This window comes from Lepus europaeus, chromosome 16 (assembly GCF_033115175.1).
Source record: "Lepus europaeus isolate LE1 chromosome 16, mLepTim1.pri, whole genome shotgun sequence".
NCBI classification, from domain to species: domain Eukaryota; kingdom Metazoa; phylum Chordata; class Mammalia; order Lagomorpha; family Leporidae; genus Lepus; species Lepus europaeus.
In genome coordinates, this window is record NC_084842.1 from 67,411,200 (window position 1) to 67,483,288 (window position 72,089).

Sequence of the window (72,089 nt, forward strand, 5' to 3'; positions counted from 1 at the left end):
CCAATAGTACTAGAACCACAACAACAACAACAAATACTAAAAAGGATAAAGTATTACATTGTACATCTAAAGTCAGGACAGGAGCTGATCAGTTCATTGTTGCTTATAGTGTCCATTTCACTTAACAGGTTTCCCCTTTGGCGCTCAGTTGTCACCGATCAGGGAAAACAAATGATATTTGTCTCTTTGGGACTGGCTTAATTCACTCAGCATGATGTTTTCCAGATTGCTCCATCTTGTTGCAAATGACTGGGTTTCGTTGTTTCTTACTGCTGTATAGTATTCTATGGAGTACATGTCCCATAATTTCTTTATCCAGTCTACTGTTGATGGGCATTTGGGTTGGTTCCAGGTCTTTGCTATTGTGAATTGAGCTGCAATAAACATTAATGTGCAGATGGCTTTTTTATTTGCCAAATTAATTTCCTTTGGGTAAATTCCAAGGAGTGGGATGGCTGGGTTGTATGGTAGGGTTATGTTCAGGTTTCTGAGGAATCTCCAGACAGACTTCCATAGTGGCTTAACCAGTTTGCATTCCCACCAACAGTGAGTTAGTGTCCCTTTTTCCCCACATCCTCTCCAGCATCTGTTGTTGGTAGATTTCTGAATGTGAGCCATTCTAACCGGGGTGAGATGGAACCTCATTGTGGTTTTGATTTGCATTTCTCTGATTGCTAGTGATCTTGAACATTTTTTCATGTGTCTGTTGGCCATTTGGATTTCCTCTTTCGAAAAATGTCTATTGAGGTCCTTGGCCCATCTCTTAAGTGGGTTGTTTGTTTTGTTGTTGTGGATTTTCTTGATTTCTTTGTAGATTCTGGTTATCAATCCTTTATCTGTAGTATAGTTTGCGAATATTTTTTCCCATTCTGTTGGTTGCCTCTTCACTTTCCTGACTGTTTCTTTCGAAGTACAGAAACTTCTCAATTTGATGCAATCCCAAATGTTAATTTTGGTTTTGACTGCCTGTGCTGTTGGAGTATTTTCCAGGAAGTCACTTTCCGCTTCCCCGCTGGTGTCTCGGGCTATTGTGGTTTGGCTCACCTCGCGTTCCAGCGCTGGTGCGTTGAGTCTGCTGCTGGTGTCCCGAACTTGGGCTCCCACGCTCTCCACGCAGGTACACTGTGAATCACTAGTTCCGGAAGAGTTTCCTATGCTGTTTCATCCCCTACTCTTCCTTGACCCTGCAGTATCTCCACTTATATTAACCTGTCTCTCTCTCCGGACTAATCGTGTGCTCCGTTCCTATTCCGCCATCTTGCCGCCTCCCAAAACAAAAAACAGGGACTTCGGGTGAATATTTGGAGTAATGGTTAAGATCTCACTGGGACTTCCTGTATCCCACATCTAAGTGCTAAGGTGGCAGCTGGGCTATGTCCTCAATTTTATTGTTTTTATTTTATTTTATTTTATTTTTGACAGGCAGAGTGGATAGTGAGAGAGAGAGACAGAGAGAAAGGTTTTCCTTTTTGCCGTTGGTTCACCCTCCAATGGCCACTGCGGCTGGCGCATCGCACTGATCCGAAGCCAGGAGCCAGGTGCTTCTCCTGGTCTCCCATGGGGTGCAGGGCCCAAGCACTTGGGCCATCCTCCACTGCCTTCCCGGGCCATAGCAGAGAGCTGGCCTGGAAAAGGGGCAACCGGGATAGAATCTGGCACCTCAACCGTTACTAGAACCCTGTGTGCCAGCACCGCAAGGAGGATTAGCCTGTTAAGCCACAGCGCCGGCGAAATTTTTTATTTAAGCATCCACTACTCTGCATCTCTCAATATTCCCTGAAAACATTTTATTTGCTCTCTTTCATCTTCCTAAAATAACTCTCAAAGCAAAAATCCCACAATCCAAGAAGGCATTATTATGTAGTGTCTTTGCCTGTGCCTATATCTTGCAGGGTTTCTCCAATGCTCTCTAATAATTTGATGGTGTCAGGACACCGCTTCCACTTAATGCAGAGGGAGGAAGGAAGTTACTTGAGGTTATGGATCAAATAGTTGGGTCTCTACCAAGCAGTTGGAAGACATGGATTTAGTTCCTGACTTCTGGCTTCAGCCTGGTCCATTCTCAGCTATTATGGGCATTTTGGGAGTGATCCAGAGGATGTGAGGTTACTTGTCTGTCTCCCCCAGTCTCTCAGTCTCACTGACTTTCACATATATAAATAAATAGGGGGGCTCACTGTTGTGCAGCAGCATAAGCTACTGTTTGTGAGGCCAGCATACCATACTGGTGTGCTGGTTCAAGTTCTGAATCTTCTGCTTCCAATCCATCTTCCAGTTAATGCTCCTAGGAGGCAGCAGATGATGGTCCAAGTGCTTAGGACTCTGCAACTCATGTGGGAGAGCAAGATGGAGTCCATGACTCTTGGTTTCTGCCCAGCCCATTTAGCTGTTAACTTATGGTCTACATAAATTAAAGAGGCACATGGAAGAATAGATTTTTAGATGAAAATGAGAAATTTGAATGCATACACATGATAGGAGAAAGAAAAAAATGTTCTGTACCTGCCTTTAGAATACATAAATAAATAAATGGGCAGGCACTGTGGTGCAGTAGGCTGAGCCTCTGCCTGCAGCACCAGAATACCACATGGGCACCAGTTCTAGTCCCAGCTGCTCCTCTTCCAATCCAGCTCTCTGCTATGGCCTGGGAAAGCAGTAGAAGATGGCCCAAGTCCTTGGGACCCTGCACCAGTGTGGGAGACCTGGAACACGCTCCTGGCTCCTGGCTTCAGAGAGGCCCAGGTCTGGCCATTGCAGCCATTTGAAGAATGAACCAGCAGATGGTAGACCTTTCTCTGTCTCTCCCTCTCTGTAACTCTACATTTGACACAATAAAAAATAACATATTTTAAAAAAGGAATAAATAAATTCATAAAATATTTAAAAGTAAGTAAAACGTTTCATAAAGAAATTTTACTGAAGTAACTGACTAATTTTTGACATATCAAAGACATAAGGTAACATTTTAGAGAAGCTAGAAAATATCAATTATTATGCCATTTAGCATTTTAATATATTTTACATTTCCAACACTGTATGAGGCACTATAGAATTCAATATTTAGAATTTCTCGGAAGTGTTTTGTTTAATCATGTAAAAAGAATAAAATGGGCTGATGTTGTGTTGTTGCCACTTGTGATCCTGGCATTCCATATATACATTGGTTTGAGTCCCAGCTGCTCTTCCAAACCAAATCTCTACAATGCCAGCATGTGCCAACAGATGAGTCAACCAACAGATGGAAGATATGGAAGATCTCTCTCTGTCTTTCTCTCTCTCTCTCTCTCTCTGTGTGTGTGTGTCTCTCTCTTTCTCTGTAATTCCATTTTCAAAAAAAAATGTTTTTTATAAAGTATAGCAACATTCATCACTATTTTTATTTTAACCTATTTTATATAATATAAATAATATTTCCTTACACTTTAATAATGATTCTATTCTGAATACCAGATCTATAAATAGTAAGGTTTCAGCACAATAATTTACAAAGTGAGAAATAATAAATAGCGATTTTGTTTACTATAGATAATTTAAAAATGAAATATGTAACTCCAATAATTTTGTCAGAGAAATAACTTGATAAAATTTTATAAATCTTTGTGATTTATAATTCCTTAGGCAATTAGAGATTTTAAGAGTTTTCAACTGGAGTAATTGTTTTCAGTTTTATTATAGAACATCATCAAATACCTATAAGACTTTTGATTTCTAAAGGTGCTTATAATTGAAATTCAACTTGCCTTTAGTAAATTTTCTTCTTTATAATAATAGTTACAGACTGAAAAAAATACCCTACATATTGTATTAACAAGAGTTCAGCATTCAGAGAAATTTGTACTTTTTGAAGAGTCACTTCTTGATATATTCACTGGTATATTTGAAAGTGACATACTTATGGGAAATTAAATATTCTTGACTATAATTTGTCTCATACTAGTGACCTGCTTTTACAGAAAGATAGTAATATTGATTTGTTCTTTCTTTAGTACTTAAGGTCTCCTCTTGTTCATTTGATCAGGGTTTTCTAATCAAATGCAGAACCAGCAAACACAACTTTTCTTACTTTTTTCCTATAATGCATTAAAAAAAGAGATTAGGATATGAAGTTTGGGGCATCTTTCTAGAAAATCTATTTGGAGTATTTTTTAATAAGAGAAATAGTCTTTATTTATGTCTATAATGCACCTCTGAATGGAGATCAGGCATAGAGAAAGTAGCATTGGCATTTCATTGATCTGTGTAGGCTGAATGACTACACAAAGATTTATTTTTTTTTGCATTTTTATAATTGGATATAAACTTGATAAATGCACAGCTATGATCAAAGCCCAAGCTTCATTTGAGCAAAATTGTAAACTTGTACTCTTGAATATATGGAGACTGAGTTCATAAATGCTCTTCAGCAAATTCTTTTTATGTGGAGCATTTTTGATATTGTCCCTAAAGGGTATTGGGTTCTTCTACCAGGTAAAAATCTATGTCAGTGGCTCTGAAATAAGCCTACTCTTGCAATTCTTAAAATTTGAATGAGAGTTGAAATGAGGTGAATATTGTAATAGAGAAATAGAAAAGTTGGAAAAGAACTAGCTTCCCTGGAGATTTCATATTGACTTCCCACATGACTTAAAAATCTGATGGGTGTGCAATTATGAGAAAAGGGCCTAGGGACAAAACTCCAGCGTCCTAGTAGGGTGTGTTTTTTGATGGATTTAACTGGGACATCTTCTAAATACTTTGTGAAACTAAGTTGAAACTAATAGGTATTAGCTATACTTATTTTAGTTCTAATACACTTTTGTGCCTTTTGAGAGGCACAGCTTGTTGAAAATCTTCAGAACAATGTTTGACTGTTTCTTGTATCACAGATCTATAGTTTTATCAGTTGTATTTCCAAATTGTCTTGTTATATATAGATGTTAAGCAAATTGATAAGGAAGGTTTATAAGCAAGTTTAAGCAAATTTCTGTAGATTTAATATCAAGTACTTAAAAAAGACTTCGCTTTGGTTAGGGAAATATATGCAGCTCATTTATTTCAAAGTAGCAACAGGATAAAAATGGAAATCATCTCTCAAGTCAGATGTCAGAATTAAAGGACAACACTAAGCAATAAAGCAATAAAATACATTTCAAATCTATTAATATCAAGTCAATTTATTGGAAGTTAAATCATTTGTTAAATAATTAAATTACTATTTCCTTGCAACTGTGCTTTTATTTTTATTATCTTCTTGATTCTTGCAACATCTTTGTGAATACACAGTTGATTTCTGTCTTCATTATTATCTTTATGACATACAAATTTTTCATGGATGAAAGTATGTGTAAGCCCAACTATATAACACTTTCCTCTAATTATTTCTGAACAACGTTCAATTGGAGAGTTATTTACAATTCGAAGTTGTACTTGGTTGTACAACTTTTTTCAAAAGTTTGCCTACATTGCCACAGAACTTAATGAGCCCTGTTTCCCCATTTGCATGCCAACTGCGGATGTATGGAATCCTTTTAGAAAAGTCAGAGTGGACCCACTTTCTTCACTTCTCGTAGTGCCTTACCTTGTTATTTTGTGATTGCCTTCATTTTTAGACGTCTCTCATACCATTTTATCAGAAATGCTGTGGCTAAATCAACACCAAATTATTATTTTCCAGTTCTTAGGTCAGAAGTCCATGTGTAGCACTGCTTAGATTGGTCTCTACACAGAGCCCCTTGTGGAAGAAATCAAGGTGTGATTCTGACTGTGTTTCATGTCAGAGGCTCTAAGAAAGAATGCATTTCCAAATCATTTCGATTTTTGGAAGAATTCTGTTATGCACTGGTTTTGGACTAACAGTCATATTTTCTAGATGGCAGTTGTCAATGAGTAAATTTTTGCTCCTGAGGATTGCCCAATTCATTCTAGTCTTCTCAGTGTTGCCAAAGTGGGTGAGTCCTTTAATGTCTTAATGTCACTGAAATTCTCACTGCCACATTTTTTCTACATTTTAAACAAAGAAAACTTCTGACATTAAAGAGTTAGATTATTCCACACGGGAAAACAATGGTCCTATTTTAATGTCTGTAGTGTTAACTTTATCGGTGAAGTCCCTTTTATCATGACATTTGACATATTTGCTGGTTTTGGAAACATCTTTTTCAGAGAAAGGATTGAGTTGGGAGGAGGAAATATTTTGCTCACAATAATACCATGTTTCAGGGCCAACAGTGGTGTAGCAGGTGAGGCTGCCACCTGCAGTGCCGGCATCCCATTTGGGTGCCAGTTCGAGTGTTGGGTGATCCACTTCCGTTCCAGCACTCTGCTGTGGCCTGGGAAAACAGTGGAAGATGTCCCAAGTCCTTGGGCCCCGGAAGAAGCACCTGGCTCCTGGCTCCTTGTGGGTCGATGCAGCTCTGGCCATTGTGGCCATTTAGGGAGTGAACCAGTGGATGGAAGACCTCTTTCTCTCTCTGCCTCTCTGTAAATCTGCCTTTCAAATAAATAAATCTCATAAAAAAGAAGAAAATAATAATACCACACTTATACATTTATACAACTTCAGTCTTTACTTTCGAATTGTTTTATTCAATACTATGAGGCATAAATTTTTTTTCAACTCCACAATTTCTATGATCATCAGTGAAAATATTGGACAATTATAGCATAAAAATAAGCATGAAAAATCTTACATAATTGCTTTATCTAAGTAATTGTATAGGTAGTCTACAATAGATTCAATCAGTGGTTTGAGCTAAATGTTTTCCTTAATTTTGCTGTCTGTGAGCCAAACTCCCATAATCTACATGTTTCCTTCATACATGCACTGCATTTTGTATGGAGTGTTAACAATCTTTAAATAAACATTTCCTCAGAGACTATACATTAGCACTGAACACTTCTTTCCAAACATACTTTGTTTGAAAGTTGAATTAACTGATTGGAAAGCTGGCTGCTTGCCTAAAACTTCCAACATTCAACTTAATGGCTGGGTTTACTTAATCTTATGAAATATGTCTAATGTCATTAATCTACATAATTTATATAAGTAATTATTTTCAAATATTTTATGGAAAACGTGTCCCTTCCAAAAGTGTGGGTGCAATAAATTTTCGGCCTCCAATTTCAACATTCTTATCCAGTTAAATATATTCTGGCACAGACTAGCTGGTTTTCATCAAGTATTTTTAGGAGAGATTCTAAGCAGAAATTGACTTGAACCATATATAAAATATCCTACAGATCAGAATATTCCACCATCAAATTTCAAAGTAAAGAGAGCACAGACCAAAAGCTTCCAGAGTAGACCAAAGTAATTAATGGGAAGAGAAGATTCACATATAAATAAAGTGATAAAGGCTCTATTACTAAGAATTGTAATTTAAGATAGTAATACACAAAGACCAAATCTTCTAAATAAACCAATTAGCTAAAATATTGACCTACTAAGCAATACCTATTACCAGATAAAAAGAACATGCTGAAGATTTAAAGATGAGGTTTTGGAGAAAAAACAAACTGGAATGCAGTGTCAAATAAAGGTAAATCATCCCTTAGAATCCAAAGGATACTCCAGGAACTCCCTGTATCCATAGTATCTATCAGGAACTCCCATGATACTACAATCAGGAGATACTCAAATTCATTATATAAATGTTGTGGTATTTCTATATAATCCACTCACATCCCCCTGTATGCTTTAAGTTATCTCTCAATAATTTATAATATCTAATACAATGTGAATGCCATGTAAATAGTTGTAACACATTATTGTTTACATAATAAGGACAAACAAGTCTATATATTTAGTATAGCTTCTGACTTGCAACAATTGTTCATAATTGGAGCCCACACATATAAAAATCCCCCAATGAATGAATAAGACTGTAAATAGTTCAAATTGGGATAGACTGGGATTCCTGAGGCATTGCAAGGTGTGGAGATGATGCAATAAGTTGATATCCGAGTGAGTCCTTTATTGTGTTTTGTAATCATGGAAGAGATTGAATTTAAGCTGAATTTAAAATTTGGATAGAAGGACTCTTGACTAAATCAGCCTGTGCTTCGAGGTGGATATAGAGAAAAGCAGCCTCATCCTTCAGCATGTAAGCCGATGCTCTGAAATTGGCACCTGACACCACTCACTAGAACTAGAATTTTAAGTTGATTTATTTATTCATTACTTTTTATTTTTACTATACTTCATTCGAAAACAAACTCTGGCGTATATGTGGGGCTTCTGAAATTTTTTTTTTATGTTATTTACAAGAAACTTCAGTACAGTGTAACTTTTTTTTAAAAAATAAAGTGCATTCCCCTTTGTAGCCAATTTGCTATCAAGATTACATTTCTTTCATAAATGAATCAAAAGCAAGCATTTAATTTATTTCTCATTTTCCTTAATACTTATTTTTATGGCTCCAATTGTGAAGAATATCTAAAAACTTAATATTTCATCTTTTACTGTGCCATGTACACACTTGATAGTTTTATTTTTACATTGTAATTCTCAGAAAGTGTCACTTTCTGAGATTTTAAGATTTTCTATTTCACAAAACAGAGTGAAAGTAACTTAATAAATATTAAAAATTAAAGATCATGGGTTTCATCCTCTTAGATTAGTCATCAGTGAATGAATTTGTAATAGCTAAAAGAGGTCAAGAAAATCAGGGAGAAACTAAAAATAAATAAAAGAAATAAAAGTTGTTGATTTCCTCCTTTGAAAAATTGGAATATCATATTCTGTTATAAGGTATTTATATTTTAAGGGCTTAAATAATCAACACTAGTACTAGTATTTTTTTGAAAAAGAGATCCAATTAAATTCTTCAAAAAAGACATCAATATAAATTTTAAGTAGATTAGGATATGTCACATTTTATTTTATTTTTCTTTTGATTTTGTTTTTAACAAGTTGTAGAATTGTAGATAGAATTTTAAAAACATAATGATATTCTCTTCCTCCCTCCCTCCCTTACTCCTTACCACCCTCCTTCCTTCTCCCTTTCTTCTTTTTTGTTTTGTTAATTTTTAGATAACATATTTTATTTTATTTTTTATTAAACATTTATTTAATGAATATAAATTTCCAAAGTACAGCTTATGGGTTACAATGCCTTCCCCTCCCAAAACTTCCCTCCCACCCACAACCCTCCCCTTTCCCACTCCCTCTCCCCTTCCAATCACATCATGATTCATTTTCAATTCTCTTTATATACAGAAGATCAGTTTAGTATATATTAGGTAAAGATTTCAACAGTTTGCCCCCATATAGCAACACAAAGTGAAAAAAAAAATACTGTTGGAGTACTAGTTATAGCATTAAATAACAGTGTACAGCACATTAAACACAGAGATCCTACATAATATTTTTTTAAAAATTAATTAATTTTCTATGCCATTTCCAATTTAACACCAGGGTTTTTTTTTCACTTCCAATTATCTTTATATACAGAAGATTGATTCAGTATATAATTAGTAAAGATCTCATCAGTTTGTACTCATGCAGAAACACAAAGTGTAAAAATACTGTTTCAGTACTAGTTATAGCATCACTGCACATTAGACAACACATTAAGGACAGATCCCACATGGGATGTAAGTACACAGTGACTTCTGTTGCTGACTTAACAATTTGACACTCTTGTTTATGGCGTCAGTAATCTCTCTAGGCTCTAGTCATGAGTTGCCAAGGCTATGGAAGCCTTTTGAGTTTACCAACTTTGAATGTATTCCAACAGGGTCATAGTCAAAGTGGAAGTTCTCTCCTCCCTTCAGAGAAAGGTACCTCCTTCTTTGATGGCCCCATTCTTTCCACTGGGATCTCAATCACAGAGATCTTTCATTTAGGTCTTCTTCTTCTTCTTCTTCTTCTTCTTCTTCTTCTTCTTCTTCTTCTTCTTCTTCTTCTTCTTCTTCTTCTTCTTCTTCTTCTTCTTCTTCTTCTTCTTCTTCTTCCCTCCTTCTTTGATGGCCCCATTCTTTCCACTGGGATCTCAATCACAGAGATCTTTCATTTAGGTCTTCTTCTTCTTCTTCTTCTTCTTCTTCTTCTTCTTCTTCTTCTTCTTCTTCTTCTTCTTCTTCTTCTTCTTCTTCTTCTTCTTCTTTTCTTTTCCATGGTATCTTGGCTTTCCATGCCTACAATACTCTCATAAGGTTTATTGCAGCTCAATTCACAATAGCAAAGACCTGGAACCAACCCAAATGCCCATCAACAGTAGACTGGATAAAGAAATTATCGGACATGTACTCCATAGAATACTATACAGCAGTAAGAAACAATGAAACCCAGTCATTTGCAACAAGATGCAGGAATCTGGAAAACATCATGCTGAGTGAATTAAGCCAGTCCCAAAGTGACAAATATCATTTGCTTTCCCTGATCGGCGACAACTGAGCACCAAAGGGGAAACCTGTTGAAGTGAAATGGACACTGTAAGAAACAATGACCTGATCAGCTCTTGTCCTGACTCTAGATGTACAATGTAATACTTTATCCTTTTTTGTATTTGTTGTTGTTGTTGTTCTACTACTAGTGGTTGAACTCTGTAATTAACACACAATTATTCTTAGGTGTTTAAATTTTAACTGAAAAGTGATCTCTGTTAAATTTAAGAGTGGAAAAAGAGAGGGAGGAGATGTACAATTTGGGACATGCTCAATCGGACTTGCCGCAAATGATGGAGTTAGAAATGTGCCAGGGGATTCCAATACAATCCCATCAAGGTGACATGTACCAATGCCATCTCACTAGTCCAAGTGATCAATTTCAGTTCATAATTAATGGCTCTGATAGGTCTAAGAGTCAAAGGGATCACACAAACAAGACAAGTGTCTGCTAATACTAACTGAGAGAATCAAAAAGGGAGAGAAAGATCCAACATGGGAAGTGGGATACACAGCAGACTCATAGAATGGCAGATGTCCTAAACAACACTCTGGCCTCAGAATCAGCCCTTAATGTATTCGGATCTAGATAACATATTTTAAATTTACATTACAGCACAAAGGCTTAATGCTTTGCAGAATAAAAAGTTTAACAAGTTAAAAGGAAAACATGTATATTGATGTCTTTTTATGAAGAATTTAATTGAGTCTCTTTTTCTTTTTTTTTTTTTGTTACATCTTCAGTGTTCCTTTCTTCACTGAAACACATTATGTTGATTAAAGATGTAAAGTGTCTGAATATTACCAAGAGAACCCAATTCCTTCCTGTGAGGTTGCTTTCCAAAAAAATATTTACCTCCCGGGGAATACAACCCAATATCTGCTAAATGTTAATGTTTTTGATGCTTCTTTTCTCATGCTACATATTCTCCCCAAGAAATATTTTCTCCTTGGTGTTTCAGTCTCTAAAATGCACAGGATTGCTTCAATAAGGTTACAGAAATTTGAATTCAAAATAACTTTGGTCCATTATTTTGGAATTTATGAAACACAGTTTCTACGAAGTTTTAAAAGCACCCTCATACTTTTAGCCTTCCTACCAACCTAAAGCACTCATTTCCCACTATTCCAAGGACATATTCATTCCACTCTCTATAGATACTTAGCATTCAGGTATTTAAATAATTATCTTTATCTTCTCAGTGTGTATGTGTGTATGGGTGTGTGTGTGTCTGTGTGTGTGTGTATGTATAAACTTCTTTTCACCTATTATTCTGTTAATGTCACTCTGTTAGTTAATACTTACTGTGCAACGAAGCATTTAAAACATAGCCTTTTAAAACACTCATGGCTCTATTGATTAACTAGAAAATGTTCTTACTCCCTTACCTCCCAAACCCAAATGTACAGTAGTTGCTAGACATTCAATTTAACTCTCCATCCACATTCTCTCTCAGCATTTATGAAATAGACATTGTTTTTCATATGCATCAGAGCAATTAACTTCAACATATTCTCTAGAGTGCATCGATTGGCCATTTCTAATTATTCTTTACTGCCAGAGATAACTTCAAAATTGTTGTAATATTTATGTCACTAGCCTACTTTAAATATTTATAGAATTAATAGTACAGTTAGCATAAGTTTTAACATACTTAAAAATTGAAAGTCTTCATTGCCCAATGTGATCTGGAATATTAAGTAAATTTAATAATAAATATTAAACTAATGAATAGTATATTGTTGGTTCCAAACTATATAATTCCACATTGTGTTACTCTGACATTGGTATAAAAGTATAACTTCTATTTTGCCTTAATCCTACAATGTTATACAAATAAGCAATTTTTAGTGTTTCATCTTGAGTATAATTTTCTCAACTTTTTCTATTTAACCATCATTTGCACATGCATATTCTACCGCAGACTAATTAAATTCTCCTAAGAATGCTACTATACTTCCAAAATTTCCCATAGTTCTATTCCATTGTACTTATTACAACTGTAATTTTAAATTTTATGCTTGTATTATTTCATGAGCAATTGATGCTCAATGACAATTTCTGTAATGATGGAGATATGCTACAATTTGAGTGGTACAAGACAAAAGTCACCACTCACATGACTTATTAAGCCTTGATGGAATCATATAATTGGATGAAGAGTTGAATAATTGGTCTTATTTTGTTTTATTTAACTTAATTTGAAGCACAATTCTAGATTATTATCTTTTGTTGAGGAAGAATTTAAGTAAGTTTTAATAGGTGACACTTTGTCATAGAACTAGTTAACATTTATTAAACATAAAAATGTATAGACTTTTTTGTGCCTGTGCAACATCTGAATGGGCATGCATACATAGTCACCATCAAAAAAGTATATATATATATATATATATATATATATATATATATACACACACACTTAGGTTACCGAGAATACACTTACAATTCTCTCAAACAGTCTTTCTTATCATGCAGAGTTTGTATTATTTGGATCATCAAATATCTGACTTTTCTTTTCTTTTTGCTGTATACTATACTCTCCACCACACTTTGATTTCTTCTGTTCATGACCTAGATTGTCAAAACCGGTAAGATCTTTTCCTTGCCTCCATCTTGGAGTATTCTTTTGAATTTTCATAAACAATAGCTCTTTGTAAACTGTCTGGGAGTACAAGCTTAGATTTTTTTGTAAGAAAATCAAAGCATATTATTGGTACTATTGATAGAGCTTGCAGCAAACTTTTGAAGTATTTTATGCTAAACCACATTCTTTCAGAGTTTAAGGGGATGTAGGAGGCATTAGATGGAAAACAAAGTCAAAATGTCATGACCATTTATACTTTATGTCATAGTGTCATAGCATCCTGGAACATTTGAATTCAAATGGCTTAGAGAATTATATTACATTTTTAATATTATATATAAATATATATATATATATATATTTATATTTAAGATTCATCTATCCACTTGAAAGGTGGAGCCATAGACAGAAAGGAAGAAACAGACAGAGAGGTCTTCCATTTGCTAGCTCACTCCACAAAACAGATGGTCGCAATGGTCAGAGCTAGGCTTATCTGATGCCAGAATTCAGGAGCCTCCTCCAGGTCTCCCACATGGGCACAGGGCACCAAGCACTTGGGTCATTATCTGTTGCTCTCTCAGGCCATTAGCATGGTGCTGGATGGAAGGAGAAACTGGGACATGAACTGGTAGCCATGTGGGATGCCAGTGCCACAGGCACAGGCTCAGCCCCTACTCCACATTGCTGGGCCCAAAGTCTGCATAAACAGAGCTATCCTAAATATTTTAAGAGGGATCTCTAACAACCACCATCTATTTCACTATCTAAATAAAGTTTGTGACATTAAAAATCAAGAGTTTTGTGGAGCAAATTTGTAAAGTTGAAAACACTAAACCATGCAGTCTCCCACACTTGACAAGTTAAGAATTTAAGGATAAAATCAATTGATTTGCCATATGAACATATTATGCCTGACCTAAGATCAGTTGGAATAGAATTCTTGCGACACCTTTGGTAGCTTGTTTTATTCCTTAATTTATGTTAGCTAATGTCTAATTATCTCTGTGATAAAAATAGTTTGCCTATTCTCATATTTACACAAAATATTTAGGACACTAAAGTGAAGAAATATTTAACTTAGGGCTGCCATATTTGAAAATTTTGAAGAGAGTAAGTCTCTTGATTTTATAGGCTGGAAGTTCCAGTCAGTTACTCTTCTCCTGCCCTCCCCCCCCCCCCCACCACCGCCGGGTATTCTTTGAGCACTTTAAACAATGTAGTGTGTCCTATATTTGTTTGACAACTGGTTTTTCAATTATCCCTTTTCCCTAAGACCAAATATATATATTTTTTCACAAAAATAAGCCGAGTTTGACTTGATCTGTCTATATTCCTCATATCTAAAAGGGTTTGAGTTCATAGGTATAGATCAATAAAAACAAAAATTAAGCTTGGGTTGAGGAATATTCTCAGAGGTAAGGACATGGGAAAGTAAATGTCAAGAATTGTTTTATCAATAAAAATAAGAAAAGAGTAGATTAAATAACCTCCTGTTTGCAAAGGAAAGACATTCCACCTTCATGAGTTTTTATTCATTTCTGAGAATTGTCAACAAATGTAAATTCTTGTTTTACTCAAAATTAATCTGCAGATTTGAAGGAATAGTCATTCTTTTCACTAAGAAGTAGTGTCATCTATAAGAGTTCTATGAGAACTGAAGGGTAGACCATTCAACTGCTTCCCAAAATACACAGAAAAAGGGCAAATTGACATTTTTTTCCCTATTGAATAGGGAGAGACAAAATTTAAACTCTGAGTTGTGTTGCAGTCATAATTTCCTGTTATGTGTCTCTGAAGGCATAGGGTATTATGCTGAAGTTCAGAATGTTAAGTGAGGATTAAAACGGTATTTGTATAGAATGGATACAAGGAATACAAAACCATGTAAACAGTTTAGTAATTACCCAATATGTATGTTCTTTATATAAAAAATGCTATCGAACAACCATGAGTATATCTCTAATAACTACTTAAGGGGAGAATGCTTCATTTTCACTGTTTTCCTGATGATAGCATGAAGTAATGAATCCCTTACTAGTACACTTAAACTGTCATTTTTTAAAATTTATTTATTTGATAGATAGAGTTTGACAGTGAGAGAGAGAGACAGAGAGAAAGGTCTTCCTTTACCGTTGGTTCATCCTCCAATGGCCGCCGCGGCCTGTGCACCGCGCTGATCCGAAGCCAGGAGCCAGGTGCTTCCTCCTGGTCTCCCATGCGGGTGCAGAGGCCCAAGCACTTGGGCCATCCTCCACTGCCTTCCCAGGCCACAGCAGAGAGCTGGACTGGAAGAGGAGCAACCAGGACTAGATCCAGAGCCCATATGGGATGCCGGAGCCACAGGTGGAGGATTAACCTAGTGAGCCAAGGCGCCGGCCCCTAAATCGTCATTTTGAACTACCTAAAGATTGGTAAAGGATGCTACAAAATCTGATAGCAATGTTCTTCCCCTCATTTTAATCTATACATTTTTTTTCATTTTATTTTAAATAAAAAAGGTATTTGATAAAATCCTTCAATGACTTTAAGCAAATCATTTTCACAGAAATGTGGAAAAGTAAAACTGGATCAAAATTTACAATGCCTCAAGGTCACTGGTAGCACAAGTGAGAAAGCTAATATGCATTTCAGGAATACGAAGACTTGTGGGAGGTATATATGAATTGATAGCAATAAAACTTATTCAGTTGGATAGAATCAACCTTTCGTAAGTTCATGGAAATCAACTTCTATCCACTGTCTCCTCAGCTCTCAATTCCTCTCACAAAACATTAGTTTTCTGCTTTATTCAGACTATGTTTAGGTTTGGAGGGGGGGGCGGGAAAGGCTTGTCTGAAAATAGTGGGGTTTGTGCATATTGATCAAAATATTTGTTTATAAAGTTAAGTTACTATATCACAAAATTATTAAACTTTATAAGGCTTTAAGAAAATTGTGATATGGGAGGGGGGGTCAAGCATTTTGGCACCACCAACTGTGACGCTGGTATCCGATATGGGCATCTCAGTTTGTGTCCCACTTGATCCACTTCTGATCCAGCTCCCTGTTAATGGCCTAGGAAAAGCAGTAGACCATGGCCCAAGTGTTTGTGCTTCTGCATAAGAGAGTCCAGATGAGGTTCCTGGCTCCTGCCTTTGTACTAGTACTTTGTACTAGCCATGGCTGGCTGTTGAGGCCATCTGGGCACTGGGTCAGCAGATAGAATCTCCCTCTCCCTCTCCCTCTCCCTCTCCCTCTCCCTCTCCCTCTCCCTCTCCCTCTCCCTCTCCCTCTCCCTCTCTCTATCTCCCTCCTTGTAACTCTGCCTTTCAAATACATTAATAAATAAAGTCTTCAAAAAGAATTATGAAACATGTCATTTATATTAACCAAATGTATATTTAATTGTTTTTAAAAGAAAACATTTTATCACTAGTGTTCCTAGTGTTTCCAGCTAGCATTTCACCCTGTGGTATAACACACACATTTAAGTATCTTCACAATATTGTCTTTATGACTTCAATATGGATTGACTTACGTGCTTTTTCCAATTTTATTCAAATTATATATTTGATTTATTTGTGTAATACTATAACAAACATGTCTGTGTTAATATATTTTTTCTTGATACTACATATAAGTTGTTCATCTGATTGCCAATGTAGTTAACTGATTATGAATGATTTTTTTTTAAAAAAATTCATCACTCAGGGAGTGATAATGTGCAACATTTGTATACTCAATTACAAATTGATTTTCTTTCAAACCCATTTTTCTTTCGACTTCTTTTAACATAGACATTATTGTAAACAACTTAGAACTCTTTAAAAATCACTAGTTATAGTAGAGATCTTTTAAAAGAATATTTGAGTAAATCTGAGCCTCAAGATAAATAAAAATGCTTTATTTTTCAGTAGTGTTAACTCACTACTGAAAATCAATCAAATAATTGTTTCAAATCTGAAAATAATAGTGTTAAGATTTTTAAACAGTAAGTATTCAATGCTGACCTACCAAAGCAAGACAAGTATAACCTTACAAAGTATGTATTAATATCATGCAATTAGTTTACTCATTTTGCTTAATAGAATGTAAATTTAGAGAAGGTAAGTAATTCATAGTATGGCAAGACTTGTCCACCTAAATTTTGTTCACTTAATAAATAGATTCTTGCTTTTAACTTCATAATCTTTGGGTTTAGCTGATGACATCTGGATAGTCTCTACAAACAGGGCAAAGCATGAATTGCCACATTAATTACACTTACTTCAAACCTCCTGGGACTGAGTTTTCAGATAAGGCTTTATTTGAAAATGTTAACTTGTGATCACATTTCACTGTTAGATGGTAAGGTACAATGAAAGCCTGGAACCAAAACATGGAAAAGGTCATCCATTCAGCAAAGCTTCCATTAGCACACAATGCTCGCTCCTTAGTCTGCAGAGGGGTTGGACATCTACTCATTTAGCTTTGGACGAATCCCTTGTTATTTGAGCTATCTATGCCAGCAAATTTTCATTTATCATGTACTGAAGAATACTCACATTTGTAAATACTCTGGCTTTGAGATCCTTGGTTTTCAGAATAAATAGAACTGTGTTCTACTCATGAAGAGAATAGCAACTTTTGGTAAAAAGGAAATAGGGCACATCTGTTGTCTTCTAGGTTGAAATAAACTTAAAGGCAAAGTTATGATAATTAAAGAATATTAACGATGATATTTGAAAACAATTCTACTTCTTCAAAGTCAAATCTAATAAAATATTATACTTTACTTCATTATCTAACAGTATTTTTGACTGTATATATTTTTACTAGCTTCTTGGAATAAAATTATTTTATTCATGTTTATCCATGTTTATATGTGACATGTATAAATAAGTTCTTAGAACTTATTAATATAAACTTTTATGAGTGTTAATGTATGACCATAGAATATCTAAGCATCTTTTTATATTAGTTCTTTTATTTTCCTATTTGTAGAAGCACAGATCAAAGTAAGAACTTGAGGACAAATTCAATAGTTAAGACTGGAAGGAAAACATTTGTGCATGTATTAAAAACATTACTATTCATTGCCATTGAATTTAAACATTATAAGGGAACTACCACTGAAATTTTAAGAATGTCTCTATATTAAAATATAAGCCTGATGCCATTTGGTTTATGATGTTTCAAGCTATCTTTTAAATGCCAACATTTCTCCTTTTTTAAGATTTTATTTTTACTTGTTTCAGAGGTAGACTTACTAACAGAGAGAGGGAGAAACACAGAGAGAGGACTTTCGTCCTCTGGGTAACTCCTCAAATTGCCACAAGGAGTGGGGCCATTCCAAAGCTAGGAGCCAAGAGCTTCCTTGGCTCTCCAATGCAGGTGAAGGGGACCAAGCACCTAGGCCATCTTCCACTGCTTTCCCAGGCCATAAAAGGGAGCTGGATTGCAAGAGGAGCAGACGAGGAGACATAAATAGGTGTCCATTTGGGAGAGGTGCCCATTTGGCAGAGGTTCAGCCTACTATGTCACAGCACTGGCCTCTGAAAATCATTATTTTCTATTCAACTGGAATATTAATATTAAAATTCTTATTTACTTCTAAAATGATACATAAAATTTTTCTCTCAGAATAAAATCTCAATCATTTGAAAATGATTTATTGTAGCAGATAGAAAAAAGTGATTTTTGTAATATATACTGGAAGAAAAATGGAATTCACTAAAAAAAAGAAGAAATAAAAAGTAACTTTCCAAGAATAAATGTAAACTTAAGTAAACGGATTTTCTTGGTTATCTAACACTCTGATGTTGTTGCTTATTCTTGATGTTGATGAAGAATTAATTAACCTAAATAAGCAAATTTCAGACCTGGAGAACTGACTTTTGAAATAAAAATATATTATAAATAGATGACAGTTCTTACAATATGCCAGTAGACAGCATAAAGGAAGTTTGATCTGAGTGTAGCAGATGTCATCAACGTGTATGAAATCTGAGAAGATTTAAAGAAAATTTTCATGAACAGAATCAACTCCTGCAATAGTTGCAGAGGGAAATAGAGCTCAAATTTACAAAAATGACTTTGAAAACAGATGGTATCACAGCTGTATGGGTTTCTATACATGAAAAAAAAAAAGGCCATAATTAGATAAAGAATATTATGTAATTAGAAAGATCACCATTTTTTTAAAGATTTACATGCTATTTATTTATCTGAAAGTCAGAGTCATACAGAGCGAGAAAGAGAGGAAGGAGAGAGAGAGAGAGAGAGAGAGAGAGAGAGAGAGAGAGAGAGAAGTCTTCCATCCTCTGGTTCACTCCCCAATTGACTACAATGGCCACAGCTGTGCCAATCCAAAGCCAGGAGTCAGGAGCTTGCTCCAGGTCTTCCCATGTGGGTTCAGGGGCCCAAGGACTTGGACTATCTTCTACTGCTTTCTCAGGCCATAGCAGAGCAGGATCACAAGTGGAGAAACTGGGACTCAAACTGGAGCCCATAAAGGATGCTGGCACTGCAGGTTATGGCTTTACCTGCTATGCCACAGTGCTGGCTGTAGCATTGATTATTCCAATGTTGTTTACTGGTGTGCTAAAAATACACAAGCTTTATTCTATGTTTGTCTTTTTTTTTTATGGAGGAGCTAAGAAAATAGGGCACATTATTTTTTTTGTACTCATACATTTACTTGTATGTAAAAATGTCCTTAGTTCACTTTTTATCTTTAAAATTATATATTTATTTATTTTGGAAGTGGAAACAGTGTGGCACAAACAGAAAGATAGGACTCCCATCCACAGGCTTACTGCTTAAGTACCTGCAACGACTGGGCCAATGAAATCCATTTCCCATATGGATGGCAGGAACACTCACACCAGGAGTGCTCAGTAGCAGGAAGATGGAGTCAGGAGCCTGAGGCAGGAATCATACACAAGCACTCCAGCCTTAATTCTAAGCTAATGAAGCTAATGCACATTCTTCTCAGTTTTTTTTTTTTCCTCTTACTGAGTGTATGTATAATGGGAGAATTATCAAACATGCATGGCACTGAACTTCAAGACTAATAGGAATCATGGAAGATGATAAACAAACAAAATGATTTGTGGATGATGTCATTGTTGTTAGACTATGATTTGTCCAGATTTTTGGTGACTAATGAAACTTGCAACTCAAATTCCATGTGCTGTCAATGTGACACAGTGAGGTAAGCTGCTGCATTCGGTGCCAAAAACTCATTTGTAGTGCCAGTTTGAGTTTGAACTTTTGTGCTTCCAATAAAGTTCACTGCTATTGCCCCTGGGGAAACAGTGGATAATAGTTCGAGTAATAGGGCTCCCAACACCTATGTGGAAGACGTGGATGTAATTCCTGGCTCCTGTTTCAGCCTGGCACAGCCTTGGCAGTCATCCTCTTTGATGGAGTGAAACATTGGATGGGCGATCTCTGTCTATGTGTGTCTGTGTATGTGTGTGTCTGTGTGTGTGTGTATGTGTCACTCTGCCTTTCAGATATACTTTAAAAAAGAAATGACAATTTTTAGATATGGGGATACTTTATCATTCATCATTGGATACAATTACCAAGTAGTAATAAAATTTGACATAAAATTATTGTAAGAAACAACAGGGAAAGTTGCAATTGATATTACTAACTTGGAGGAAATTGTTTAGTTTTCCTTTCTTTTAAATGTTCTTTCTCCTTTGTCTTTCTTATGATGTGATTCAGTTTCATAGTTCCACAAGATTTCTGCTACATCCATCTTTCTCAGGATTGTTCTTACTTCTGGGTATGTGTGTTCTATTGACATGTAAAATATTACAGTAAATGTAACATCTTCAGATAACACACATCTATTATTTACTGTTTCTACAGTTTGACTGGATATTCTTAGTGTTTCATGGGCTGAAATCACAATGTCAGTGGACTATATTTTCATCTTAATCTTGTGGGCCTCTTCCCAACCCATTCACATCCTTGGCACAATTACATACCTTGGGGTTTTTGAACAGAAATCCTTCCTTGCTTACTGGCTATGACCTTGGATTTTTTTTTTTTTTTTTTGATTCCCAAAAGCTGGTCCAAAGTTCTGCCCTCAATTTATCTATAGACTATGGCATCCTACTTTCTCAGAGGCAGCAGGAGAATACTTCTTAATAAGCTGAAATGTAATTTTATATAACAAAAGGTTGAAATGGCAATGGCTAACCAATTACTCTATCTACATAAAAAAAAACCTAAACTAGGGAGTAATATTTTCATCATATTCACAGATTCAATTCAAGACAATAGGATTCTAGGGGTCATGTATATCATCATGTAAAAACCTTGGGGCCATCTAATAATTTTATTTGTGAAACTCTGTGGCACATTCCAAATAACATTGCCTATTTAAAAGAAAGGTTAATGAATCTAAATGGAGATGTTGACTCCAATACAATAGTAACAGGATACTTAAACAAACATCTTACTTTCTTCAATGGACAGATAAACTAGACAGAAAATCAATAAAGAAACAGAAGACATAATCAACACAATGGATCAAATGGACCTGACTGATATCTACAGAACTTTTCATTTCACAGTTATACAATGCACATTCTTCTCTTCAGTGTGTGGAACTTTCTCTTGGATAGACCACATGCTATGTCATAGAGCAAGTCTCAGCAAATTAAAAAAAAATGAAGTCATATCATGCATCTTCCTTGGCCACACTGAAATGAAGCTGGAAATCAATAACTCAGGAATCTCTAGATCATATGAAAACACATGGAGACTGACAACATGTTCCTGAATGAACAGTGGGTAATACAAGAAATCAAAAGAGAAATGGGCAAAAGACTTGAACAGGCATTTTTCAAGCAAAGAAATTCAAATGGCCAACAGACACTTGAGAAAATCTTCAGTATCAATAGCCATCAGGGAAATGCAAATCAAACTCGCCTCTCTCCAGCTAGAATGGCTGACATACAAATATCATCAAACGACAAATGCTGGCAAGGATGTAGGGAAAAATGTACCCTGGTCTGTTGAGGTGAATTTGTTCTGAGAGGAGGAGCATGGTGGGGGGAAGAGGCGTGAAGTCACCACACAGACCCTGGGAGCCAGGTGAAAGCAGGCCAGAGGCAAGCATCCTGCAGATTCGTTTATTTCAGTTGATACAGCAGCTTATATAGCCAAGGCAGCCAATTTGGATAAGGGGTGGTCTATGCCCTAACCAATCACAGCTTGTTGCCAGGCAGTTTCCAAAGCCATCCAGTCACAGCCTGTTGCCAGGCAGGCTCCTTTGCCAGTGGCCATCTTGGCACAGCCTTCTCATTCCACCACATTTCCCCCTTTTCATTTATTTTTGAGCAACGGGAGGCATGATTCTTGGCCATACCATTGTTGACCCCATTTCCATGTGGTCTCCATATGTGGCTGTGCCTATCTAAGGTTGTCCCCCAGGGGAATCTTACCTTTCATTGACTAGCCAGTGCTCAAAACAGGAGACCACAAGAGTGCTTGCTCAGATGGGCATAGGAATGAGGAACACTGGTAATCAGGAATGGCATAACCGCACACAGGCTGTGGACTGTTTGAGTGGCTGACCAGAGCTAGTGGGGTATAAAACAGTAGTGGATATGGCTATGGGCAGTTTCTCAGGGTAGGATGATAGGGCAAGTGCGTCTGCTAACAAGGCAGGCTCTCAATCTTGTTCAGCTGGTTCTGGTTGACTGTCAGTTGCAGGCTTGATGTTTCTTGATGGTATCCAAAGGAGCTGTCCCGCATCCTCTGGAAAGACGCAGCATATCCTCGGCCCTTGGTTAACAGGAGCCTTTTTACTGGCGTTGGAGTCCGGGGTTTGAATTCTGTGCCTACTCCTACATTAATGGCAAACTTACAGGTGGGATGGGTTCTAGCAGCTGCCCTGAGAGCCTGGGGTGCCTAGGGACTGCCACAAATGTGGGGATTTTCACTGGGTGCAGATGGGATGATCTCACATGGGTTATTGCCTCGAGGTCATCTAAGTTCATCCCACAGGTATTTGGGGGGTGGCTGACTAGGCATTGCTACATTATCTGCTCTCCCTAAGTCATCAACTGTTGCCTGTGAAGCAAAGGCCTGGAGTGACAGGCTCTTATCATTCACAGGTTCATTGTGTTTGGTAATATGTGTGCAATTCTAAGAGGGGAGTATCTTTCCCATGTTTGAGCACTTAAGAGCAGCACACCATGCCAACTTTAGCAGAAGGAAAGACACCCACAGCACTACTGCCATAACAAAACAAATTCGTAGCACCTCAGCAGCTGATGGCACTATGCAGGGGGTTCCCTATGTTAGACAAATAGACAGTGGTGTATCAGATCGTACTTATGTCCTGTGCTTAGTGGGGGACTTCTTTGATTCATTAGGTCAAGGCCGTATGCCCACACGGTGTCTCTGGATTGTCACCTCTCTCGAGTGAGGGAAGATGAATTGGTTCCGAATTCTAGGATAATCAGTCCCTTATGTGAATTTGCTGTGAGAACCAAAAGTAAAAGGAGGAGCCAAGTAGCAGTGTTACACTTCTGGACGGTATGTGCCTAATCTGGGGTCACTTAGACCAAGGACAAGGAAAGGGGCGTAGGAGGGGTTCTGTGCTCACCCTCACTGGTCCACTGTTGGTAGGAATGTGAACTGATGAAGCCACTGTGGTAGACAGTATTGATATATTTCAGAAATCAGAACATGTACCTAACATATGATTCAGTCATCCCATTCCTGGGGATTTACCCAAACCAAAATAAATCAGTATATGAAAGAGTTATATGCACCCCATATTCATTGCAGCACAGTTCACAATAGCTAAGATATGGAATGAACCCAAATTTCCATTAACTGTTGATTTGATAAAATTATAGTATATATATATATATATATATATATATACTTATACTATATATACTTATACTATAATTATATATATATAACTACACTATATATATATGTATACACTATGTGTATATATACATATATAGTATAGTATGTATATATATATATATATATATATACACACACATAATGAATACTACTCAGCTGTAAAAAAAAAGAAATCCTGTCTTTGCAATTAGATGGACACAACTGGAAACCATCATATTAAGTGAAATATGCTAGTCCCCAAAACATAGATATATAAGCTTTCCTTGCTCTGAGGTAACTAATAGAGTGCTTGATATGTAATGTATTGGATTGAAGTAGACATTTTGAGATTTGATGAAAGTTTACAGCCCTTGTCTCTTTCATTGAGGAACAGTATTTACTTATTTATTTATTTTGTTTTTTTTTTAATTTTGCTTTTGTCTTCATAATATTTGTTGAATTATTTAATTTAGTGTATGGTTAACTGTATGTTCATCAAGCCAACTGAAAATATATCTGTAAAAATTAAAGTAGGAATGTGAAAGGGAGGAGGAGGAAGGGTTATAGCGTGGGTGGGAGAGTGAGTAGGGGAGAAAGTGTAACTATTTTACTAAATCTGTGTAAATGAAATACATGAGACAGTATATCTTAAGTTTTTTAAAAAAGATTCAAAAATCAAATCAATGCTATATGTGAGGTGAAGGTTATGAAGTAAAAGAAATCTTGTTAATAGAAATAATCAGAAATAGATACAATCTTCTCAAGGTTAACTACTGAATGAAGAGTTGATATGTCAGTACCTGGGGCAATGTCTAACAGACTTGCAGAATATTCATTTACCTTTTGATTACAAGCATAATAATATATGCCAGTCAGTAGAAGAAATGTTTGATTTCCTTTAAAGCAAAATAGAATGAATTCTTGAATTTCATCCTAATCTGCAGCCTGTTGGGCTACACCTTACAGTATGTCATGCTTTGATTGGGGCACAACCATTTACAAAGGCCTCTAATCATCATAATGTTCTTCATGGAGGATAGAGAAAATGTTTTGACAATCAGCACTGTGCCATTAAGGAAAATGTTCTAGGACTGGGAAATATATAACTTACTGAAGAATCACTTGACATTCGAGTTGACTTTCTGTGTTTGATAGTGACATGTAGAAGTGTTCTTGTTCTATATTACCCCTGGGGTAGGAGTGAACACTAAAAAAAATCTACAGGCAGAGGGATGAGAAATGAAAATAATGAGGGGTGTTCTATTGATTAGAGTTTGCCACCAGAAAAACAGGCTGTCCTAGAAAAAGGTATTTCCTTTGCTTTTGAAAATTCTGAAACATTCCTTTACATTCTCATCCAAGAAACACCAAATACAATATTGTCTACATTGTAAAGATATTAATTACACATTAGATAGATGACTAGACATAATGACTTAAGATTCCAATAACAGTCACGTGTGTAATGTTACAGATATCCGCAAAAGTGTGAAGTCTCTAATAGGAAAGATAAATTAAAATATATGGCTCCAGATTGTAAAACAAAATTAAAGAAGAGTAGAGTTTTGTTCTGCTTCACATTAAGACCTTCCTCTGATTTGGCTAGTATGACATAAAATTTACAATTTTATAAGGCAGGTAATTAGAGTTCCTAAAATACTCAAAAAGTAAAGAGTTCTCCATCCTTGCAAATGTTCAGACCATGGATGACCACTCACCAGATAGGTAACATCAATATTCAAGTGTCAGATAATGGCCAAAATAAGTGATCTCTAGATTCCTCTTCAATCAGAATGCATGACCCAGTAGAAGGTAAGCTCCATGTGATTTAGGACATTTTGTTCCTTGTTAATAACCTCAAGCCCAGAAATATGCTTTATACACAGAAGGGGCACCCATTTTTTTCTCTTCACTAGGTTTGTTCACTCATATTTTTGCTTGAAGTTATGAATGCCCCTCAAAAACATTTCTTATTAATAGCCACATTCCCAGATATCAAAGAGTGCAATTTCAGTATTTGTTAGAGGGTGACTCCTTGAAACCTATCAACATATTTGTGTTAGGGCCATACTGAAATGGTGTTCCTCTTGCTAGGTATGGCTGTACTATTTAAAAAAAAAAAAACTTGCAATATTATAGTGTCAGTTAATACTCCAAGTTATCACTCGGGAATTTACTATTGCCTTGCTGTGTGAGACTTAACAGGATATTCTTCAGTGCATATCATTGCATTTACTCTAACTAATTACATTTGTGACTAAGATTTCTGAGTGTTGCCCAGAGTTGTTTTTTTTGTTTTGTTTTGTTTTGTTTTTTCCTGTTTCTAGAGTAAGTCTCAAAATTTTAGTTAAGGAAATTGTAATATAGAATAAAAAATATATTTTACTTCTACCTTGTGTGTGTTTTGCTACTTAATCTTGGACAAGTATACATAGAGAATTGGTGTTTTCCTAACCTAGCAAGTCTCTAAAGTTGAAGGCTATGGATCAACTCTACTTTTTCTTAAAAAGAGATTTGAAAGGCGGAGTGTGAAAGAAAGAGAGAGTGAGCGAAAGAGAGAGAGAGAGGAGAGAGAGAGAGAGAGAGAGAGAGAGAAGGGAGAGATTGATTTTTCCATCCTCTGTTTGATTCCTGAAATAACTATAACAGCCCCAGCTGGGCAACCCTGAAACCAGGAACTAAGAACTCCATCTGAATGTCGAACATGGGTGACAGGAAGTGGAATCAGGAATGGAGTATCTAGGACTTGAGTGAACACTCTATAGGTTGCAGGTATACCGAGGTGTAGGTTAAACCAATGCAACACAATGCTCACCCCAAATGGAAAATACATACTAAGGATAGTGGATTGAGGATGTAACAGTCTTAGTTTCCTGCAAATATGATGTAATCATGACAGGCATGTGCTCATATATTTATATAGACTGAAATGAATGTTTGCCTTACTTAAGCTACTCTTACATTTGATTATCTTTCTCCAGCCAAACCTAATATTAACTAAAACATACTGAATAATTTAAAAAGAATATTTCGGAAGATTTGCCATCTGAACTTCAAAACATATCTACTAGTTAGATAGACTGAGAAATACAATGGTTTTACCTCCCAAATTTAAAATTGATAAAGAAAACACCTACATCTTCAAGGACCTAGTTATGCTGCCTCTGGTGTAAAGTTTGATATGTTCATTTGTTTGTTTTTTTCTGAAATAAAATGCTTTGTCCCCAGTGTAGTTATCTGGGAAAGTGAGATGTAGCCAATATGCACACACACTATCTTAAAAGGCTTTACACTAGGAGGATGTTTAACTCATTGTTTAACTATGTTAAACATAGTTAAACTCATGTTTAACTATGGATGTTTAACTCATTGTTGTTGACAACCTTTGGCAAAAGCAAATACAAATTTGACTGATAGCTTCCCACAGGGATGATTGGTCTGCTGGTATACTATACACAGGTTTATCTGAATTAAAAACTTGTTGCAGTAGGGTGTGTCTGTCCTCTTGGCTATATGAGATAAAATAATCCCTTTTAGAATTGATGTTTCAGAGATATCCATCACAAATGCGAAGATTGTACTGAACCACTTCTTAAAGCGTGTTCTCTGCTGGTTACAGGTGCAAACATAAAAAGATGTGTGGTGGTCACTGAACTATTTTTAATTCACCTAAGTTTGGGTATATAATATCTAGTCTATTGGCATTATTATTTTTCTTGGGAATACAAAATATAATTGAAACTTACTGGTTCCTTCTAAAATCTCTGCTGATGGTTACATTTAAGTACTTCTCAAATAATCTAACTACAGAATCACTGCATGTTTATCACTGAAGGTACATTCCATCAGGTTCATCTTAGTATGAATATCTACAATAAGTTTACAATTTATAAAAAGTATACTCTATCAACCATTCTGATTTCAACCTTATCTGAAATAGGACAACCATTTTATCATTCCTTTATTTTTAAGATTTATTATTTATTCATTTTTAAAGTCAAATTTTACAGAGAGGCAGAGAGAGAGAAATCTTCCATCCGCTGGTCCACTCCCCAGGTGGCCCCAACACCCAAGGCTGAGCCAACCCGAATCCAAGATCCTAAAGCTCCGTCCAGATCATCAGCATGCTGAACTACCAGAATTAACCTCTATTGCTTTACCCAGGCCATTAGCAGGCAGTAGGATCAGAAATAGAGCAACCAGGACTCTCAGCAGTGCCCCTATGGGATGCTGGTGTCGCAGGCAGTAGATTTCTCTGCTACATCACAAGGGCCCCGTGGATAATTATATTGCATGATTTCTTATGTTCAGTTTGTTTCAATTCCAGTACTGCATTGACATCAACAATGAAAACCAATACTAATTTCATTTTCCCATTGATTGATGTCAACACATTATCCTTGAAGGGATGGAATGGTTTTTATATCCCCTCTGCTATAAATTGTAGACTGAAGCATGAGATGTTCTCTCTCTCTCTCTCTCTCTCTCTCTCTCTCTCTCTCCCCCCTCTCTCTTTTTGTTTTTCTTTTAGTATAAAATTCCTTTTTAAAAAAAAAAAAAACCTATATAATGTGAACAAATTTCATGTATTTCATATATACAAATTTAGGAGCATAGTGATACTCCCCATCCTAACCGCCCTACCACCACAAACCCATTCTCCCTCATCCTTCCTTTTTTTATCCATTTCTTTAAAAAGTTTACTTTCAGTTTATTTTATAATCATAAGATTAACCTTCAACTAAGTAAAGAATTCAACAAATAGTAAGAAGAAAAACATTTAGTAGAGACAAGTGTTCTAAACAATAATCAATTCTTAAAATGTCAATTTTGTTCAGATATATATTACAATTTTTGTACTCTATTAGTAAACACAGATCACCAAAAATATATGGTATTTGTCTTTTGGGGACTGTCTTGTTTCATTAAGTAAAATGATTATTATTTGCATCCATTTTATTGTGAATGACAGGATTTAATTAATTTTTACAGCTGACTGATACTCCATAGTGTATATACACCACATTTTTTAACCCAATCACTGGTTGATAGGCATCTGGATTGATTCCATGGCTTAACTATTGTAAATTGAGCTGCAATATACATGGGAGTACAGATAAACCTTATGCTTATTTCAATTCCTTTGGGTAAACTCTCAGGAGTGGGCAAGCTGAGTCATATGGAAGATATATTTTCAGATTTCTGAGGAATACCCATACCATCTTCCACAATGCCTGGATCAGTTTGCATTCTCACCAACAGTGGATTAGATTCTGGAGAGAAGAGAGCGGGGTTGAAAGTGGAGCAGCTGGACTCGAACAGGTGCCCATATGGGATGCTGCAAGCTGCACTGCAGCTGTGGCTTTAAATGCTACACCACAGCGCCAGCCACACTAGCTTATTAGCATCATGCAATTCCATTTGTCCTTTTTTTTTTTTTTTTTTTTTTTTTGCTTTGATTGCCTATGCTTCTGGGTTCTTGTCAAAGAAATATTTGCCTATTCCAATGTGTTGCAGAGTTTCTCCAATGTTCTCTTCTAGTAATTAGATGGTATCAGGTCATAGATTTAGATCCTTGATTTCTTTTTCTCTTGCACAAAGTGTAAAGTTGGCATCTGACATGATAATTCTGCATGTGGAGATCCAATGTTCCCAACACCATTTTTTGAAAAGACTCTCCTATATTTTAGCACCTTTTCAAAGATGAGTTGATTTACTGATGCATTTATTGGTTTATGGAGTTTCTATTCTGTACCATTGGTCAACATTTCTATTTTTGTGCCATTACTAGGCTGTTTTGCTTATAACTGTCCTGTAATGTATGTCTTTAAACCTGGTATTGTGATGTCCTTGGCTTTATGTTGTCATTGTTGTCTAAGATTGTTTCAGCTTTTTGAGATTTCTAGGGTTTCCTTATAAATTTTTGTAATCATTGTTTCTCTAGATATGAGAAGAGTGTTATTGGTATTTTGATTGGAATCACATTGAATCTAAGAATTGCTTTTTGTAGTGAAGACATTTTGATATTAATTCTTCCAATCCACAAACATGGAAGATTTTCGCATTTTTCTGTCTTCTTCTGTTTTGTTCTTTAATGTTTTGTTATCTTCAGTGTAAACATCTTTCAACTCCATAGGTAAATTTATTTCAAGGCATTTACATTTTTTAATAGCTATTGTGAATGGGACTGCTCTTACAAGTTCTTTCTCAGCTTTGGCATTGTACTGACTACAAAGGATATTGATTTTTCCATGTTGATTTTATATCCTGCAATTTTTTCAAACTCTTATGAGTTCCCATAGACTCTCAGTGGGGTTTTTAAGTTCTCTTTTATTTAGATGATGTCACAACTACAAATGGAATAATTTGACTTCCTCCTTTCCAATTTGAATCCCTTTGATTTCTTTTCCTTGCTTATTGGCTCTGGATAAAACTTCCGGAATTATATTGAGTAGCAGTGGTAGAAGTGGGCATTCTTGTCTGGCTCCAGATCATACTGGAAATGCTTCCAACTTTTCCAAATTCAATATGATGTTGACTGTTGATTTGTAATATACTGCCTTGATTGTGTTGAGGAATGTTCCTTCTATACCCAATTTGCTTAATTTTTTTTTCATGAATGGCTGTTGTAGTTTAGCAAACGCTTAATTACATATATTGATGTGATCATATTGTTTTTATTCTTCAATTTGTTAATATGATGCATAATATTTGTTGATTTGCATATGCTGAACCATCCCTACATACCAGTGATAAATCCCAGTGAATGGTCTTTCTAATGTCTTGTTGGATTTGATTAGCTATTATTTTGTTGAGGGTTTTTGCATTTACATACATCAGAGATATTGATCTATATTTCTGTTTCTATGTTGTATATTTTTCTGGTTTGGGGATTAATGGCCTTGTAGAAGGACATTGAGAGGATTCCCTATCTTTCAATTTGGTTTGAATATCTTGAGAAGAATTGGATTTATTTCCTCTATAAAAGTCTGTTAGAATTCTACAGTGAACCCATCCAGTCCTGAGCTTTCTTTTGTTGGGAGGATCTTTATTACTGATTCAGTCTCCATCTTGGTTGTTGGTCTATATTGGTTTTCACTGTTGTCATGACTCATTTAGGTAGATTGTATGTGTCTAGAGCTAATCTGTTGGCCTATAGTTATTTGTAGATGTAGATGATTCTTTTATTTTTGTGTATCCATTATTGTTACATATTCTTTTCAACCCTGAGTTTATTGATTTTTTTTTATTTCTATCTATCTATCTATCTATCTATCTATCTATCTTCTATCTATCTATCTATCTTTTTTTCTCTATTTGTTATTTTGGTCAATGGTGTATCGATTTTTTTAAGTTTTTTTTTTTTTAACTGGCTTTTCATTTCACTAATATTTTGTATTTTTTATTCAATTTTGTTATTTCTTTTGTAAGCTTAATTCTTTCCACCCACTAATTTTGGGTTGGTTTTCTATTATTTAAGTAGGTCCTTAAGATGCATTTATTACTCATTTATTTGATGACTTTCCAATTCCTTGATGTAGCTACCAATTGCTACAAACTTCCCTCTTAACATTGCTTTTTTTTTGTATTCTGTAAGTTTCCATAAGTGTATTGTCATTTTCATTCATCCAGGAGTTTTTTGATTTTCATTTTGATTTTTTCTATGATCTACTATACATTCAAGAGCATGTTTTTCAGGCTCCATGTGTTTACATAGTTTCTAGTGAATCTTAAGTTTTTATTTTCCATCTTCATTCCATTTTGGTCAAAAAAGATACCTTGTATGATTTCAATTTTTTTTGAGTTTTCTGATACATGTTTTTCATAGGGAAAGTTCCATGTACTGATAAAAATAATATGTATTTTTCAACTGTTAGGTGAAAGGTTTTGTAGATATCAGTTAGGACTATTTGGCCAAGAGTATAGATTAGCTCTATTGTTTCTTTGTTGACTTTCTGTCTAGCTGGTTTGTCCCTTGATGAAAGTGAGGTGTCAAAATTCCCCATTACTTTCATATTGTAGTCTATGGCTCCCTTTAGATCTATTAAAATTTGTTTTAAATAGCTAGGTGATTTGGTATTGGGTGAATATACATTTATTATATAGACTTATTATAGTCAAATCTGTTCTCTCTTTCCACATCTTAAGGACCTTCTAAGACATGTCTAAGAAATATGGGTAGTTTTATAGTATCCCATAAAACTCATACCCTGTTTTTAATTCTTCTAATTTCTTCTTTTTTATCTGACTGTAAAATTTCCAGAGATTTATCTTCTGACTTGGCTAGTCTTTTTTTCTGCCTCACCAAGTCTGTTGTTAAGGCTTTCCACCACATTTCTTATTAGACATATTGAATTCTTCATTTCTAATACATCAGTTTAATTTCTCTTCAAACTCTCTATCCCACAGGAAAATTTTTTTCATTCAAGTCATGTATGGATTACTTCAGCTCATGAATTTACTTCTCATTGCATCTGTGAGTGAGTCTGTGAACATTCTTTTGAATTCCTTTTCAAGCATTTTATCAATTTATTCATCTTCACATCTTCATTGAAGTGTTGTGTTCTTTTGGGGGAGTGTTGTCTTCCTTGTTCTTGTTTTTTTATATTTCTGAATTTACTTTTAATTATTTGTGGAAATATTTTTTTTCCTCTAATGGCTTTTCTCTTTGAATCATGCATCTGAGGCTTAGTGGAATGTCTGCTCCATCAGTGAATACCCAGGAGTGTATGGTGAGTGGGGCCAGGGAGCTCAAGAGGGGGACAAGAATCCAGGATGATACCCAAATGAAGCATGGTGAATTTCCTCTACTGTCAACAGATGGTAGAGTATGATAACTCCTGTTGGTGTAATCATACCCTCATTTCCTCTCTCCCAAGGTGATCAATGCCTGGATTAGCACACTGTGGGTACAACCTACACTGATGCTGGACCATGAACAGCATGAAGGATCTGTGCTGTCCTCAACATGAGCATGGGACCCTGTGCAATGACCCACCCCAAGAAGTCAGGAAATTCTGAGCCTCTGATGGCAGACACAGTGATTACTCAGAGGCCAAGCTATAGCCCACAATTTTTTGTGCAGTTACAGAATTCACACAGTCACAGAACACAGGCTCCCCCCACCATCTGGTGAAGAGGATCCACTCACAGCCCTGTGAGCCTGGCCCATGCACAGACAGCAGAGACATCCTCAGAGAAAGCTGCCCATGGATGCTCCAGCCTGGCAGTCTGAATCTGGAGCCTGTGATACAGTCGGGGGTGATACATCGACTGTGATACAGTCAATGGCAGCACCTCACATTCCCAAGTGGATGCCCAGCCCCTGTCAATGCTCCAGGCCAGACTCAAAGAGTGAGAAATGCAAATTTTCCCCTCTGGTAAAATCTCATGGTCATGTGAGGCACAGCAGCCTCCATTGGTGTCAAGATGCTGCTTCCTTACCTCTGGTTCCTGTGTGCCTTGTTGAGGATGGGTTTGTTGAAATGTACTTTTCTTTCACCGGATTTAGTTGATACTTTGCTCTGGTACTGCTAGGGCTCTAGGTCGAACTTACAGTCAGTGTGTTCTGCAAGGTTCTCCCTCATGCAATATCATCAATGGCACAGGCTGTCTCCAGAAGCTCTTTCCTCCTCTGGCCCCAGAGGTGGCAGTCGTGTGTGGTGCCCCTGATTGCTGCTGTGTGGCTGCTGCTTCCATGCTCTCCATGGCGTCACTCTTCTTTCTGTAGAAATTTTCTCTGCAACTTCTTTCCAACTCTCTCATAGCAGTACACTTCCTCCTCTTTTCTTCTTCTGTCTTCCCCTGGTCAAAATCAAGACATCTTTTCCCCTATTCGTTCACGCTGTAACACCCCAAGCTGTTATCTCTTGATACAGTACTCTGCTCAGGGGCAGGATTCTTAAAGTAATTATTATTTTTTTGACAAGTAGAGTTAGACAGTGAGAGAGAGAGACAGAGAGAAAGGTCTTTCTTTCTGTTGGTTCACCACCCAAATGGCCACTGTGGCCGGTGCACCCCGCTGATCCAAAGCCAGGAGCCAGGTGCTTCCTCCTGGTCTCCCATGCGGGTGCAGGGCACAAGCACTTGGGCCATCCTCCACTGCACTCCCGGGCCACAGCAGAGAGCTGGACTGGAAGAGGAGCAACTGGGACAGAACCGGCACCCCAACCAGGAATAGAACCCAGAATGCTGGTGCCTCAGGTGGAGGATTAGCCTAGTGAGCCGCGGCGCTGGCCTTAAAGTAATTATATTAAGGAAAATCTTCATGAAAATTTATCAAGTTTTTTGAATAGAAATTTTGAGATATATATATATATATATATATATATATACTGTTAACTGTCTATTTTTTAAATGTTATCACATTATACTTGAACCTACTTTTTTTTTTAAATTTTTTGACAGGCAGAGTGGACAGTGAGAGAGAGAGATGAGAGAAAGGTTTCCTTTACCATTGGTTCACCTTCCAATGGCCGCAGCGGCTGGAGCGCTGCGGCCAGCACACTACGCTGATCCGAAGGCAGGAGCCAGGTGCTTCTCCTGGTCTCTCATGGGGTGCAGGGCCCAAGCACTTGGGCCATCCTCCACTGCACTCCAGGGCCATAGCAGAGAGCTGGCCTGGAAGGGGGGCAACCGGGACAGAATCCGGTGCCCCGACCGGGACTAGAACCCGGTATGCCGGTGCCACAGGCAGAGGATTAGCCTATTGAGCCACGGCACCAGCCAGAACCTACATTTCATTATTTTTTAAGGATGTAAAGATTTTATTTTAAATGCAGAATTACAGAGAGGAGGGAAGAGAGAGAGAGAGAGGTAGAGAGAGAGAGCGAGCTGCAAAGAGATACCTTCCACCTACTGCCTTACTCCCAAAATGGCTGCAATGTCCAGGGATGGGCCAGGCAGAAGCCAGGATCCACAGTTTCCCGCAGGTCTCCCATGTGGATGCAGTGGCCCAAGCACTTGGAACTTTTTCCACTGCTTTCTCAGTCCCTTAGTAGGGAGCTGAATTGGAAATGGAGCAGTTGTGTCTCAACTGTCACCCATATGGAATGCCAGTATCACAGGCAGTAGCTTTACCAGCTATGCCACAGCACCAGCCCCTGTATTTCATTATTTTTATATAGAAATAAAGAGCAGATGTACATATCTATGTGGATGTATAAATTCTTTTTCAAAAGTTTATTTATTTGAAAATTAGAGAGATGGAGAGAGAGAGAGAGAGAGAGAGAGAGAGAGAGAGAGAGAGAGAGAGGTGCCATCTTCTGGTTCACTCCCCAAATAACCACAGCAGCCACAGAGCAAAACCAAGAACTAGGAGCTTATTCAGCTCTTTCACTACTTTCCCAGGCACTTTAGAAGGAAGCTGGAGGCTGGTGCTGTGGCTCACTTGGCTAATCCTCCACCTGTGGCACTGGCACCCCGGGTTCTAGTCCCGGTTGGGATGCCAGGTACTAGTCCTGGTTGCTGCTCTTCCAGTCCAGCTCTCTGCTGCGCGCCCGGGAGGGCAGCGGATGATGGCCCAAGTGCTTGGGTTCCTGCACCCGCATGGGAGACTGGGAGGAAGCACGGGAAGAAGCATCCCGCTCCTGGCTTCGGATCAGAGCAGCGCCGGCCCTAGCAGCCATTAGGGGAGTGACCCAGTGGAAGGAAAACCTTTCTTTCTGTCTCTTTCTCTCACTGTCTATAACTCTACCTGTAAAATTAAAAAAATTTAAAAAAAAGGAAGCTGGTTCAGAAGTGGAGCAGCTGGGACTTGAAACAAACCCTATGTGAGATGCCGACTTCACAGGCAGCAACTTTACCACCAAACCACAACGTCAGCTCCAATTTATAGATTTTTATATTTGCACCTTAAATCTATAAAAGACAAGTAAGGCTTTTTTAATAGCCCATTTAATATTTACATAACTTATCAGATACTTGGAAAAATTTCCATGTTGTCAAAAATTAGAAATTATGAGGAGGTACATTCTCAGAATAGAGGAAAATAAAAGTGGAAAATTACAACAAAAAGATTGTTGCTAATTTGGCACCTTGAAATTAAAATCTAGCCACCAAACAAATATTATGTTAATAGAAGATCAAAATTGAGGTTACAGTATTTTATAGAAGCATAAAATCACATGAATATTATATGAACAAATCATGTAATGTGATTGAAAAGAAGTTATGAGAGGAAAATTGATAAGCTATATGTTAACAAAAGGAAAATTAGGGGCCAGCGCTGTGAAACAGTGGATTTAAGCCCTGGCCTAAAGCACCGGCACCCCATATGGGTGCTGGTTCTAGTCCCAGCTGCTCCTCTTCTGATCCAGCTCTCTGCTATGGCCTGGGAAAGCAGGGGAAGATGGCCCAAGTCCTTGGGCCCCCGCACCCAAATAGGAGACCTGGAAGAAGCTCCTGGCTCCTGGCTTCAGATCCGCACAGATCCTGCCCTTGCAGCCATCTGGGGAGTGAATGAGTGAATGGAAGACGACCTCTCCCTGTCTCTACCTCTCTCTGTAACTACTCTATCTTTCAAATAAATAAAATATTTTTAAATTTTTAAATCTTAAAAAAGGAAATTTAGAAGCTAGAATTAGGTATTAAGAAATGCAAATATTGTGCCAGAAATATACATAGGCATGTATGTGTATGAATATATATGTATATATATGCAATCTTTATATGGACCAATATATTGGAAAATTATTGAATGTGTAACTACTGTGAAACTCAAGATATGATTACTTGGAATGAAAACTTCTGATAATTTGTAAAAAATTTGAGAAACAATAGAAAGAAATAAATGAATACATTTATCAATCCCCTAGATTTAATCATTCCATAACTATTAGCTTCAAAATGTAATCTTATATATGGTTAATGCATTTAACTTTAAAGCCCATGACAGTATAAAAAAAGAAGAAAACATTAAACAATATATGTATATAAAACATAATAAAATATGCATGGAAATAAATCAAATGTATATAAGGGAATTTCAGAAAGTTTTTGGAAAATTTACTTTATCTTTTAATTCCAGTTACAATGAATTTCTTAATCTCCCCTACTCTTGATATATATGTTAAAATATGTATAAAATATTAAATATGTGAATAAGTAATCCTTTAAATTTTAACAATCACAAAAATTGTTTTTTTTTTAAATCTATATTGGATGTATTGAATTCAGAGCTGGAGGAGGAATTTTCAAATGCATTGAAAAAGATGGTTAACCAGTGAAATTCAACTTATATATCAGTTACATTGCATCTAGTAATAGATAATTTTTATATTATTTAAATTGTACCAAAGTCATGCAGCAATCATAGTAAAGTATTATCACTTTATTTTATTTGATATAAATTTTCTATTTCAAATTTTGATAAACACCATTGTGTTCCCAAATGTAATTAAGTTCTCATCCTCTAATTAAATTTCTTTTATTGATGCATTAGTAAGCTTTTTTTGCTATAATAAAGTATATGAGGCAGGGTACTTAAATAAAGATGTTTGTGTAGCTTGAATTTGGGTAGCTGAAAGTTCATACAGTGTAGAACAGCCTATGGTGAAGTTTCTTTGTTGGATGGTAGTACTGTTTGTGGGAGAAAGCAAATACATGTTGAAACAAGAAGCCAGAGAGAGCTAGGTAGGCTAGGATAAGGCTCTCAGGACATCTCTCTCTCCTTCTGATTTATTTGGTAGTCAGAATTACAGAGAGGGAGAGAGAGAGATAGAAGAGAGATCCTCCATTGGCTGGTTTACCCCCTAAATGGCCACAATGTCCACATCTGACCCTGGCTGAAACCATGAGCTTCTTGCAAATATCCCACCTGGGCTGCAGGGCCCAAAACTTATGCCATCTTCAGCTGCTTTCCCCAGCCATTAGCAAGTAGCTGGATCAGAAGTGAAACAGTACATTAACAGAGCCCATAAGAGATGCTGGCAACATGAGTTGTGGCTTTCATTTACTAAGACACAATGCCGGTCTCAGTAATTCACTCTTGCCAAGAACTCACTTGGGTCCTCAGGGGCATTTTGCCAATTGACTTATTTTTTTCTAACCAGGCCCAGATCTTAAAATTTCCATACAATCTCCCAGTTCCACCAGCTGGGGACCAAACTTCCAACATGTGGATTTTAGTGGGATAAATAATATCCAAACCATACCTTTTGGTTTTGGATTTGTTTCCAATTGGGAGTAAAAGAAATTAGATATTAGAGCATCAAAAAACATGACTATGTCAATCATGCTCATTATCCTCACCATCAAAGTAACTCTTACAGCTTTTACTCCATGCCAGGTAATTTCCTATAGGCTTTATATTAATTAGCCCACTTAATCCTTACAAGACTCCTGTGATATAGATAATCCTCACTTCTAAATTCCAAATTAAGTATTGGGGTCTACTGAGGTTCTATAACTTTTCCAAGGTCACACACAAGGTTGCAATCCTTTAAATACGGCACACCGGGTTCTAGTCCCGGTCGGGGCACCGATCCTGTCCCGGTTACCCCTCTTCCAGGCCAGCTCTCTGCTGTGGCCAGGGAGTGCAGTGGAGGATGGCCCAAGTGCTTGGGCCCTGCACCCATGGGAGACCAGGATAAGCACCTGGCTCCTGCCATCGGATCAGCGCGGTGCGCCGGCCGCAGTGCGCCTACCGCGGCAGCCATTGGAGGGTGAACCAACGGCAAAGGAAGACCTTTCTCTCTGTCTCTCTCTCACTGTCCACTCTGCCTGTCAAAAAAAAAAAAAAAAAACTAAAAAAAAATAAATAAATAACAATAAAAAAAGAACTTCTAAACCTACATTTAGTTAAAGCAAAACAAAACAACCATACCAAAATAAAACCCAGCTCCTGAAATATAACAATAAGTTAGAATTCTCATAATGTGATGAATATTTATCAGAAAGAGCCATATTACTCATGCATGCTATAATTTAAAAGGCATTAATCCTATCAATGATATAAATCTGCCATCAAAAAAAGAATGAAAAGAAAGAGATATCTCTTGGTAAGAAAGAACATAATTTTTTATTTTTATTCATATTTTATTACAACAAAACTTTAAAAATTCAGTAGCAACATCAACAGGATTATGGTATAAAATATATGCTGTGTTTCTAAGACATGGCCAGGGGATTATAGTTGATATACAATATAGAGTACTATCATATCTCATAAAAATACTATGTACAAGGTTAACAGTCACAACTTGTCTACTGCTAGTGAGTTCGTGAATGGTGATTTCTCAGAAAACATGGATTGTAATTGCATATAAATTAAGTCAGGCTAAAGGCACTGATGGGCCCATGAAGTCTGGGGTAAAGCGAGTTTTCTGTATGATTAACATGGGTCTTCCTTTATTAGTGCTGGCTCAGTAGTCCAGTCATCCTTGCTGCATCTGAGATGTGGAAAGAAAGAAACATCCCAAGATGCTTCTACCAGCAGTACAGAACTCACTGAAGAGCTTTTTTGAAATCACCACAGAGAAGAGTTAACATATATCTCTTTGAATAAGCCTATCGGAAAGAGTCCAGAAAACGGAGGTTTAATTTGTATACTGTGTTGAATACCACATAATGAGTGTAGCAAAAAGCAATACAGATCATATCTAGTCCAATAATGCCTAAACAGAAAAAAAAAAATTCAATTTAGAAGTTCTGATAAAGGGAAATTTTATGGATTACTAGATTGTACTTTTTTTTCAGAAACAACAAGTATGTGTATGAACTTTTTCTGTAAAATGTCATAATCAATTTGAAAATGTAGTATATGAAAGTAATTCACTACAACGAATGTATTCATGGATAATCTTTTAAAATAGGCAAAAATGAAAATAGAGCAAGCTAAATAATTTTATTAAATAATTTGAGAGTTGAGTAAATGGAAAGAGATATTATGTTCCTTAGTAAAAAAAAAAACTCAATTTTATATAAAGGTTATTTTTTCTTGGGTTTATTTGTAACTTCTAATTAGAAAAGTACAATTGTTGAAAGAACTATCCTGACTGGGAGCATAAGAATTGTTAAGAAAAAAATAAGCAGCAGTGGGTTAGTAATTCTTCAGTTGTAGAATTAAACTATTAAGGATATGGTTGTAATGGAGTGATTGAAAAATCAACAGAACAGAGCAACTGTCCCAGTTTAGAAAAGGTAGTATACTGAGAAATATACTAAGTGATAATCATTTGATAGTAATTTTTGAAGCATTTCATTTGTTTAATTTGAAAAACAAGAAGACATGGACAGACAAAGGATGTTTTCCAGTTTTCCTCTCCAAATGCCTGTAACAACCAGACTGATCGAGGTTGAAACCAGGAGCCTTGAACTCAGGGTCTCCTACCTGAGAAGCGGGGACCAGTACTTGAGTTATCATATGCTCCCTCCCAAGCTGTGCATCAGCGAGAAACTAGATCAGAAACAAGAGGAGTCAGAATTTGAGATTGGAAATGGGAATATCAAGAGATGTTTTAGGCACTGCAGCAACCACCTACCCCAATGCTAATTATGTATTCATTTCTGAAAGAGGGAGAGGAGCTGAGATAAGGCGGTAGCAGGAATGAACCCAGCTCTCCCATATTTATGGAAAATATCCAGTCACTTGAGCCATCACCTCCTGCCTCCCAAGATACACAACATCAAGAAGCAAGAGTCAGAACTGAAATCAAATCTAGGCACTCTGATATGAGATGCCGACATATTAATCAGTATCTGTATATTTAGGCCAAATGCTCACCCTAATGTTAACTTTTATGAATAGTTGCATGCTATAAGGGAGGTAATCTATACATACTATAGATTCTCCAAGAGAGTTGATGTTATAATAAATATTACATGATTGATTTATTTAATCGTTTCAAAAAGATTTATTTATTTGGAAGTCTGAGCTACAGAGAGGAAGAGACAGAGAGAAAGAAATCTTCAATCCCCTGATATGCTTCTCAGATGGCAATGGCTAGGGCTAAGCCAGGCTGAAGCCAGGAGCTTCATCCTGGTCAACCATGTAAGTGGCAGGGTCCCAAACACTTGAGACATCTTCTGTTGCTTTTGCAAATGTCAGTAGCAGGAAGGTGGTTCAGAAGTGGAGCAGCCAGAACACAAACACTCCTAAAGGGATGCTGGTGTTGCAGGCATTAACTTTGCCTGATATTACACAGCAGCAGCTCCATAACTTTACACTATTATGGCATATTTAGATCTGGGTTAGTGCAATTGGCTATTGCTTAACTTATTCACACATACTTAGTGAGTATCTAACATGTGTGTTCCCCTGGGAATTGGCAATGCAGATCACCCCTTAAGGACTAATGATTGGGTAAAGGAAAATCAAGTAATTTTTGCATGTCTTTACAATCAATTACATGATAATCACATGGCATACTACATAAAAAGTTTATTTTAATATAGTACTAAGACTTTGTCTTATATTAGTATCGAAAATTCGTAGTTCTTTTTAACATGATCTTTGTCCACTTTATCTAGTAATATAGCCATATTACAATGGAATTAAAGATTTAACATTCCTTTCACACTTGTAGGAGTTAAGAAAAAGGAAAGAATTTACACATGAGCATATAGACAAGGTTTGCTTTGAAATAACCGTTTAAGAAGAGGAATAAGGAGTTCAATCAATTTCAATTCTCCTTTATAGTCAAGCAATTGATTTTTTAACAGAAATTATTCTGAAAAAAATAAAAGGTTTTAATCAAATATTTTATTTAATTCTTTTTTAGTTATTTTAAAATCAGAGAGGAGAGAGAGAGAGATCTTTAATCTTCTGGTTCAATTCCCAAATACTGTCTGAGGTTGGGCTGGGGCCAATGCAGGGAGCTGGAAATCAATCCAGATCTCTCCCATGGATGGCAAGGAGCTCACTACTTGAGTCACCACCTTCTGCATCCCAGGGTCTGCACTGGCATGAAACTGGAATTAGGAGTCACAGTTAGGACCTAAAACCAAGGTTCTCTGATTTCAGAGAATTAAATGCTAGCATTTAATTGCTAAACCAAATTCTTGTTTTCTAAACAAATATCTTAGTCTAATATAGACACATATCCATAATTACTGACATACAGGGAAAGAAAGTGAGGTCAAGATGCTAGACCTTTTTACTTAGCTGTCCCTTAGTCAAATCTAATAAAATTCATATCATTCTCAAAAAATGACTATTAAGGATGATCCTCTATAAATCACATTCCAAAGCTATTAGGCCTCGTATCACAAGATACTAAATATTCAGCAATTTATTTTTCTTCTGATATTTATGATAATGATAATATAATATTTGCACAAATGTGTCATTATTTTGCTGATTGATCTACTGGAAAGTTTATACAGTATAGGAAATGACAGTTATTATTGATTGTATATTTCATCATGGTATTTTCTACATTTCCATCTTTTGGGAAAGAACAAACCATTGTTAAACACTAAAAATATTTTATTTATATGAAAGGCAAATATATCTCTATCTGTATATTTATATCATTTCTCTCTGAGAGAGAAAGAAAGAGAATCTCCCATCTTTTTGTTCACTCCCCCAAATGCCTAGGAACTGGGAACTCAGTCTAGGTCTTTCACATGAGTGGTGGAGACTAAGTACTCAAACCATCATCACTTCCTCCCAAGGTACACATTAGTAAGAAGTTGGAATTCATAGTGTTACTACAACTTTAATCCAGGCACTACGGTATGAAAGCAGGTATGCCAAGTGGCACCTTAGTCAATGTACCAAAACTTGCTCAAAAGAAAGCTGTTTTCATGAAGTAAAGTCAAGTCTAACGTTCACATTATTTAATAATGAAGTCATGAAATGTAACAATATTTAAGTTACTAGGTATGGGTTATTTTGTAAGCCTTTGTCCTCAATTTTTAGTGTTTAGCATAGTCTTGTCAATACTATCTATTACGTAAATAAAGAAAATATTAGGAGATAAAACCAAAAATAAATGTTGCCTTTTGATTGTATTTCTATTGATAGTAAATGAGCTTTAGTCTTTGTTCTGTTTAGAGTTAAATTAAAATTGCCATTTTTGCACATATCAAAGTTTAATTTGAGTGTTTTCCTTATAATTTAGTAGATCATTTTTATCTTTAAGTTTTTAAAAATAGATGCTCTAAGTAATTAATGAAATGATGCTAAGGACCAGGTCCTAGTTCTGAAAATTAACAGTTTGAATCATTATGCTATGTGATTCATATATTATCTCACAGATTCTCACAGCAACACTGTAAAACACATATTTTATAAATTAGGGAACTAGGGATACCAAGGTTTAATAATATTCCCATGATCAACAACTTGTAGATAAACAGGCAATTGGAACTGACTTTGTAAAACAATTCCCCTCACAGAGCTCATCAATTAGCACTCATCAAAAAATCTGATAGCATGCTGGGTAATATGCTGAGAAAAAAATTACAGATACAAGAATTTCTGTCACTTGTCTGCCTTTATGACTTGTAAACAACCAAGCCTCAGTTTTTGTGTTTGTTGATTTTTGTTTATACAGAGGGAGTTACTCATATATGTTGGTAGTCTGTGATGAAACTAATTTTCAAAAGAGACAGCCTGGGCCAGTTCCAGGTACGCAAAAATGGTAGCTTAAGAAAAGCTATTTTTGAAGTAATATGTAAATACGATAGGAGTTGTATAAAAGTTTAAAAACTAAAGCACAAAATTTGTGGTGCGTATATATATCCAAATATATATATATATATATATATATATATATATATCATATATACATATATATGTGTATCTCCAAGTGACCACTAACCCAGTAAAAATAAAAAATATCTTCATCAGAAAGTTCTTTATGCATATGCCCTGTCAAACTTTTCTCTCCTGTACAAACACTTTTCTGATAACTTACTTTTCCTGCTTTAGAATGCATGAAAGCAAAATTGCATAGTATATACTTATCCATGTCTGGCTTTTTCCCTCAATATGTTTTTGGCAATCAGTAATGCTGCTGCATTAATTATTTATGCATACTTTTTGTTGAGCTTATTTCATTTTTTACCATATTTTAATGCATTTATTTACTCTTTTCTTGACATGTATTTGAATTCTTTCCAGTTTGGGGCTATTATGAATAAAGCTTCTAAGAACATTTAAACAAAAGTCTATTTTTGGACAGATGTTATAGCTTCTTTTAGATATACGTCTAAAGCAGAAATGCTAGATAATAAGGGTCAGTTTTACAGGAGCTGTGATAAATACCTCTAAAGCTTTTATATAGGTTAAGACTCCATTAGCAATATAGCATAATTTGAATTGTTACAAATTCTCAGTGGGATATCCATTAACTTTAATTTTACATTTTCAGTTTGGTTAAAAATTGTCACACTGTGGTTATAATGTATATATGTATGATTCATGATGATAAGCATATTTTAATTTGATTCTTAATCATTTTGTATCTTCTGTTGTGAGCATCTTTAAAAATTTTTCTTCCTTTTTATAAGGCTGGGTTGCTTGCCTTTCAATTGTTTGTTTACATATTTGGAATGACATTATTTGTCAATGGGCTATATTGTGATTTTTTTTCTCCCATTATGTAGCTTGGATTTTCATTTTCTTAATGATGACTTTAGAAAATCAGTGTTTCCTTATTGACATATTTCTATTCTATCATTTTTTACAATTATTGTTCAGTCTAGGAAATTTCGGATTAATCCAAACTCATGAAGATTTACAGAAATGTTATAGATTTAATGCTCAGAGGTAGGTCATTGAGTTATTTTCAATATTTTTGTGATGGTGTTTTGTAGTCCTTAAAGTAGTCTTTTGTTGCTATTGTTCCATACGAATTCAGTTGTTTCCAAATCAATTATTGAAGAGGCTTTTCTTTTCCTATAGAATTATCTTGGTTGTTTAGTTAAAAACAGCAATTGGCTACCAAAATGTGCTTTATTTATCTCAGAATATGAGATATAAATGAATAAAATGCACAGAGTCTAATGAGTGTTAAAAATTCATGTAAATCACCAAAGTCATTGGATACAGACTATGGTCAAATTATTTTTTCTTAATATTTAAGCACCTTCATTTGAAGTACTACTCAGTGTTGACATCAATCAAATATAGGAAGCAGTAGTATATGAATTATTTCTGTTATTCTTCACTTTGATTATGAATGACATGATAATCTTCTTTTAAATTCTTATACCTCCAGTACTTATCTCTCAATCATACATATTAACTGGAGATTAAATATTAGGAATATAGTTTTATATTTACCCAGGCAGAATACTAAATATCTGGAAAACTAAGAAAAGGAGGCAAATATTGATATATCAAATTGAGAAATACTTTCAGAAAGTTTCAGGGAAACGCCCACAAAGGCAAGTTTTAGAAAATTAGAAAGGGTACACTTGCTCAGCGGAAGGGCAATGTGAGTACATAGTAGAAAGTATCTTTCAACCAAGGAGAAACTAAGCCTATGTATATGGACTTCTAAGAAACATAATAAGAAAATAATAACAAAACATAAATGAAAGTCTATTACTTTCTGACTCATCTGAACAATTAATTTTTTTTTTTCTGCTGTTCTCGCTCTTTCTCTTTCTCTCCTCCCCCTGCCCTCTTCTAGTAGACTAAAATCCATGTGTATGGTTTCTGGTTATACCATCTCCAGAACTGTATAATGTTTGAGAAACTTTATTCATACTGAAGAAAACTAGTCAAAGTTTTTGCTTGTAGGATCTGGCTTGGTGCCATTTAAGAAAGCCTTAAAACTTTTAATTGCTGCATTCAAATTTCAGATGCCACATTAGTGTCATGTAGCAGGAAGTAAGGCTGATGATCCTCCTAACTAAACAAGGGCACAAGATTCATCCAGGGGATGTGACAGTTAAGTGGTTAGCAAATGGTCTACCAGCCAGGATATTTTAGCACATGACACTGCATTGTCTGACTAATTACTGGATAGCTCGAAGTAGAGGTTGTGCTGATAATCAGGAACCAGAATCAGTGGAAAGCTAATTGTAGGGTCAGAATTAAACATTTGGAGGTGATGGCTATTTCCTGATTTATTAACTCAGAAAAGACCATAGTAAGAAATGATCCATTATGCTATTTCGCAGATAAATTATATATTTGATTGTGCAAAGGGAAGAAAGAATATAGTGTTTATATATGTTATAAATGGACAAGCTTCTCTTTTGGTCTATTGAATCACAAACTATTTACTTCAATTTTATATTTTAAAGGAACAGATGCTATGAAACAGAAAGAATGATATTCTCTTTTTAAAAAATATATGTATTTCCCGATGGAAAAAGTGATTGTAGAAGGAAATATTGGGAAGAATATGCCAGTTTTATTATCATAAGTGCAAAATAGATGGAAAAAATTCCTCGATGACATTATTGTCATAACACTAGAACTATGTTATGAGGCTTGGTTTATACATGGAAAAGAGTTTCTTGTTACTGTGCACAAAGAATGCACAAGGGGACTTCAAAAAGTTCATGCAAAATGAAATTAAAAATGACAGATGTTTTGCATGAACTTCTTGAAAAAATTGAATATAACCAGTCATGCCTTTTTGACTTGTATTATATGCAAGATTATCCAAATGTGTAGCACAGAATGCTAGTTGACTGAATGTAGTTATAACATATGCATTAATATATCACTAATGGAAAAATATAGAAACATAGAAGGCAAGGTAATTTACTATACTTCTGTACTCTAATCAGAAACTGACAGAACAAAAGAGTCTTTAATGAATAAGAAGAAGGTGGAAAATGAGCTCTTAAAGCATAAAGATACATTTTAAAATATTTTAAAAATCACTACTGAGCATCATCATTAGATGAATTCTATAGTTACTCCAGAGAATGAAGTAAGTATGACTAGAAAATTATATAAATATAGTTTGAAACTCTCTTGTGTTTTCTAATCAGTACAATCATAAAATAAGAGGCTATTCTGCAAATATTAAGGAATTCTCTTCTCAAAACTTCCCAAGCTGATGTTACATAAAAAGAGACTAGGCAGATTGGGATTGGGATCAGATAGTTTACATGGTTTTCAGTACGACCAGTTATATTTACCCCCACCCCAATTCCGCCATGAACGCTTAAGTTTAAGTCGCCGTCCATGAAATGCAGGAGAATTATTTGTTTAGTATATATGATAAGAATATTATCTGTAAATCTGGAACTCTATTATCATATTCAATGGATCAAATATTGAGTTAGGCAAAATTTATTAAGAAAGTTCTCCAAAAATTGGTGTTTTCTTTGTTGTTGGTTGAGTGACTGATTGCCACGAGTGTATTCCAAATAGTTTGTATGTTGTTTTTCCTTATAAACTCTTTCATTATAGAATGCAGAGTACAACACTGGTTTTGTTATTCAGTAACACCTTTTCCAAGATATCACAGGATGTCACAGTAAATAGGAAATGAAAAACCATTCACAGTGGGAGAGCACCCACTGCCCTTTCTGCACCCTGTTTTTCTTGGTATCTTGGTTTCTCAGAGACAAGCCCAGGCACAGCTACACCGCTGGCAGCTGCAGAGAAAGAGCTATCAAGATCCCCAGGTAGGCAGTGACTGTAGCAGGTCTCTAGGCATCTGCACATCTCCAGAGCGATGTCGACCCCAGCATTCTGCCTGGCTGGGGATTTAGTCTGATAATCAGATAACTCCTACCAGATGGCAGGATGCATTGTAGACATTTTGCCAATTATTTTTCTAGCCAGCAGCACCCTGGGACCACTCGGGAAACTTTGTAGGAGAGATTAAAAACCTCCAGAGCCCTAAAACACATTTTGATGAAAGAACAAAGGCTATAGGGCATATGAGTTGTCCTGATCACATATTTTATTCCAAATGAAACTTTTCGTTATATATTTCTCATGAACACCATAAGTTCAAGAGTCCCAAAAGTCCTTGAAGAGTCACTTCCAATGGATTGTGCTTTTACAGGCAGATGAAACAAAACACTAAATGCCTCTCTCAAACTCACTGCACTATAACTCCTCTATGAAGTTTGCATTTTGTGTAGATGCTAAAGAAGTTCTTTCTGCACATAAACACAAATTGACTCTTCCAGAAAGTCTTCCCTCTGGTCCACAATTCACTTTTTTGAGATACTTTATTACCTAAAACATAAAAATAAAGTATTAAGTAATCCTAAAAATGAGGAAGTCAGACCCCTCCTGCTGAGTTATACTCTGCAACAATTCAGAGTGAAGCAATATTAAACAGTAAAAACTTCTAAATCCTTAGACAATTTGGTCCTAACTTCCTTCATGTTCCACACTAGAATGTCTTCTGAGACATTTTCTTAACCCTTAGAATAACTTAATATTAAAACAAAATCAATTTCATTTTAAACATTTTAGAATTACTAGGCTGGTGCTGTGGCATAGTGTGCAAAGCTGTTGCCTGCAGTGCTGGCATCTGATATGGGCACTGGTAGAGTCCCAGCTACTCTGTATCGATCCAGCTCCCTGTTTATACACCAGGGAAAACAGCAAAAGATGTCCCAAGTGCTTGGGCCCTGCACCCACATGGGAGACCTGGAGGAAGCTGCTGGCTTCAGAAGCCTGGCCACAATCACTGTGGCCATTTGGGGAGTGAACCTGCGAAGGGAAGATCTCTCTGATTTTTTCTCTCTATATCTCGCTCTCTCACTCTCTCTTTCTCTCTGCCTCTGCCTCTCTGTAATTCTACTTTTCAATTAAATACATAATCTTTAAAAATTTAATCTGCATAGTTTACATAGGAGTATAGACTCACTTTATTTTATAATTTAAAAAATCAAAGTAGAAAAAAAAGGTATGGCTTAACAGATTAAAGAAGTTTACAATTAAACTGGCAGTGAAGGAAAGCAGTGTGGAATCCTGAAAGTTAAAAAGGAAAAGTAGAATATGTAGGACAAAAATATATTCTTAAAACTTTATTTTTCAGTAGGAATACTATATAGCAGCATAGATGTGAATACTACTGTCACAAATCTGAACCTACTAGTTAAGTTACATGAGATCTACTATGAAAATCAATGGGAAATATGTTGATTTGAGGAAAATAAAATATCTTTAAATTAAAATCAATATAAACTTTGAAATGTAAGGTTTTTATTATTTCTTTGGTATCTTCTTTACTAATCAAATGCTTATGTTGAAAACAGACACTGATGTAGGTTTATATTGTACAATACATGTCTTACGGAGGATCATTTTATCAGCTAGCCAAGATGAGTTATAAAGAGAAATATTTTCAAAATGAGAAGAATTGATTGTGTTAGCGACTACAGTTAATCCTGTCATTGAATTCTACGAAATGTAGACCATGGGGACAAAAGAAGGCTGAAAGAAGCTGGAGATATATATTGGAATGATCTGCCTATATGCAAAGGGACAGATATTTCTGAAATTCAACCACCAGAAGTTAGGAGAAAAGCATGGGACAGTTCCCTCATGCAGCCTACCGAAGGAATCAACTTCACAGACACCCACACTTCTGGCTTCCAAAACTTAAGAAGTCTGTTTAAAACACCTTGTATGTAATACATCTTAATGTCAGTCCCATGAGCCTAATCCAGACCTATCTCCACATAGTTTTGTATTTATAATCTACCAGAGGTAAATAAGTGTCCAGTAATGTACCACTTTGTGTAGCATTACATTGATCTGAGGCTGAAGTCTAAATAGTAACCAATTTTTTTAAAAACGTTCTACATTTTTCCATTCAGATCAGATTAAAAATTTCATTGAATAAGATCACATGAACTCTCCATGAGTTCATAGAATGAAAGTTGTTTAAAGTCATTAAGATCAAATACCCTTATCAGTCATGAGTAGGTATTATATCTACTTGGATGGGGGGGTTATGGCTCTTATGCTAAATCATAGTTTGTACTTTACACCACTCATCTGACCTCAGTTGAGAATCTAAATTTCACTGATATATTGAAATAGGATGAAGAATTAGGATAATGTGGTGATGCAGAGGGTATAGTAAAATAAATGTTAAAAGTATAGTTCAGGAACACAGCCAAGTACGATATGTCCTCTGAATTTTTAAAAACTCGTTGGTATAAGTGGTTTTAGTTTTAAGGAAATTATTTTATTTTCTTGACTATTAAATTTCAATGTAACTAAAGAAGTATGTGTATGAATAATGAAATTTGGTGATATTCGTAGCAGCCCCTTCGATTAGTGGTTAAGATGTCTGTATTCCACATTGTAGTACCATATCATGAGTGCAGCTTCTTGCCAATTCAGACCATGGGAAACAGCAGTGATGGCTCAAGTAATTGAACTCCTGCTAACAAATTGGGAGCTCTAGCTGAGCTCCAGGCTCCCAGCTTCAGACCTAACTCAGTACTGGCATTGCTAACATTTGAGGAGTGAACCAGTGAAGGGAACTCTATTTGACAGTTTGGTCTGCATCTCTATCCATCTGCTTTTCAAATAAATAAGTAAATATTTTCCAAAAAAATTCAAATGCTATTATTGTTACTTCAACATTTGTTATATTAAGCTAAATACGAAACTGATTTTTGAAGGAAATCAATGAGTCAGTCAACACCATAGAAAATGAAAGAGAAACACTGTTTTTTTATTATTTTTCATTTAAAATTTAGTGTCCTAATACATTTGTCTCCATATTATTCACTGTAAGTACAATACATTGATAACAATAAGACATTCCAATAGAAACAGAAGTGAATCTCAGTTCTGAACAGAGCAGAGAATCGCATTTACATGGATACTCACATAATAATGGCATAATCCCTGTTTCCTAACTTGTTTTGTTAATAATATGGTGTGTCAATATGAATTATTTTTAAAACCCATCTTTACATGTGACTAGATTAATGAGAGACATCATTCTGGAACCTCATGGAAGCTGTAACTGTACCCTAACTTTCTACTGTGATGACTAAAATAAGTGTTGTACTCATTCCAAAAATATATCCAATTTGACTTGCTATCTCTACTAGCCTTCACAAAGGATTTATGACCAGGAAGTTATTAGGTCCTGTTTATAAAGTATAAAAATTAAATCTTTATCATGTAAACATTTATGAGTATAATTCATATTTCAATAAAATGTTATTCTATAGTACTGAGTTAATTAACTCATTATCAGTTCAATGTGGTAAGTGAAACTCGCATAGCATATGTAAATTCATATCACCAAATTATGGAAAGGGAGTACCACCAAGACTTTTTTCTGGTGTTAATTCACCAACTGACAACAATACTTTCAAATGTCCATATTCTCAAACATTATTAAATCTCAGAATAATCATTTGAGGCACTGTAAGTCCTCCAATATCTTTTGGTTTTGAATATTGCTAATCTGTGAAAAATATGCATTCTTTTAAAAATGACTCATTTGTTTATTTGAAAGTCAGAGTTAGAGAGAGGGAGGGAGGGAGATAGAGAGAGAGAGTTCTTCCATATGCTGGTTGACTCCTCACATGTCTGCAACCATTAGGGTTGGGCAAGGCATAAGCCAGGAGCTACATTTGGGTCTTCTTTGTGGATGGCAAGTGCACAGCAATTGGGCCATTTTATGGTGCTTTTCCCAGGGCATTAGCAGGGAGCTGGATCAGAAGTGGAGAAGCCTAGACATGAACCTATGTCCGTTTGGGATGCTGGCATCACAGATGGCAGGTTTACCCACTATGCCAAAACACCAACCCTGATAACAGGCAATCTTAAAAAGGATTTTAAGTGATAATAACCTTTTTTATTTTAAGTTGAGGAACTACATTTTTAGTTACCAATTAATTAGCAATATAGATTATTTAGATACATCTAATATAGTTTATTTAGATACATATAATTTTTCCCAATCAGACCCACAAATGGCAATTTATTTCTTGAAATGTATATTCCATGAAAATCAAATGAGAAAATTATTAGTAAGCAGAGATTCTCTATGAACTGAAATACTTGATAGCAGAAATTAATTTCAAGAGAGTCATTAATTATGCAAACCTAGAAATAGATGTCACCTGTAATCTAGTCACAACGTATTTGTTTCCACAATGCTATCTTTTTGATTTTGACATTGCATGCAATCATTCCACCATTTATACAATCTAAGGTTTTCTCAAGAGAGAAAAAAAAATAGATAAAGAAAAATGTGAGTAGAAGACAAAGGAAAATGTAAGTAAATATACTCAGAGACTACATGAAATGAGGCAACAAAAAAATAGTCTGTTCAACATAATAATAAAAATGAAATCTTACCAGAACAGTGTTCTTTGCTTCTATCTTTCTTTGCACCAATAGTGACAGGTGTCTTTGTTTCCATAAGAGTTTATTTCCCTCATAATGTAATGGTTTCTGTCAGAAAAAAATCCACACCTCATTACTTTCTATCTCATTTGTTGCTCCATGTTGTACATTAAAGAAAATGAAATCACATTAAAATGCTCACATATCAACATCACTGGTTAGGGAATTTCCAGTTGGATTATGCCTAAGGTAGTGCAATATATTCAATCAGTAGGGACAAATAAATTTATTGTGTAGATGCAATGAATAATATTTAGCATATTTCTTGCTTTCGTTTTTTATGTTACACTATAAAGCACACAGATGCTTCTTGGAACTATTTTTCTTAAACAATATAAATAATGTAATAGATATAGCAAAGTACATTATTAGCAAAAGATCTAATTTTTTATCCATAAAATTTCAAAATTATCATACTGTTTCACAATATTTGAAGTCACCAGAACACCGATCATTCTTTAAAAATTTTTTATGGTATGTCTTTTTTTTCTTTTCTTTTCTTTACATCATGGACTTTATTTGGATAACAAAATTTAGGGTGCAGACAAACTTAAGAGTGGTATTCTTTTCACTTAATTTTAGAACTATTTGCAATATATAAATGATAAATCTATGTTGAAAATTGGTTTAAGTGCAGGCATGTTTAATTTGGAGATTGTTACTTGGCCTTTAGCTTCATTTAGACTGCCAGTAGATCCATCGTGATTTCAGCTTGCCTCTGCAAGCCCAGATATTATATTTTTCATGGGTATAATCTCTCCTATAAACATTCTCTATGGATAAACTGTCTCAACAGACATGAGATGTAGAGCAATGATACTTAGATTATCACTAAAATAAGTTGCCACTGGCCTTTAAAAATTAACCTCTCCTTATTTACAATCTCATAGATTTTAAGCTAAAATTTACTAAATTGTATACCACATTGAAGTGGGAATTGCTGAGAATTGTGTTGTAATTATCAAGCATTCATGTGACCCTGGGAATCTAATGTATTAATAAATTCCTTTTAAAAAGATGTGGCTGATATTAGGGTAAAATATCTGGAATTTAGCAAAACTTTCAGAATTCAGGCAATTACCTACAAAGAAGAGACACCAATCCCATTTTCTTTGTGCATCCACTTGGAATTTTGCCGACTCTCTGAGTACATCTAAACAGCATTAAAGGATAGTTCTTTGTTACTTTGCACTGACTTAACCTCTGACACCTAAATTAAGAGTTATTAATTCTGGACTGTGCCGCGGCTCAATAGGCTAATCCTACGCCTGCAGTGCCGGGACACCAGGTTCTAGTCCTGGTTGCTACTCTTCCAGTCCAGCTCGCTGCTGTGGCCCGGGAGTGCAGTGGAGGATGACTCAAGTCCTTGGGCCCTGCACCGGCATGGGAAACTAGGAGAAGCATCTGGCTCCTGGCTTCGGATCAGTGCGGTGTACCGGCCACAGCGGCCATTGGTGGGGTGAACCAGCAGAAAAAAGGAAGACCTTTCTCTCTGTCTCTCTCTCCCTGTCCACTCTGCCTGTCAAAAAAAAAAAAGAGTTATTAATTCAGAGGCTGAAATAATAACCCTCTCCAAGGTCCTTTTTCATATAAAATATTTGCAACATTAGAATTTAAGCAAAACTAATATGAGAATCACATAAAGTGGTCTCAGAATGGTGGTTTGCTCGTTTTTGGACTATTCTATAGTTAAACTAATAATCTCAAGAACACTGTATTCATAGACATTGATAATTTGAGTCATGTGAGCATCATGATAATTCTCTAAAATTAGTGGCATTGATGCTTTCCAGGTGCATAAGAGATGGGGCAGCAAATGTAAGCAACCATCAGAAAACTAACGTCCTCACATAGGCTGCAAGGAAACCTATGAAATAGAAATCTTTGAGCTCACTGTAGAGGATGCAATGTCTGTGTGAAAGAAAAAGATGCTTTAGTGGCAGATAGGATTAATATGTGTGTGTCCACTAGAACGTGGATCTGCAAATTATAGGCCATGGACATCATGTGGCCTTCCACCTGTTTTTGTAAATAAAGTTTCTTTGGAACACAACCCATTAGTGTGTTTATATTTTTGTATGGGTACTTTCAGACTTCCTTGTAGCAGAGACCATGTGGCCAGTGATGAATAAAATACTTACAACATGGCATTCTATAGAAAAAAAATTGATGTTTCTACTTGATGATAAAAATTGCAAAAAGTTGGGGGGGGCATTACATTGTCTTTACTCTCTGAAGGCTATGGATTTGAAGATGACAAACTCAAGAAAAGTTTATAATTTTCAGTGTATAAGCATGATTGAAAGGTTGAAAATTACAAGAGAATATATCCCAATAATCTACTCATCTAACTGTAGATTTAAATTAAAAATCTCTATGGAGTGTAGCTAACCTGCAACAACATACAAGGAACTCTTCAGCTCCATGTCTTGTGCTGAATGATGTTAGATGTTAGAGCAGTGAATAAATCAAGTATTATCCCTTTATTCATGTAGTAGTTTCCATTGAGAAAGAATAGGAAAATAAACACATAAATGAACTAACATTTACATAAAGATAGGTCCAGAGTGGAAAATATAGCAGGAAATGTAATAAACCCAAGAAAAGGAATGTATTGGGTACATCGGACACAAACCACAATGTGAGACGTGTTCAGTAAGCCCAGCTGACCACTTGCCAATCTTCATACATAGAAGTAAAACAAAGATGCTGATTTTTGTATGACACTGTATTGTATGTTGGGTTGTTATTCACAATAGTTGTGACAGTAATTAGATAATGTTGATTGCATTACTTTTAAGATTATGAAGTATATTCCTTACTAAAATATTCACGAACAATCATTTGCAACTGTCAATGTTCTTCCAATTAAAGCTTATACAGTGTTTTTTATATTATTTGTCTAATTCTTTACCTATTGGAGGGTTAAACTTATGCTTATAAAATAAACTGAATATATGTAATTATGAAAATTAAAAAAATAATAATAAAGGCAGGAGTAAGATGGAAGGAGTTTGGGGAGTGAACCAGTCAGAAGAGAGGGGAGGGTGGGAAGTATCACTATGCTCATACGTACATATAATATATATATAAAATACATGACATTTGTTCAAGTTATATAAATAAAAATATATAGGCTGGTGCCACAGCTCAATAGGCTAATCCTCTGCCTGCGGCGCTGGCACACCAGGTTCTAGTCCCGGTCGGCACGCTGGATTCTGTCCTGGTTGCTCCTCTTCCAGTCCAGCTCGCTGCTGTTGCCTGGGAGTGCAGTGGAGGATGGCTCAAGTCCTTGGGCCCTGTTCCCCCATGGGAGACCAGGAGAAGCACCTGGCTCCTAGCTTCGGATCAGCGCAGTGTGCTGGTCACAGCTCGCTGGCCGCAGCGGCCATTGGGGCGTGAACCAACGGAAAAGGAAGACCTTTCTCTCTGTCTTTCTCTCTCACTGTCCACTCTGCCTGTCAAAAAAATATAATGATGTGTGACTAAAGCTGTTTTACTGCATTGAAAATGCAGACAGAATAGTCCATTTTTGGAAATACTGACACATTCAATTGTAGTGCCCTCAATGTTTTTTAAATGTTATGGTATGACTCCATCTCTACAGTATAGTTGGAGAATGTTAAAAATCATAGTTTTAGTCTATTTATGTGTATGTATATGTAATTTCCTGTGGTGGAATAAGAAGGCCATGCCAAGATGGCCACTGGCAATGGAAACTGCTTGGCAACAGGCTGTGATTAGATGGCTTCGGAAACCACATGACAACAGAGCCTGACTGGAAACAGGCTGTGATTGGATGGCGTCAGAAACTGCCTAGCAACAGGCTGTGATTGGTTAGGGCATAGACCACCCCTTGACCGATTGGCTGCCTTGGCTATATAATCTGCTATACAAACTGAAATAAACGAGTCTGCAGGCTGCTCACCTCTGGCCTGCTTTTACCCGACTCCAGAGGTCTGTGTGGTGACTCGGTGCCTCCCAAGGAATTGGGCCATCTCCTACTGCCTTTCCAAGCAATAGCAGAGAGCTGGATCAGAAGTGGAGCAGCTGGGACTCGAATCGGTGCCCATATGGGATGGGGGCACTGCAGGCTGGGGCTTTATTCCACTGTGCCACAGTGTTGGTCCCCAAAATTTGTATATTTCTGTTTAGTAGTGTTCCAAATTCACTCTTTAATTGCAAATAAACTGTTATCCTGTGTGATTACAAATATTTTAGGTCCTCCCTGTCAGCATTTCTGAACATAAATCACAGTAACTCTATTTCCGGATTCTTTTCAACTTCAAGCTTAGCTGTACACTGTGCCTTATTTATCTAAGATAGTAAAATATAGTTTGATTTTCATGAAACCTTGTTATGCTATGAAGAAAGCAGATGAAAATTACATATACATTAAATATATATATATATATAAATTTTAGACTAACAGCAATAAATAAATATCAACAGCATTGAAACTGAATTCAATTTATGCATTTATTACTTAACAAAATTTGAAGAACCACAAGTTTTCTAGGTAATATCCTATTACCTAGGTAAATAAAGTCTTTTCTTTCATGGTGCTACAATTGTCGGTAACTAGACCATGAATAAGTGAACAACACATGGTGTAATGGGCTATCAGGTAATAAAATAACTCATATGAAAATGAATACACAAAAGAATGGGACAGTAAGAAGTGACCGCACTTATTGTCGCTGATGTGGTCAGGGATCATCCTTCTGATGCAGTGACCTCTTTTCACATAGGAATGATGGGTAGATGAGTCAGGAAAGCAAACAGAGAAAAATCATCCCTCACAGAGTCAATTAGGACTTTGAGTCCAAAAAGGAACTTGGAATGGGGGAAGCCTTTACCACTGTCTCAAAGGCGGGTCCAGAATGCCTCAGTGTGGATGCTATAGGGATTCTAAATAGATCCAGCTGAGTGGATGAGTAAAACTTGTTGACTCCATTGCTGGTCCTTCACCCATGTGCTTCAGGAATGTAAACAGCACATGCCTGTATGACCCAACCTCTGAATTGTAGCAAAGTCAATTAACTCTTTTCATCCATCATGATGACTGATTGGGATTGTCACCCAATCTGATGATTGCATATAAATTGATCAACAGAAATCAAAGTTACTTTTTCATAACTGTTTTCATCATGACATACATATATTGTTCTTTTATATCTTTCCAGAGCTGCAATTGGAAAAGAAAAGAAAAATAAGAATGGGTTGTTTAATTTACATGTATTTGTAAATATTCAATTGTTCTTGTTGATTTCTAGCTTTATTCTTTGTGGTCTGAGAAGATACATGATATAATTTAAATCATTTTAAATATACTGATACTTGGCTAATAGTCTGTTACATGGTCTGTCCTGTGCTATTGAAAAGAAAGTATATTCTGTAGCTGTTGTATGAAATGTCCTGTAAATGTCTGTTGGCTCAGATTGTTCGATAGTATGGATCAGCTTCAATGTATCTTTGCTGGTTTTCTGTCTGGATGACCTGTCCATTGTTAAGAGGAATTTTGAAGTCTCCCACTGTTATTGTATTGGAGTCTGTCTCCCCCATTAGGTCTAATAATATTTGCTGTATATAACTGTGAGGTCTTGTGTTGAGTCCATACATACTTATGATTGCAACATGTCTTGCTGAATTGATGTTTTGTCAATATATAATGTCTTTTTTGTCTCTCTTTACAGTTATTGATTTAATGTAATGACCAATGGGTCATTGAAGAAATTAAAAAAATAAATTAAAGCTTTCTTGAAATATATCAAATTGTGAGATACTGCAAAGCAGTATTAGGAGGGAATATTATAGTATTAATTATTTATAATAAAAAGAGAAATGTCTCAAATAAATGACCTAATATGCATCTTAAAGACTAAGAAAAGCAAGAACAAATAAAATCCAAAATTAGCAGGATTTGACAGATATTAAGGGTCAGAGCATAAATAAATAAAATTGAAACTAAAAAAAAAGACAATGCAAAAGATAAACAAAGCAGGGGACAGCATTGCAGCATAGAGGGTAAAAGCATGGCCTGTGACACCAACAACCCTTATGGATATGGGTTCATGTCCCAGCTCCTGCATTTCCAATCCAACTCCCTGCTAATGGCCTGGAAAAAGCAGTGAAGAATGGCCTATGGTTTTTGCTCTTGCATACCAAATCCAAAAACACATAAAAATATCATATATCACAATTATTTGGCATTTATTCCAGAGCTGCAAACTTGCTCAATATTTACAAATGAATAATTACAAATTATTAGATGCCATAAGACATCTTAAGAAAATGAAAAAAAAAATGGCCATCTCAATAGATATGGAAAATACCCTTGATAAGATTGAATACCCTTCACAATAAAAAAATTCTTCACAAATTACATATAGAAGAATCGAAATCTGAAAATTATAAAGACCATATATGACAAGCCAACAACCAATATCATTGGATGGGGAAAAAATGAAAGCATTTGCCCTCAGAGTTGAAAGAAAACAAGCATGTCCACTTTCACCACTCTTATTCAATATAGTATTAGAAATATTGACAAGAGCATTAGAGTGAATAAAGAAGCAAAGAAACATCCAAATTGGAAAGGAGGAAATCAAGATATCCATATTTGCAGATGGCATGATGTTGTACATGGAAATACCAAAACAGTCCCCCAGAAAAGCTGTTAGAATTGATAAACTAATTCAAAAAAACTACAAATTACAAAATAAACATAAAAATTATACCTTTTTGATACACTCAAGGTGAACTCATAGAACAAAATATCAAGAAAGAAATCTCATTCTAAATAGCCACTAAAATTCAAATATCTAGGTATAAATTTAACCAAAGAAGTGAAATATGTGTAAAATGAAAATTATAAAATATTTATGAAACAAATAATTTAACACACACAAAAATGGAAAAATTCCCTTGCTCATTGATTGGAAGAATTAATAACATCAAAATGTCTATGCAATTTAAACCAATATACAGATTTCCCCCTATCAAAATAGCAATATCATTCTTTATCCTTAAATTCACATAGAATCAGAAAAGACAGAATAACCAATGTGATCCTGAAGGAAAATAAAATCAAGCTCTAGTTATCATATTTCCTGACTTCACTAGGTTGGCCCCAGTGGCATAGTAGGCTAAGGCTCCACCTGCGGTGTCAGCATCCCATCTGTGCACTACTTAGTATCCTGGCTGCCCCTCTTCTGATCCAGTTCTCTTCAATGGCCTGGGAAAGCAGCAGAAGATGGCCCAAGTGTCTGAGCCCTTGCACCTGCATGGGAGACCCGGAAGATTCTCCTGGCTCCTGGCTTCGTATTGTCCAGCTTTAGCTGTTGTGGCCATTTTTGGGAGGATGGAAGACCTTTCTCTCTGTTTCTCTCTTTCTCGGTCTGTAACTCAAATAAATAAATAAATAAATCTTTAAAAATATACCTGAGTTCAAATCATATTACAAAGTTATAGTCATTAAAACATCATGTACCAACACAAAAACTAATATTTACCAATGGAACGGAATAGAAAGCCCAAAAATTAAATCTACGAATATACAGCCAATTGGTATTTGACAGAAGTGTGCCCATACCATATATTGGAGAATAGATAATCTTTTAAATAAGTGGTCCTGTAAACCTGTATATATTATATATGTAAATATGGTATATATGTTTTGTATATATTTTTCAAATATATATATATATATATATATTTCATTCATATATATAAGAATGAAATTAGATCCCTATCTTTCACCATATACAAAATTCAACTCAATGTGCAACAACGACCTAAGTTTAATAACAGACAATGCAGAGGAAATATTCTAAGATGATGACTTCCTGGATATGACTCAAAATGCTCAGGAAACAAAAGTAAAACTAGACACATGGCATTATATCAAACTCAGAAGCTTCTGAAAGCAAAGAAGATTATCAATATGGTGAAGAAACAACAAACAGAATGAGAAAAATGTACTCGCAAGCTACCTGATGAGGATTAATATTCAGAATATCTCAGCCACTAGAAAACCAAGCAACAACAAAAAAATCCAGTTATGAAATAAGCCAAGAACCTCGATAAACAGTTCTCAAAAGAGGCAATGCAAATGGTCTCTAGGTATATGAAAAAATGCTCAATATCACTATCCATCAGGGAAATGAAAATTAAAACCTCGATGACATAGCACTTTAACCTTGTCAAAATAGATATTATCTGAAAGATGGAAAGCAACAAATGTCAATGAGGAAGTGGAGAAAGGGAAACTCTCATAAACTGATGGTGGGCATGTAAATTAGTGTACTGTGTAAAACAGTATGGAGATTTCTTTGGAAAACTAGAAATAGACTTTCTACATGATTCTACAATTCCTCTCCTGGGTAAAAACCCAAAATACAGGAACACTATCTGCACTACCATGTTTATAGCAGCACTGTTCACAATAGCCAGAATATGGAACCAACCAAGGTGTTCATCATTATATGAATGGATAAAGAAAATGTGGTGTGTGTGTATGTGTGTGTAAGTAAGAGGATACTATTATGCTATATATAAGGATGAAATTCTACCAGTTACATCAAAATGAAAGAAACTGCAGATCATCATGTTGAGTTAAATAAGCCCAGCATAGAAAAACAAATATCACATATTATCCTTTATGTGTGGCAGCTAAAATCTAATATATAAAAAAGAAAGAATACTGTGTTTTGCTGCAAATACAGCTTTGTCAAATTTGCTTTAGAGTTTTGTGAAACTTTATTTTATATCTTTGTTGAACCAAAGATTAAGAATGATATACTATTATAGTTTTGATGCTCTGTAATTATTGTAAAATTATCTGTATATGAGTGAAAGGTATCCATTCATTTTATTATCATTTACACACACTGAAGCATGGTGTTTTTAGTGATGAAATCTTTGGTGAATATAATAAAAATTAAAAATATGTTAACAGAGAGTTAAGAAGGAAAGGAAGGAAGGAAGGAAGGAAGGAAGGAAGGAAGGAAGGAAGGAAGGAAGAGAGAGAGAGAGGGAGGGAAGGGAGGGAAGGGGGAAGGAAGAAATAAAGGAAGGAAGGAAGGAAGGAAGGAAGGAAGGAAGGAAGGAAGGAAGGAAAGAAGGAAGGAAGGAAGGAAAGGAGGAAGGAAGAGAGAGAGAGGGAGGGAAGGGAGGGAGGGAGGAAGGAAGAAATAAAGGAAGGAAGGAAGGAAGGAAGGAAGGAAGGAAGGAAGGAAGGAAGGAGAAAGAAAGAAAGAAAGAAAGAAAGAAAGAAAGAAAGAAAGAGAAAGAGAAAAAGAAATGAAGAGGAGGACATGAGGAAGGGAAGTATATTATATTCTTATAATTGTAGAAAATATGTGTAGAAAATATTTATAGAAAATATTAGAAACTTGGCTATAAATTTCAGAAAAAAACAATACATGAAGATATACTTTTGTGAATCGATATACCATTGTTTGTTCATTTGTTTCTGTTTTTAAGTGTTGAGTTAAAAAAATCATTGCTTGAATGCTGATGGAAAGGAACATGTGATATAAAATGTACAAATATAACTGAGAGTCAGGCAATAGAGGAGACTCCAGAAGATGATGTCTGCTATCCCATAACCTAAAACACTTGCTGAATGGTACTGCAGAACAGAAAATATGTGGTGAGATAGCTCTTGCAAAGGAGAATGACAGACTTTTTTACTTAGAGATACATTTTAATTGGCTCTGATTAAGAAAGTCTGTCTTTTCTAATACATTTGCAAGCATCTTATGCTATTATGCCTTTAGCCAAACTTATCTATGTCATTGAACTTTACTTCTAGTAATAAAAACAAAAAGAAATCTATAGAAAATATAGATTTTTATTTGATAGCAAATAGAGGAATAAATATAACAACATAGCTATTATTATTGATTGCATCTGTATCTTGAAACATTGGTTATGCTATTTATTCATCTACATTTCTGTCAGTTGCCTCTTTACTTTGTGTCCTTTGCTGTGCAGAAGCATCTTAGCTTGATATAATCCAATCTGTCTATTTTTGCCTGTGCTTCTGGGGTCTTACCCCAGAAAACTTTTCCTATGCCATTTTCTTGCAATGTTTCCCTAGTTCCTCTAGTAATATGATGTCATCAGGTCTTAGATTAAGATCCCTGATTCATTGTGAGTTGATTTTTATGTAGGATGTAAGGTAGGGTCTTGTTTCATACTTCTGCATACAGAGACCCGATTTTCACAACACAATATGTTGAAGAGACTATCCTTTTCCAGGGATTGATTTTAGCTTGTTTGTCAGTTATTAGTTGGTCGTAGATGTGTGGATTTATTTCCAGTGTCTCTATTCTGTTCCACTGGTTGATGTCTATTCTTGTGCCTGAACCAAGCTATTTTGATTATATCTGCTGAGTAACATGACCCAAAATCCAGTATTGTAATGTTTCCAGCTTTATTTTTATTGTATGATTGCTTTATCTATTTGGAATCTCTTGTGATTCCATGTAAATTTTAGTATCCTTTTTGCCAAATCTGAAAGGAACATTTTTGGTATTTTGATTAGGATTGCATTGAATCTGTAAACTGTTTTGAATATTATGCACATTTTAATGATATTATTTTCTCCAATCTATGAACATGATTTTTCCATTTTTATGTCTTCTATTTATTTCCTTAATATCTTGTAATCATGATTGTAGAAATCTTTCACACCCTTGGTAAAATTTATCCTGAATATTTAAATTTTTGTATCTAATGTGAATGGCACTGGTGTCACAGGTTTTTTCTCAGCCATGGCATTATTTGTGTATACAAAGACTATTGGTTTTTGTATGTTGATTATAAACCTGAAACATTGCCAAACTCTCTTATGAGTTCCTATAATCTCTTCGTGAAGTCTTTTGGTTCCTCTATGTATAGGATCATCTCTTCTGCAAACAGGGATAATTTGACTTCTTCCTTTCCAAGTTGTATCCCTTTAATTTCTTTTTTCTTTTGAAATCTGTCTAGCTAAAACTTTTAGATCTATATTGAATAGTATTGGTGAGAGGGGGCATCCTTATCTGGTTCCAGAACTTAGTGGAAATGCTTCCAGCTTTCCCCCAATTCAATATACAGCTGACTGTGGGTTTGTCATATATTGCATTTGTTGTGTTGAGATATGCTTCTTCCATATACAATTTACCTCAAATTTTTATTTTAAAGATTTATTTATTTATTTGAAAGTCAGAGTTACACAGAGAGAGGAGAGGCAGAGAGAGAGAGAGAGAGGTCTCCCATCCAATGATTCACTCCCCAATTGACTGCAATGGCCAGAACTGCGCTGATCGGAAACCAGGAGCCAGGAGTTTCCTCTGGGTCTCCCACATAGGTGCAGGGGCCCAAGGACTTGGACCATCTTTTACTGCTTTCCCAGGCCATAGCAGAGAGCTGGATCGGAAGTGGAACATCTGGGACTGGAACCTGCGCCCACATGGGATGCTGGTGCTTCAAGCGAGGGCGTTAACCTACTGTGCGACACTGCCAGCCCCTTTCTTCAAATTTTTATCATAAATTGATATTGCATTTTATCAAATATTTCTCTTTTGAGATAGTCATATGATTTTTATTTTTCAATTTGTTAAAAAAAAATTGAATTCCTTAAATTGTTAAAGTCCAGCTTCACTCCATTGTGATCAGAAAAGACAAAGTGTATGATTTCAATTGTGTTGAATCTGTTGACACTTTCCTAATGACCTAGCACATGATTGTTCCTAGAGAAACTTTCATGCACTAATGAAAACAATGTGTTTTCTGCAAGTGGGATGAAATGTTCTATAGATATCAAAGAAATCCATTTTATCCATATTGTACATTGGCTCTGCTCTTTCTTTTTTTACTCTTTTCATCCAGTTGATCTTTCCATTGTTGAAAGTGCAGCGTTAAAGTCCCCCAGTATATTTATTTCCCACTACAACTTCAAATTAAAATTTAGTTCTTTCAGAAATATGTACTCTATAATTAAATGGGAATAAATATGTTGAGAACTACTGTATAATTATTTGTGATTGTTAAATGTCATTTAAATTTATAGATCATGATTTAATATAAACAAACATTTCAAAGAGGAAATGATAATTTTTCATCTTTGATTAAACTATTACAGGTAGAATCTCAGCTCTGTTGATTTCTAATAAGGAAAACTGAATTTAGAAGATCATTATGTTCTTTTTATTATTTTCATTATTATAGATGTGGCAAATTATTCTCCACAATTTCGCTCTTTTTTAGAGCACTAACAATGGATTTTTCTTTTTCTTCATTATTGTGCATTTGTAATAAAATATTGTGAGTGAAAATATAATTTTTAGTTATTATGTGTAGTTCTGAAAAGATTCCAGATATCTCAGATTCTTCATGTCTATGGATATTTGATTTGACTTGTAACAATCAAACTCCTATAGTTACTCTGAACTAAAGCAACTGAAATTGTATTTGTGGTGTCTTGTCATGAGCTTACTTAAAGCTTCAATAGTGTTACTCATATAGTGAAATTTGATAATGATTTAAAAATTTCTTCATTATTGTTTGTCTTAATTCCCTCTCCAAATGAGATAAGACTCTGGTAAAATAAAATGAACATGTTTGAATTACGGCCTTTCACCTTGTATACCAAGAAAAAATGACTATCAGGTATTAAGAAAACGTTCTAGGTAATAATTACAAGCACACATTAGTCCCTGATATGCAGAGACTACTAAAATAATTTTATTTGAAAGATAAGCATAGGTAGAAAGAGATAGAACACTATTTTTTGACTACACAATTTATTGATCTTGAATATATGTAGTGGTTGTTCTTTGGGATTAGATCTCTCATTTATGCAACTTGTCTCCACTGTATGTTGCAAAATAGTTGAGGTTAGTTATATCTTTATATTCTTGATATCTTATATGATGCTTTTAGCAAAATATGATCAAAATAGACATTTGTGATATAGAACTACACAATAGAATACTGCTTATTCGTAAAAACAAATGCAATTCTGACATTTGCAACGACATAAATGTTAAGTAAGCAAACCACAGAAATATAAAAAGCACATGAGCTTACTCACATGTAGAGTTTAAAAGAGTTAATCTTGGGGCCGGTGCTGTGGCGTAGCAGGGAAAGTCCCAGCCTACAGTACTGGCATCCATTATGGCTACTGGTTCGAGTCCTAGCTGCTCCACTTCCGATCCAGCTCTCTGCTATGGCCTAGGAAAGCGTTTAAGATTGCCCAACTTCTTGGGCCCCTGCACCAGTGTGCAATAGCTAGAAGAAGCTCCTGGATCCTGGTTTCGGATCAGCTCAGCTATGGCTGTTGGGATCATTTTGAGAATGAACCAGTGGAATGGAAGACCCCCCCACCCCCGACTCTATCTCTCTCTGTAACTCTATCTTTCAAATAAATAAAATAAATCTTTAAAAAACAAACAAACAAAAAAACAGTTAATCTCATAAATTTTGAGAGTGTCATGGTGGTTGCCATTGGGTAGGGAAACTAAAGGGGAAACAGAAATGGAGAAAAGTCAGTCAATGACTCTAAGTTACAGTTAGAAAGGAAAAATAAATTCTGATGTTCTATTGTACCGCAAAGTGACTATAAATAATGACAATGCACTTTGCTATTGCTTACAATTCCTAAAAAGCTTAAAAAAAGAATTTTGAATTTTTTTCATCACAAGAAATGATAAATGTATGATGACATAGCTGAATGAGGACATGTTTAAGAATATTACATGATATTCCATAAGTACACTTATTATGTCAATCAATAAACAATAGATTTGTAATAAAAGACTGACATATGAATGGTTCTGATTTATCATTTGCCAAATAATTAGAAGCAAAAAAAAGTGATAGTTTTAGGAGTCATGGAGAACATCTGAAATCAGTCGTGAGTCTTCTCTTTTTGTAAACCCCATTCCTTCTTAGACCTAAATTGTAGACTCTAGATCATAACTGGCTTTGACTACAAACAGGATGCTTTTGTTGCACTCACCTCATGTCAGTCAGAGTGAGCCCCCATATCTCTAATCAACCATCACTCTTTGTTCTCTAATCACACTAGGCACAAGACATGTCCATTCTTGTCCTAAACAGTTCAGGAATATTTATCATCCCATTCCTATTTGGTAGTTATTCATTTCCTTTTTTTGATGAGTAAGAAATGAATGAATACTTTTGTAAATTAATAAGAATATATATGAAATAAGTGAAGTAAATGAATAAATATATGAATTTTTAAAACATGAGAATTCAAATCATGCATATTATTCACATAAATATTAAATATAGGAAAGTATGAAACTGAGAAGAAAAATATAGTATCGATAACAAAATTAACAAGTTATAAAATGCCAGTATGGATAATTAAATATGGATAATTAAGATAGGAAGCTCAAGAATGTAACAAAGAACCAAAGAACAAAGAAATTATTCTGAGATGAAGAAGTTTGACACTGTTCTGAAGAGAAAGTACTTCAAAACAATATGATAACTAATTAGCTTTTTATTCAGATAAAATATATTCAAGTCTTAATTATTTGTCATTATTATTGCTACTAATGTTATTATTATTATTCATATGTGACATTCTGAAAGCATCCTTTAAAATGCAAAGTAAATATCAAAGTCAAGATGGAATTAAAGCAATGTCATATTATAACCATTTATTAATCATATTCCATGCCCAAACCCTGGATAAATACTGAGATTCAGAATAGAATAATTACCCTGTGTCAGGTAATTAGTAGTCCACAATCACTGGCAGTACAGAAAAATTTATCAAATTGACTATTATATGGAGCAACGGAAGCATAGATTTCTGAGTCACGTAATCTGCTTTCAAATTTTAGTTTTTACAATTGAAAAAAAAAACAATTACATGATCAAGTTTCATAATGACTAAATTGGAGGATACATATTATGACATCTCACTCTCTTCTCCCCAAAAGAATATTCCTTTTGCCAGAACATCTTAGTTTTCTCTTTCTGTCATTACTTCAAGTGACAATCTCCTCTGCTTGATGAAGGTGGTGGTAATGATAGAAACACATGGATTGATCCTTCTAGTAATCATGACAGACATTGTTAATGCAATTTAAGTCAGTTCTATACCAAATGCAGCTTATTTTCCTGAAATTTTAGAGAACCATTCAGATCTCCAAATGTGTACTAACGCACACACACACACACAAAAAAAGGAATCCCACATATAAAATTATTGTGAAAAACTACAAAGATAATACAAAAATCATTGTAAGCATTACTATATATATTTTATCTTCTACCTTAACTTGTACTTTATTATTGTTAGCCATTACATTTGTAATTGCATTTGTGATTGCATACTAAAATCAATTTGCATTTTTTTAATTTGACAGGTAGAGTTATAGACAGTGAGAAAGAGAGACAGAGAGAAAGATCTTCCTTCCATTGCTTCACTCCCCAAATGGCCACCACGGTCGGCGCTGTGCCGATCCGAAGCAAGGAGCCAGGTGCCCCTTCCTGGTCTCCCATGCGGGTGCAGGGGCCCAAGCACTTGGGCCATCCTCCACTGCTTTCCTGGGTCACAGCAGAGAACTGTACTGGAAGAGGAGCAACCTTGACTAGAACCAGCTCCCATATGGGATGCCGGCACTTCAGATGGAGAATTAACCAAGTGAGTCGTGGCGCTGGCCCTCAATTTGTATTATTTACATATTGTCATACAGCTGTGTTTCTATCATCAAAACTAACACATTGAAAGACAATCTGATTTTACAAAGAAAACCATTATGACGTACTATACCATACTACTTTTTTACAATAAAAAACAAAATATAGTTTTCTTTGGGAGATCTATTAACCCTCAAGCAATAACTTTGTTGAAAAATAAAACAAAGATATATTGCTGATAGAGATTTACTTAAAGAAAGAGAAATTACTTTCATCACAATTCTATATTTGGATCAGTGATTTTGTTTTGATGTACCATAACCTTATTCACTCCTTTTTTTTCTCAAACTTGGCTACAGATAATTTTAGCTTTACTGATAGTTTGTCTGATTCCCCTATAGTTATGACTTTTAAATTATACATTTCTCTCTCTCTTTTTTTTTTTTTTTTTTTTTTGTACAGGCACAGTGGACAGTGAGAGAGAGAGACAGAGAGAAAGGTCTTCCTTTGCCGTTGGTTTACCTTCCAATGGCCACCGTGGCTGGCGCCCTGTGGCCGGCTCACCATGCTGATCTGAAGGCAGGAGCCAGGTGTTTATCCTGGTCTCCCATCGGGTGCAGGACCCAAGCACGTGGGCCATCCTCCACTGCACTCCCGGGCCACCTCAGAGAGCTGGCCTGGAAGAGGGGCAACCGGGACAGAATCCAGTGCTCCGACCGGGACTAGAACCCAGTGTGCCGGTGCCGCAAGGTGGAGGATTAGCCTATTGAGCCACGGCGCTGGCCTAAATTATACATTTCCAATAGAGAGTAGGCTAAGGAGGGTCCAAGCTAACCAAAAATTACACTTGTAAATTTGGTACACGATTCTCTTAATATGGGTAATTGTATAAGAGCTTACTTCAGGTATTCTCTAATAAAAGAAAAATGTATGCAGAGATGAAAAAATATGGTATGTTGACACCCAAGAAATTATAATTGATTTTTTTATCATTACAATTACCTTGTAATGAATTTACACATAACATAAAATTTCTATCTGTAGTCCAATATAGCATTTTTTATTTAAAGTACTCTGGGAATAAAGTTGTGACTTGGTAACCTAATAACAAAGTTCTTATATATATATATATATATTTTTTTCTTTCTGAAATAACACATAAATTTCTTTAATTCAGTTTATTGATTTTATGATTTGTAAAATAGGAGTCTGGGTGGGTAAGACACATCAACATTTACTCAAAGTCTCTGCTTCTCATCCAGGCAGTTTATATTAGAATAGATGTATCTTTCACATAAAGAAGTCAGAAAAAGGACCCTCAGGATATTTGGCATTAGACCCCAAAAGACAGTAATCTCTGAAAGAGGAGAAACAAACCAAATAAACTTGACAATGATGGCCAATTTTCAGCTACTTCGGATGATCCCATCCCATATTGGAATGCCAGTTTAAGTCCCTGCCTCTAGTATAGCTTCCTGCTAATGAATGTTAGGAGGCAATGGATGATAGCTGTTGTGGTTAGACCACTGCTACCCACAAGGAAGCCCTGCGTGGAATTCAGGGCTCCTGGTTTTGGTCTGGCCTAACTCTGGTTGTTGTGGGTGTTTGGGAAATAAACCAGCAGATGGAAGAGTGGAAGAGTTGTCTCTTTTTCTCTCTCTATCTCTCTGCTTTAAGAATATCTTTATATATATAGATAGATAGATAGATAGATGTACTTATTTGAATGTCAGAGAGAATGAGAGAGGCAGAAAGAGAATTATATTCCACCTGTTGGTTCATTCCTTAATTGGCTGCAATGTCCAAATCTGAACCAGGTGGAAACCCTGAGATAGAGGCTTCACCCAGGTTCTCCATGTGAATGGCAGGGACCCAAGCATTTGGGCCATCTTCCAGTATTTTTTGTGTTCTGTTAGCAGGGAGCTGGATGAGAAGTGGTACCACCAGGATACAAACCTGTGCCCATATGCAATGATGGCATCACTAAAACTATCTTCCTGACTTGCTAGCCTATCTTATGGAGTTCAGATGTACCAGAAAACCACAATTCTGTAAGAGAATTCCTTAAAATATATCTCATTATCTCTCCCTACCTCTGAAGAAACTTGATTCATATATTTACAAATGTTCCAGATAACTGCTTGTAAAAGGGATGCAGGGACACCACTGTGAACATAAAAGCCTAGTGAAATTTCTTAATTCAAGGAACTGGGAAGACTTTCCAGGAATGTCAAGGTTTTTCCCTATTTATGGACTAACAATAGTATGGACTAGACCTTATACAGACATTGAATGATTAGATGTGCCAGCATATGAGGAAAATATTTGCAGCACAGAAATAAGCACACAAGACTATCCGAAAATACATTATCTTTCCTACACATGGCCACGTGCTGTGCCTATTGCCGTCAAACGGAATAGAAGCTATCATGATCCATGAAACCATAAGTAAAGTAGTCATGAAGATCTTGCTTAATAAATAATAACTAGATGATTGCTTGTGTCCAAATAAATAAAAATTTAAATCAAGATTTTTTTAAAAAAGAATGGATCGAATTCTTCCCAGGACATTCATTTCACTGTTGAGGAAAGATCAAGTATTTAATAAAAATACAGAAATGTCTAACAATGACTAAGTCAAGACCCATAATATGTGACATTAAACAAAAATTACCAAACATTCAAAGAAATAGGAAAATAAAGCCCAAGATAGAATGTATGTAAATCAATCAAGCAACTAAAAATGTTTCAATGTTAGAAATGACAGATTCATGCATCAAAATTGGAATTTCAAATAAATTCTGTGTTTCTCTAAAGCTAAAAAGAAAAATATATATAAATGCCAATCAAACTTAAAATATGAAAAATATAATGTGGGAACGTATATGAGAAAGCATAGGCATTTGGTGTAGTGGTAAAGATGTCGCTTGAGATGCTCATGCTTACATCCAATATCGGGGTACAAGGTCCAAATCCAGGCCACTCTGTTTCTGATCAAGCTTCCTGCTAATGCATACTCTGGTCTAGCCTTGGATTTTGCAGGCAACTGAGGTGTTATTCAGTGAATGAAATATCTTAATGTCTCACTCTATTCTGCATTCCAAATAATGACATAAATAAAATAATAAAAGATAAATACAAATGAACAGGTAAAAACAATACACAGTAGGTTAAACATTGGAGGAATAAAGAAAAATTGGAAATATAAGATGAGAGATTATGAAAAACAAGATACAGAGTGAAAAAAATGTGAAGTTTCATTAAAATGTGGTCCAATGGTAAACATTCTAGTAACATTTAGAGTCTCCAGAGAGGTGGCAAAAATTTTTGTCTAATATATGAAAATGTTCCAAATTTTTTAAAAAAAAGCTATGTAATATGAATATACAAAATTCAACAATATCCAAACACATGAAATACAAACCTAATTACACCAAGGCACATTCCATTTGATTTTCTTAAAACCAGTTAGAAATGTACCTGAAAATATTCTAGAGAGGGAAGATTAATTTTGTACTTAAAAATAGATAGAAGAATGACAGCAGATTTGCACATGATTCAATAAATATAAGATATTCCAGGAACAATTAAAAATAATCAAAGAATAAAAGCGGTCAACCTAGAAGTTTATGACCAGCAAAAACAACATTTAAATTTAAAAATGAGCAAAAATTTCTTATTTTACTTTTCTAAGATTTATTTATTTGAAAGGCAGAGTTACAGAGAGAGAGAGAGAGAGAGAGAGAGAGAGAAAAGAGAGATCTTCAATCTACTAGTTCACTAACCAAATGGCCACAAGAGCCAAGGCTGTATGAGTCTGAAGCCAGGAGCCATGAGCTTCATCCAGGTCTCTTGTGTGGGTGCATGGCCTTATCATTTGGGCAGCCTTCTGCTGCTCTCCTAGGCACAGTAGTGCAGAGCTGCATGGGAAGTGGAGAAACCAACTCTTGGATTGGTGCCCATAAGGGATCTGATGTATAAAATGGATAGATATGAACAAACTGATACTAAAATTAATATGAAATTTAAAGGGTATAGATTAGTCAAAAACTGAAATAAACCAGTTAATAATTTTAAGATTAATTACAAACCTACAAAACACAACAGATTCAGTCTTGGTTAGCATCAAAGTAAAACAAAATCATACCTCGAAATACAGAGTCATTAAATTTACTCATGATTTTGACAAATTATTCATGATAAAACTGCAAAAACTCCAGAGGCAGAAATTTAATTTTTACAACTCCTTCAACAGTCTCTCTCTCTCTTTTTTTTTTTTTTTTGACAAGCAGAGTGGACAGTGAGAGAGAGAGAGACAGAGAGAAAGATGTTCCTTTTCCATTGGTTCACTCTCC